The sequence below is a fragment of the Alligator mississippiensis genome, chromosome 3, assembly GCF_030867095.1.
Source record: "Alligator mississippiensis isolate rAllMis1 chromosome 3, rAllMis1, whole genome shotgun sequence".
Taxonomy (NCBI): domain Eukaryota; kingdom Metazoa; phylum Chordata; order Crocodylia; family Alligatoridae; genus Alligator; species Alligator mississippiensis.
In genome coordinates this window covers 118267650-118339738 of record NC_081826.1, presented here as the reverse complement: position 1 = coordinate 118339738, position 72089 = coordinate 118267650, and the positions used below count along the sequence as shown (strand labels likewise).

General features: G+C 44.9%; 1 long non-coding RNA gene across 1 annotated transcript; it reads right to left on the bottom strand.

Annotated features, from left to right (window-relative positions):
* Positions 1-30829: 30829 nt before the first annotated feature.
* On the bottom strand, positions 30830-44871 carry LOC109283820 (uncharacterized). The gene is made up of 2 exons (XR_009460827.1): positions 44561-44871; positions 30830-31024 (listed from the first exon to the last, which is right to left on the bottom strand). It is a non-coding gene; the product is annotated as an uncharacterized LOC109283820 (long non-coding RNA).
* Positions 44872-72089: the final 27218 nt, after the last annotated feature.

The following is a 72089-nucleotide window of genomic DNA, read 5'->3' as shown; positions in this document are numbered from 1 at the left end:
ACCATGGACTCCCTAAAGCAGGGGTGTCAAACTCACCTCCTAGAAGGCTGGATCCAGATCACAGGACTCCTTGTGGGCTGGGTCTGGACCACAGGGTGGCAAGCAGAGGCAGCTGGGTAAGATTTAATGCAGCTATCACTCACTCCCCACCAATGGCACACATCCCCAGTAGGGCTCCCTACCTGAGAATTTAGTGTTTAGCCCCACCCTTGCTCACCCCGCCCCTGAATTCAGCAGGGAGCCTTCCAGACCAGATGACAGCTCCACAGGCTAGGCCTGAGCTGTAAGTTTGATACCCCTGCCAAAAAAGGATGTTGTATACTTTATGCACTTAGATTTTACCTAAATTCACTTTTAGAAATGAAGACATTTTCTGTGGGTTGAGTAAAACCTTTTTGAAACTGATTGGCATAACAGTCACCCCTCATGCTGGATAAATATAAAAATCAATTATGCTCCTTTATGAAATACATTAGTGGAAACAATAGGAGCCACAACACAAGACTAAACCCTGTGCAATGCTGGTCAGGAGTCTGAACTACGTGGGTGGCAGGGTTTGACAGAAGGCTCAGTAACAATGTAAGGCACTGCTTGTCATTTGATGAAGCTGCATGTAAGTGAGAAAGCAACAGCAGCAGCAACAACATTCCAGAAGCAGAGAAGCCAGCAAGAAAGAATTAGAGATAGTCAGGGATGCATTTGTTAACATAATATTGAGGAAAAAAAAATCTCTGAGAAAGTGAACTTTTGATTAGCGTACTCCTGAGGTTTGGATCTGTGAGGAGAGAAACTGTCCTTTTGACTGATTCCTCCTGTGTTCAGGGAAACAGAACTTAGAAGACATTCTTTATAAGCAAACAGATTTGAATCAAAGAATGACTGTATCATTAATTTATCTTCCAAACAGAAACAATCTACAAGACTGACTATTGGCTAACACCTCAGGTCAAAAGGAGTAGCAACACACAAAAAAATAATAGAAACTTTTCTCCCTATAACTCATTTTTGTCTTTTCTTGCTTCCAGTAAGAAGGCTTAATCCCTGTTTGTGATATCACAATTATTATTGCCATAGTAACTGGTAAACACAGAAAAGGAGATGTGTAACTTTTCTCACAAACAGTCCAAATGTCTCACTAGCTAGTAATTTCGTGCCAGAGTTTAACAAACTGGTTTCAGAGTAAATGGATTTATCTTTAAACATAATGCTCTTTTCCATTTTAACTGAGCATAAAATTGTATCTTTAAAAGATCTGCAGGCAGGGAAGGCTTGATGCCTTTTGAGCAGGTCGGTGTGACATATGGTCCTTCCAAGCAACAGTTTTATCTACTGCATACAGTAGCTTCAAATCTGAGCTAACATTCCTGTAAAAACAAGTAGGGATTTATCCAAAATCTAAAGAAGAAAAAGAATACAGCTTTATTCTGCCTTATGCAGTATACTGATCACCGGGAATCCAGGTTTTCTGTTTCCCATGGAAAAATGGAAAAAACAATGAATTTTCCCTTTTGACCGAGAAAAATGTAGATGTTTCACATTAACAGAGAAACACACAGTTTTCCCCCTTTTGCAAAGAGGTCCCTGCAGGCTGGCAGAGTTCCAGCCTGCAAGGGCTGGGGGGAGCGGGAGAAGGGCAGTCAGGCCGGGGCGCCACGTGCATGTGTACGGTCACACATGCACATGGCCACCAGGCAGCCTGGAAAGCAGCTCCCTACAGCTCCCTGCAAGTAACCCCAGTGGCAGGGAGGGGAGATTGAGACCCACATAGGGAAGGAGTTGGGCAGGGCTGGGGCTGCTGCCCAGCTAGGCAGTGCCTGAGGTTTGAGGTCTGGGGCCTAAATGCATGGCCACAGGGCACTGGTGGGGAGTGGGACGGAGCTGCAGGTGGCTTGTCTGGGGGCTGAGGGGGGTCTGGCCCCCTGCCACTGCATACACTCTCAGGAGGGGCATGAGGGGCACATCCCCCCCAGATCTGTGCATGGGGTGGATGTGGGCTTCCCTCTATGGGCTCAGGCTCTCTGCCCTGCTGCCCCCCGCCCCATATAACCTCCACAGCCCTGCAGGTGGGAACCAGTGTGGCAGGGCTGGGTGGAGAAGCTGCTTGCTGCTGCAAGCCCTGCACTGCCCTACACTAGCAAGGCACCCCCTACCCACCCGGCAGCAGCAGGGGCAGCAGCATGGAATTGTGCCCCTGCTGCAGTCAGGCAGTCAGTGTGCACCTCACTAATGTGGGGCTCCTTGCAGCAAGAAGCTTCCCCACCCAGCCTCCTTCTGTCCTGCCACACTGGGTCCCACCCCCTGGGCTGTGGAGGCCCTGGGGGGAGGGCACCAGGGTGGGGAGCCTGAGCATACAGTGAGCAGCCCATACCTTCCCCTACATGGGCTCCACTCCAGCCATGCTGCCTGTAGGGGAGGGAAGCCAGGCTTCATGCTCCAGTCTGCTGCATCTGGGGCTCAGGTACTGCTGCAGAAGGCAGGAAGCTGAGGACCTGGGTCCTTGGTCCTGTAGCCTTGGCAGCTGAGGGCCCTCTCTAGGAGGCCTGTGGGGGTAGGGCTGTGGCTGGGGAGTGAGGGGCACCAGCAGGGCCAGAGGTCTTTGGGGAGGAGTGAGAGGCACCAGCAGGAGTGGGGGGACTGTGGCTTGGGAGTGAGGGGCCTGGACCTGAGTCCTGGTGAGCAAAGGGGGCAGGGGAGCTCTGATTTTCCATGATAAAAACTTAAAATCAAATACCAAAATGTATATTAATTTTATTATAGTGATTGAGGCACTGGTAGGCTTCTAAATTGCTTTAAAATTCTAAATATGTCAATAAAACATTGTGTTCAACTGATACCTTTATCTATTTTAATTGCAGATTTGTGGGGTTTTAAGAAGAGAATTTGACTCCAAGATGAACATGAGCCGGCAGTGTAACGAGGCCATCAACAAGGCCAATCGCACCTTGTCGTGCATTAGCAGGTGCATGACTAATAGAACAAAAGAGATGATTCTCCCCCTCTATGCAGCACTGATCAGGCCGCAGTTGGAGTACTGTGTCCAGTTTTGAGTGCCGCACTTCAAGAGGAATGCGGGGAATCTCGAGAGGGTCCAAAGGAGGGCCACTCGCATGATTAGTGGCCTTCCTGATAGACCCTATGGGGGGAGGTTAAGAGAGCTGAATCTCTTCAGCCTTCACAAGAAACAGCTGAGGGGAGATCTTGTGGCCACCTATAAATTTATTAAGGGAGGTCAACGGGGAATAGGGGAAGCACTGTTTACTAAGGCGCCCCAGGGAGTGACTAGGAATAATGGGTGTAAACTAGTTGAGAGTGGATTTAGGTTAGATGTTACGAAGAAATTTTTCACAGTAAGGGTGGCCAGGATCTGGAATGGGCTTCCAAGAGAGGTGGTACTATCGCCTTGGAGGTCCTCAAGAGGAGGCTAGATAGTCACCTGGCTGGGGTCATCTGACCTCGGGCCTCTTTCCTGCCAGGGGCAGGGGGTCGGACACGATGATCCATTGTGGTCCCTTCCAACTCTACAATCTATGAATCTATTAATTTGTGGTTTTTATTAGAAAATTTGTGATTTTTAAACAGAGAAAACCAGAACCCCTGGTGATCATTGCTATATACTGTACACATTTATATATGCACACACCAATATACTACTGGCAGGCCTTTCACATTGTGGGGTAGAAAAGGGCTTAATAAACCTACTTTTTTTCTAATGCAGGTGTTCTCATCCTTTTTAGATTCAAGATACCCTTTAATAAACTTAAAGAACTAGACTCGAGGAACCCATTGGAAAATGTCAGCTCTTCAAGTTTTTAATTGTATATTGACTACATATACAACTACATATACAATATCATACAGCAAGTCTTCTGTTGCAAAGAAGTCAGAAAGACCCCAACAAGTCAGAGTGCTTTTAACACTACAGAATCTTGTTTGAAATCTCTGTTTATCTTGTGAATCATCTTTACACACCTAACAATGCCAACATTGCATGGTACCTTGTGGCATGCCTGAAAGTATCTCCAGGCACCATAGGCGGCAGAAGGCTGGGCCTAACAAACATGGAGCAGTAGGTAGGGCCGCAAGGCAGCCCAGCTGCAGGCTTTGGGTGGATGCAGCAGGAGTGGGGAGGGGCATGCACACAGACAGGATTGCAGCCCAGTATGTGGATGACTGCCTGCCCAGCACAGCAGGTAAGTATCAGTCTGTCTATTCTGTGAAGGGAAAGGGGCTGGGTGGGGGGAGACAGATCAAGGCCCCTGCGGTGAGGGAGGGAGTGGGGCAAAGCCTGGGGTAGGAGTGAATGGTGCCCTGGCCGGGCTGGGTGGTAGAATGCTCGGAGCCCAGGTGGCTCATCCGTGGTGAAGGGGGAATCCCATCAGTGTATGCACCCCGGCAGAACCCAGGGGGGCACGTGCCCCCCTGATCCATGTACTGGGCGGATGTGACTGCTGCTGCCTCCTGGGCTTTGCATGCCACTACCATGGGAACAACATAATGCCATCAGCATCCTGCCAGCACTGGGCTGCTTTGTGCCCCCTGCCTGCCCCGCAGCCGGACGCGTATGGCATCATGCAGCTCTCAGGGCAGCTGCACCAGCAGCAGCATACAAAGTCCAGTGCATAGTGGCAGCTGCCTCTGCTCATACACAGATGGGGGGAGCCCCCCGCCCCATACCCTTGTCTGAGCTGACCGGGCTCCGATTATCCCACCACCCAACCCAGTCAGGGCCCCATTCAACCCTTCCCTGCCCCACTCCCTACCTCACCTCATGGGCCTCGATCTTCCCCTCTCCCCCATGGCCCTTCCCCCACAGACTTACCTGCTGGGTGGGGGGGGGGGAGGTATGTGCACACAGCTTCACCAAATAACTTTTTCTTTTCCACCAGGCACCCCAGGGTGCCCAAAACCCTGGTTAAGAATCACTGCTCCAGCACAAAGGTGCAGCTTCAAAGCAGAAGTAGCAGACTCTAGTCCATTAGGTGATGAGTGGGATGATAAAAAAGTGTGTTATTGCCTAAATGGGACATGGTCCCCAGCCTTGTAGGGGTGACCAGGACTTTGGGCCCAGTGCTCACATGATGTACACATAGTAAAAGTGTTGTTCTGAAGCTCTGTACAAGCAGGGTTTGCCTCAATCAAAGACATGTACTCTGTAGAACTGCACTTATTTTATTCCAAGACTGATGACATATTTGCCTGAAACTATTTTGAAGCTCCCAGCCACCTCAGTAGGGGAATGAAACCAGTTGCCTGGCACTAGAAATCATCTCTGCAAGTTTATTATTGTTAGCATTTGAATATGTGAATAAGGCAAAAAAAATTAGTTGCAGAAATTTCCAGTTCTATATTTTACCATAGTAGATACACACATAGCAGATAGCAACAAACATAGGCATACCTGTATTCAAGCATAAAAAACATTACATTGTAGATTGCAGAGTTTTCTGCATTGCTTTTTCTCTTTTCAAAAGCAGAAAAGGGCAGGAGTTGAATTGCAAGGGGAAAAAAAAGAATGAAAGAGAAAGAATCCATAGGTCAGATCTTAAGCTAGTACCAATGATCATAGCTCCTCTGAAAATATGTCTTAAAAGGACTTCAGAGCCTTCAGCAGAGCTGTGACAATTTATATAAACTATTTTACCCATAGCTGTGACACTCTGAAGATCTACCTGTGTTTTGTGTACCCCTGTGACTGGATTCCATAAGGCATCTATAGACAGAAGCTGAACTTCACTCTGTTTTAAGGATACGTTTGGCGCGTCCAGAACCGCCTGCACATGCCTCTTGCAGCATCTCAAACCCCTTTGAGATGCTGCAAGGGGCATGAGCAGGAACGAGAAATGTTCCCCACACTGCAAATTTGCAGTGCGGGGGCAAAATTAGACCCCTGGATATCCAGGGGGCCAAAAAATCCCACAGAGAAAAAAAGTGGGGCAGGCCATGGTCCCGAACTGTGCCCTGAGGCAACCAGAGGCTGGGTCCTCCATAGAGATGCTCTGGCTGCCACAGCATCTCTATGGTTAGCTCTCACCCTGGTGCTGAAGCACGCTGCATGCCCATGGCAGGTGCACAGCAGGTCACAACCAAGCAGCAGCCCCCACGGCCAGACTCCTGCAGAGGGTAGAGGGTGCAGGGAACTCTCAGGGCTGCTGCAGCAGTCCAGCTGGCACAAGGGGTAGTGTCCCCAGGTACCTATTGTCTGGGCCCCAGAAGCTCCTGAGAGCGAGTAGCTCTGAGCTACTTCCCAGAGCAGGTTTTTTGTACTGATGGGGCCAGGACATGGCAGCTTTTTGTACGGCTGGGGACAGCACAGGTGCTGGCCCTGGGCTCTAGCTCTCCCTGGCTGCAGATCCCGGAGGAGCCAGGAAGGGTTATTTTGCCTCAAGTGGCACTATTTGCTCCACAACAAAGTGCATATCCGAACATGTGTGCTGAGGCAAAAAGCCCCGGCTCTAATTTGCACCACTTCTATTTGAGCTGCTGCAAGCACATGGGCTTGCATGTGTAGACGTGCCCTTTATGGGTTAGTGCTGTCCCAAAACACACAAGTAAGTCTTGCCAACACCCTTCCCTCCACCCCCGTTAAGTCTAGATTTTTTCTAGGAAAGAGTTACTATCTGTGTATGGAGGTCCACCAGGATGTGCAGGCATATGGCTGAACATCCATAAAGAAGAGTAATCCAGTAAATGTAATAACACAAGCAAATTAGAAGAAACTTTCAGGGAAAATTTCACAATTGCCTGCAATATAACATGCATGTGCAACCCGAATATAACTTTCTGCAATGTCTCCTGCGGAATTCTGAATACCCACAATGGCCCATGACACTGTAAATGAGGGAAGTGTTGTGTTTTGGTTCGCCTAACTAAAAAAATCATTCAGTCAGCCATTCACAGCGCAACGTTTGAGTGACAGTAAACCTGGAATGTGTCAGCTATAACTTTTTATAGAGAAAGGGAAGGGAGTGTACAGAAATGTGAAAATTATATTTCCAGGTTAGGGCTACATTTTTTCCAGTTTAAGGCAAAGATTTCCAGTTTAAGGCAATGGCCCAGCCCTGAGTCTTCCTCCATTTAGCCTTTAGGTATAGAGGGGGAAAGCATGCACCCAGTATTTCACCTTCTGCACAGGTTGATAGAGTGGGTAGAGCCATACACTTCCTCCACAGCTGGGCATAGTGGGGCATTAGTAATCTGCTACTGGTCAGTGGAGGCAAGGGAAGGAATGATGCTTCCCAAAGGCAATGTTCCTTCTCTGGGCTTCACCTAGGGTAGTATAGTTAAGCATAAGCTCTTTCCGTCCACCAGCAGTAAAAGCACATCCTAGCTCTGCTAACACTACTGAAAACACTGTGATATACATACGGCATTTGAAAACCACAGCAACAGAGGAAAGAGAGCTTCATGATGACTCAGCAGAACCAGATAACAAATGCAACTTTAAAAATAGCTCCTTTCTGACAGACGGCAATTGGCTATTGTCCTCTCATTGGGTGAGATACAGCATAGACTTGATGAATTATGCAACACTGTATAACTTATGAGCAGGGATCCTGGTTTTCTCTTTTTAAAAAATCACTAATTCTCTGATAAATTGCAAATTCTCTGCTTAAGAACTTCAAAATTTGCGATTAAAATGAAACGCCATTCTATATATAGGTATCAGTTGACCACAATCTTTTATTAATATATTTACAATGTTAAAGCAATTTGGAAGCCTCCCACTGCCTCAATCACTATAATTAAATACATCCTAAGTACCTATACATTTTGGTATTTAATTTTGGGTTTTTTTATCATGGAAAATCAGAAGTCCCTATGCCCTCTTCACTCACTAGGTTGCAGGTCCAGGTCCCTCACTCCCAAGCCACAGCCCCTCAGCCTTGTCAGTGCCCCTTGCTCCCCAGCCACAGTCCCACTTCTCCCAGCCCTGCTGGAGGGAGCCCCCAGCTACAGCAGGAGGCACAACTCTGCACTGCCACACCTGCTGCTCCCAGGCAGCCAGGGGGTGCCTCACCAGGGTGGTGCAGGGCTAGCAGAGGCAAGGAGCTTCCACGCCAGATCCCACTGCATCTGCCCACAGCCTCCATCTGCCCCATGCACATATCTGGGGGGCAGCACCCCAGGAGTACATGCGGTGGCGGAGAGCCAGCCTCCCATGGCTCCATCCTGCTCCCCGCCAGAGCTCTGTGGCTGCATATTCCAGCCCCAGGTCCCAAGTCCCATGCACCACCATGTGGGGTAGCAGCCCCAGCCCTGTCCAACTACCTCCCTCTGTCCCTCCCTTCCTTCTTCCCTCCCTCCCTATGGGGGCCTCAATTTCCCCCTCCCCACCACCAGACTTACCTGTGGGGAGCTGCAGGGTCCTGCTCTCCAAGCTGCCTGGTGACTATGTGCATGTGTGAGTGTATACGTGCACATGGCACCCCCAGCCTGATCGCCCTTCACCTGCTCCCCCCAGCCCTTGCAGGCTGGAACTCTGCCAGCCTGAAGAATGCTCTTTGCAAAAGGGGAAAATCCACATTTCTCTGTTAAAATAAAAAATCTGTGTTTTTCTCAGTCAAAAGGGAAAAACACATTTTTTTTTCGTGGGAAAGGAAAACCCAGATCACTGCTTATAAGTAAGGACCAGAAAAAAAGGAATGATGAACACCAAGTGAGTTGGTGATAAAGTTGTAACTCTAGCATGCATGTTAAGGGAATGCTATTAACCCTGACAAAAGGTATTTATACCCGAAAGCTTGCTAAGAAGAATTTTTCCAACTATTTGAGTTGGTCTAATAAAAAATATCAGATTTACCCAAAGAACCTTGTCTGCCATTAAACTGACACATTTTAGCAAAAAGCAACTGTCTCACTCTCACATTCTGGCAATAAAAGCAATCAGACTATTAGGGTCCTAAATGTGGGATATACAGGAAGACCTCCAGCTTAGACTTTAGCATAATTCCTTCTGGTTTGATTAGAGAGGCCACATCTACACGAGACACTGCATAGTCATTTAGTACTGAGGAACTGCAGTCACATATTACTTGCATACCCAGTAACATCTCCGCACAACTTTGTAGTGACGCTGACTGCATAGTAGCTAATTGCTACTGCACTGTAGCTTGTTACTGCTGTGCACTAGTGTCTCGTCATGGTTTGTGCTCCACAATGCTACTGTGCGGTAGTAATGAGCTACTGTGCACTAGTAATAAGCTACTGCACAATAACTATCTCATGTAGACACAGTCAGGGAGTAGAATAATTTGTAGCAAACCATTTATTTAATGAATTTTGACTCTTTCTGATCACGAAGTGGCCCTTAGCTGACTGTGATTCTTCTTTATATATATTTGTTATCTTATGGTTTTAGCAAAATTAAATAATTCTTGGTCTATGTGACATTTGCAAGTAATTCACGGTGAGTAGTTCATACTCAAAATTGGAGCTGTTTTTTAATAGGCCCCATAATATGTTTTGGTTCTCTGATTAAATGAGCATAACTCTTAGGATGAAGTTTCAGGTGCAAGTGCTTGTACTTCAGAATGAAAATTTGCTTTCTGCAAATATTAATCAATAGTCATTGAAAAACACATCATTTCCTTGAACCTCCTAAATTCATTTGCTGGAAAATACAAGGAAAGCAGAGGCTAATAGGATATGAACCTAACTGAAGAAATTCATTTAAAAATATGAGCTAACATTTGCAGAAAAAATTAGAAATGTCAGTCTCAGTCAAACGTATAATAAAAAGGCATGGGCATGAGCTTATGCTGTGCAAGTCTTCTGAGTCAAATTTGCCAAACTGCTGTGCACCAGCTGTGAGAAGCTGGGTACACCACAGCTCTCATTGTTTCATTGCAGACCCAGCATCTGGCAGGATTAGATCATTGGTATAAACAGAAAATTAATGATGGCCTAGAGTCAAATTATCTGGCATGCTTCATGCAGTTCTAGTGACCCTATCTAGAGAGAAATGAATAGGCAACCTTTGAAACTCCAATAACAATTGGCTGTTTTGCACAACTGTTGTTTGTTTCCCCACCTTTTCTTCAAGGGAATGTCAGCTTGTTTGTGTTGAATAAAACAGAGAGAGGTAGAAACATCTTTTGTAGGTCCTTTAAATCTTATGATCTTCACAATAGCTGTCACTTTTGGTTTGTTCACAGATCATTCAGTTGAGGAAAAACAAGAAGATGAAGGGGCATTCGACTCTTGATGTTGTTAAGTAGGTTGTCAAACTTTGACAATTTGAATGAGAGATTTCAGAAAATTATGAGTGAGGTTGTAAATGTCCCATTGAAACACATGGCAAAATCCTTCATTGTCAAGCAAGTACTCACAACTCAGAGTTCTTGGAGGGAAGGCACAGCACTGGTTTGTAACTGCATTGGCCTATGAGACTTACCAGATTTCTAGAAACACCTAGTGCACAGAGAGCAGGCTCCGCAGTTGAAGCTGTATTAGCATAGTTGTTCACCTGGTAGCATTACACTGTCCTGGCTAATATGATCATGCTCACAGTGTGATACCTACCTTTACAGGGAATGGGAGATGATATAAAATGATTGCTCAAAAAAATGAGATTGCCTCCTTCACAAAACTTTGCCTGCGTTTACCTGCATCCCAGATTTCCTCGGATTGTCTTTGTGTTGCTTCTGAATGGCTTGCTTCCACTAGAAGTGGCATCAGAGAGCTGAGGTTGTCACATGATTTCCAGGTGACATCTTCATACCAAAAACATCTAGCCTGGATGTATTTCTTACCAAAAATCTTTTATTAAGGCCATATCTTAGCTTCATAAAAATACAGTTAATAGTTTGAATCCTAACCTGACTGGGTAGGCCCTATAGTGTCCATAGGAGTTCAGCAGAGGAGCCACTGGGCAGTTCAGCAAGCTGCAGAAACCCAAGCTGACATGTTCCCTGGCTGGTGTGGGAACTGCCTGATGAGGCCTCTCTATGCCACCCTAAGTCAGTGCTAGTGAGCACCACATGACCTCCCCAACTGAAAGTAATCAAGCCAGTTTAGTTCAGTGCTGGATGTGTGGCAATAAGCTCTGCCTCTCAGGAAAGCAGAATTGCATGCTCCTGGCACTTCACAATGCCAGCTATGCTACTTCTCATTGAGAGATAGGAGGGAGTGTGCAAGAGTACAGTTCACCCCAGCATGATAGTGAGCAATATAGAGGTGCCAAACTCAGATATCTCTCAGTCTCCTTAGATGAAGAACTTCTGCCCTTCTCCTGGGCTTCCTCTCCAGTCCACCCCAGCCCTCCCATTTAAGTGTGCCAGAATTCCTATGTAGGCTTCCCAAATTCTGCCTTCCTATGCATACCAAAAGGACACTAATTTTTCTCCACACATAGCTCTCCTGAGGAAAATGTAGGCAGTAGGCATTTTTCATTCATTAGATTATAAAATCCACCAAACAGAAAGTTATGACTTCCTATACCAGCGCTATCCAGCTGGCAGCTTGCAGACTGCATGTGGCCTGCAAGGATTTAGTCTGTAGCCCTCTGGGCTTCCCTTTTGGCTTCTGTTTCCTGAACCTGCCCCAGGGGGCAGCATAGCACTCAGGAGCCCACAGCTGGTGATTTGGAGAGCAAAAGTGGGGGGCTGCCTGCCCGCCCACCTGCCTGCCTGTGCATGTGGTTGGGAGATGCCTGCCCATGCACATAGTGAAGCAGCAGGGGTGACTTCCCAAACACATGGTAGAGTGGAGAAATGGCTGCCTGCACGTGCTGTGCATCAGGGGGTTGCTGTCTATGTGCACCATGTAGTGATGGAGTAGGCTGTCTGGGGTGGGAGAGGGGGGCATCCCTTGACTCATACAATTGCTGCCTACACAGGGTACAGCTCCCAGCCACTGAGAAGTTGGATATCCCTGTCCTACACTATGTGTTTGAGGTGCCATGAGGACCTATAGTAGCATACAAATATTACTAAAATCAACCAAGAATAGTTTTGCTTCAAATAGAGAAGGTAGATGTTTTTGGAACTATTGCCAAACCCTGGTGCAAGAATACAACATACAGGGCACATCTACACAAGACACTAAAGGCGCAGTAGACTAATTCTACTGAGCATTAGTGCAGCAGGCAAAACCTGTGCTAATGCACTAATGCACAGTAGAATTAGTCTACTGCTCATTAGCATCACAAAAAAGCATGTGCTGGCACTGTAATTACACGTACTAAATGTAATGCACCATAATTCCGGCACATTAATGAACATATAGACACTCCCACAATTAACCAAGTAATCAATCAACACATAGACTCCAATTCAGTAAAGCACTTAAGCATCTGCTTATATTTAAGCACATGTTTATGTATGTTTGAAATCACTGTGGCATATACATTCACTTACTCTGAAACGTGCTCAGGGCTAGGGACAGAAATTACACATAAACTGGAATAAGTGATCAAAAACCAGTTCAAATCTGTAACACAACAGAAGTTCAGTGCCTATAAACTGCTTTCAAAATGGCTGAAGCCAGTTTAAGATAAACCTGGATGGATGTAGTATCAGCCTTGACTGTTTTAGGTTAAAACAGTTTATTGAACTTCTGTCCCAGATCCCCTCCAGATTCAAGTTAACTCTCAGTCTCCCAGCATCCCAGGATGCTTTACACCTCCCCTGTAGCCCCCTCCCCACTCACGGGAGCCCTTCCCCCCTCAGCTTGACCCAAGCTGTATGCTCCAGCGGAGCAGGGAGGTGTGCTCTTGCGCCTCCCAGTTTCTGACCTGGGCCACTTCAGGCATGTGGCTATATTTCCAGAACCAAAAGTGAATGTCTGTTCACTTGCTTATTGGTTCAATCTATGCAGTTTAGACTAATCTATGAAGATTGAATTGATTCAGCCTTGGGCTTCTTGACTAACTGTACTTAGCCTAAGTGACTTACTGGACTGGTGCCACATAGAATGAAATAAATGTAACTATGTAAGCTCATGGTTAATCTAGTGTAGTGATGGCCTGCATTACAGCCCTTGAGATGAGTTGTGTAGGACCAGCCCAGGTAGGGGCCTATATGACTTGCAGGGCTGGCCCAACTGGCAACTGATCCAGTTTCCAGGGATAGTCCGGTGTGGGCACCAACTCTTGATCTAATACAATAGGTAAAAGTACAGTAATCTTATTTTTGTTGCTATAATACAGTGGAAGTATTATCATATGGCAGTTTGATATTGGTGTCATAGCTCAGTAGCATATACAATCCCATGCTGAATAATATAGACTATGACGTCAGGCTCCTTAGATGGTTATTTGAAGACTAATGGTTTTAAACTATGTTTTCCTAATTGTACACCTCAGAATCACCTAAAAACAAGCACACAGCTCCTCTTAGTTGTTTTAGACAAAGAAATGTGTGCGCTTTCCTAATCTCTGTTTCTGTCCTTCTCTGTTGTCCTTTATAGTTTGCATTCCTTTCTATCCTCAGGAGTGAGCCCAGTTTCTGCAAGAGTGTCAGAATTTTCTTCTGTCACACATGCTTCTACTTGAAGCTCCTTTGTTCTAATACTCTTGACATTTAAGCTCAGGCACTTTAAAGGTTCCTTCTCTTTACTTTATTCCACATTTTATTGATTACTTCTGTGTTTCCCTGAGTCTGTTTCCTTTCATGTTTTTTGTCCTTCTCCCACACTCTCCCCACCATGTCTCATTACATCTCTGTGTACAAATAATACACGATTCTCATTTTAAAGCAACAACCACACGATATTCTCCCACTGGACTGGAATAGTGGAATGTTTAAACATTGATGCCCAAAGGCATTGTAAATGATTACTAGGGATCATTGTAACCAATGCATAGGTCATGAGGCCAAATACTTAAAAAGGGCCTGATGAGCTGCATTGTACTGTGCAAATAGTCATATAGAAGTCATTGGATGTATTCCTGATGCAAGGTACTACACAGCATAGGTACGAATGGCAGAACAGAGTCCCTCACAAAGTGCCAAGCATCACACATCAAGACCCAAACTGTTGTAATATGAGCATTTATGCTCTACAAATTGCCAGCTCCCAAATCAGAAACAGGAAGCTTGGATCGTTATCTTGGAGTATTGATTTTCTAGGGTAAATAACCTGGTTATCTAAAAGTAAATAAATAATGGAGTGTGAGTAATGGTAGCCCCTTCTTTTAAGAATCTCTTCTTTAGTTTTAGTTAGGTGAGTCCATTTAAAACTTTTGAAACAAAAATGTATATACTTTTGTCAAATTAAAGAAAAGGAGAGAGATAAATAAAAACTAAAGGAAAGATCAAATGTTAGTCAGAAAGGTTTATGGTGATGAAGAGCTGGTCTTCTGCATGTCTTGTCCAGGAAAAGGACATTTCAATTTAAATGTGCTTATTTTGAATTAAGGAGAATGAACCTAGTTTGACTAATCAACATTTATGATATACATATCAGAAAGATGTTACTCTGATTCATTCTTGAGTGTTCAGAGCAAGGATGTCTGACATCATCGGATGTCAAAGATGTCTGATTTCCTGGAGGCTTTAAATGGGCTTTTCTTTTGATTAAAAAGCCAGCCAAAATGATTCACTCCAATTCATTGAACTGAGAGAATTTGGATAGTCATACCTTTTTTTCCTACTAAAGCCAGAGATTTGCAAAACATATTCATGGAAAAAAAAGTTTGTTTTCCTAAAGAAATGAATATTTTTTTTTAGAAAGGGCTCACTCAACTGCATATGTTCATGTGTGGGTATAACATATATGTGTCCTTACATACTTCTATGCAGAAGATAAATATATAACATGTAATTTTAATGGAGATGTTCATTATGGCCTGCCAAGGCTCCCTGAAAAGACCATTGAATTTTTCCCCATGACTTCAATAGGTACAGAATCAGGCCCATAGGTTCCTGAGCAATTTTTTGGAAGGAAACTTCTAACATGCCCCTCAGTTTCCTTCTCTGTTTTTATGCATTAAGAGCTCTATATTAGGGCAACAGACCTATTAAAAATTAAGACATTTCAAATTACCTACTGTTTTTTTTCTGATGAAGTATTTTATCCTATTTACAGAAGTTGACAGTTCACCTTTGAGGGAATAGGGGAGACCTGCTCAAGAGTTACTGAAAACACTTTTCCTTTCCCCCAGACTGAGCATAATAGCTCTGCAAAATCCACTGGGTTTCACTAGTCGTGGGCATGATGGATTTGAGCTTAGATCCCCTACATGGCATAATGATGCTCTTACATGAGTTTTAACTGTGCTATCCTCAGATGAATTCAAGTAGGGCAGGCCCTGGAAGTGACAAGCTCAAATAAATCTCATTGGGAATGACCTGGGTAGTGGGGGTGTGTGTGTGTGTGTGTGTGTGTGTGTGTGTTGTGTGTCCGTGTCCCTTCTTTCCTTTTTTAATTTTATTCCAGGAACAGGATAGCATCTTGTGCTGTTGTGGTTTTGTCTTCTAATCTTCTCACAGATGCTTGTCATTGTCAGGTGCTGGTTACTCAGAGGAAGAAGACAGTCACTTGAGCCCATTCCAGTGAGCTAGATCCCCAAGTAAGTTCTCACAGGCAAAAGAAATGCAGGACAACAAAAGGTATCAGTGAAAGGTTCTTTTAGACTAAAATTTGGTGGAGATTAAAAGAGGGCAAAAGTTCAAATGAGAGCGAACCACTGCCAAGCAAGCAGGAATCTTGGCAAAAGGGAAGGAAAAAGAAACATTGGTTTAAAAGGCGAGTAACCATGGCAAGCCAACAGCTCAATGCTAGAATCTGGTTAAGAAGTAATATCACACAGAGCTGTGATTGTTTATTCAAGACTAGCCCATGAGAGAACAGTTGTCTCCAATGAGTATTCTCACAGCTTGGATCCAAAATTATAAGTGCATTTTTTAAGCATCCAGTACTTCTTCACAACCCATTTGGTGTTAGACAAAAGAAAAAGAAAGTACAACATTTATTCTTAGCGTCCCTTGTGGGTTTAAGGCACAGCTTTACATATGGAAAGGCATTTTATGTCAGCTGTTGAACTGGTATCATGCTATTCTGCAGCAGTTGCCAATGGAAACTGTTGATGCACTAACTATACAGTACCTATAACCCTTTCTCAAGTTTCAGAAGCTGAAGCCAGGGTTGCTGATTTGGGGTTGTTTTATTTTTTGTTCTTGCATGTATACAAGTTATATTTCTGCAATGTCCTTTACAAAGACAGCAAGGGTCTGTATTAGGTAACAGCTGCAGAATTAAGATTAGTCACAAAATAAGAAATAATGGCAAATCTGATGCAAAATAAGAACTTACTAACAAAGTTCTGTGGCTATCAGCAAACTCCCCACTGACACGCACACATTCATACACCTGCAGCACTCTGCACCAAACGGTTGTCCTACATATAAATCAAAAGGAAGAATGGAAGCTCTCTATGCTTCTGTATGAACAAAAGATGCTTAATATCATTATAGTGATACCAACAAACAGGTATTGGCAGCACACAAAGAATGGAAGATTGTCATCTCATTTTTGCTTTGTTTTAAAATCTAGCTGGGCTTGGAATACATGTACAATGTTAAAAGGCACCACTGCAGCAGAAGAGAAGATCATGTGGGTCGAATTTATCTCTCATTTACACTGGTGTAAATCTGCAGTATCTCAACTAAATCTAATGGATTTGCATTACTGTAACTTGAGAAGTAAATTTGACCCAAATGTTACGAACTGGGTTCACCTCATAGCCTACAGGATCCACAACACATATGCACACATCTTGGGCTGGCAGCTAGCTCAGAACTAATACTGAATGGCTCTGATCCTTCAAAGATAGTCCTCTGGGTAGACCAATGCATTTTGATTTCAAAAGGACTCCTTAGAGACCCAGTGGTTTTCTACATGTGTATTCCTTTCTTTACAATCAATATCTAATGCCTATGACTTCAAAACCTTTCAGGGAATCCTAAGGATGTGTTAAAACAAAAAGCCTGATCCTCTATCATCATTCCCCTTGACTACTCATTTTTACACCTTTGCAGATGACACCTCTGAGAATTGTTTTAGTTTTGGTTCTAAAGTGAATAGTGCTCATCAATAATGTTGCCTGGATGGCTAAAAAGTTCTCTGTTTACTCACAGACCAATTAAAATATGGGCAATAAAAGATGTTTTTTCTCCTTGAAGGATAGGAGTTTAGAGATAGAAGTTGAAATACTGCCAGTTCAGTGAACAAATGGAAATGACTGGCACTCTACTGACGCAATTGGTTGCCTGGTGTATTGCTATTCAAGTATTCTGGGCATGGCAACAATAGGTTGAAGAAAAATGAGGTCAACTTTAGATAGGTACATTTTTGTTCTCTAGTGGACAAGTTTGCTACATACAGCATGTATTTTAAGGCCTTTTTTAAACCAAGAAATACAAAACGCAACAAAATATTTTGCTTGTTTCTCATTATAAGGTGTATGTAGGTTAGAGACACCTAGTTAGCTGTGTTAGTTTGAAGTCAAGTAGAAGGCACCTTATAGGCTAACCAAAGAAGATATATGTATCTATTAGCACACACATTCGTGAGCTGAAGCTTACCTCATCAGAGCTACGTTAGAGTGACTGTGCAATAAGCTGTGTGCTATGATTTCATGTTCTCTGTACTGTACCTTTAAATTTGTAAGAATTCTGTCTGTCCGCATCCATTGTGAAAGGCAGAATTGATGCAGCAGGCTACAAAGGAAGTCTACATGGAAAAGCAGTTCTTTTCTGTTTGTTTCTTTTATTTTTTTCTAAAATAAAATAACACAAAGAAAAAGTACCCAGTTATTGCATGTAGAGAAACAGAACTTGGACTTTTTTTGTAATTCTCCTCTCGTATACTCTCAGATGGTCTTTCAGATCAACTATATATCAACATAGAAGGTTACGGGGCACGAGCAAAACTTGGATCCCTGTTTCTCGTTGCCTACTGGTAAAGAAAACAAAAGTCTTTGTGTACTGGCCACAGATATTTTTAATGTATTTTATCATTATATCTATTTCCCTGGGTATACTGAATTTTATATCACCTATTTAGTGACATTCATCACCTTAGGGTAAAATTCTGCTCTTATAGTCTGTCTGTAAACCCCAGGTCCCTTGCATGGATCTCTACAATGTGATGTATTCTGCACGCACCTTATGAGCCAATGGGGATTAACTTTTACGGCTCTGCCCAGAAATTCCAGTGATATCAAGATGAGCTTTCAACAGGAATCAAGTATGGAGAAGGCATCCAACATGCATCAGGAGGCAGAATTTGGCACTCAGTCATTTGTTCATAACTGAAACCTGTTAACCAAGGGACTTTGTATATGTTAACCCCTCATTTTTTTTTATTTTTCTATGGATATCATTGGGGTATGAAATGCTGACCTGCTGTCACAGTTCCTGGAAAACTCTCCTTGTCTTTGTTGATTTCAAGAATTCATGATCTACATGACTCATGTAGTGTGAGCAAATATTGTTTTAGTGTGATTTAATTTTTTTTTTCAAGTGCCTTCAAATGTTGTTATAGTAATTTTTTTTTTCTTGTCAGGGATCTATGGTAGACAATTTCATGAATTGTCAGCATAGCTATGATATCAAGAGAATCATATTGCATTTAATTTACTCTTCAATCCTGGATTTTCCTATAAAAAAGGAGAATATTTTAAATGTCTAGTATACAATTATATTAAGGAATACACAGGTTAGGGTTGCAAAATTAACCACTTAAAAGAGAAGAAATGCCTGGATTAAGATTTGCATAACCACTGATCTACCTATTTCCTCATTCTCCTACAACTGGGTGCATCTACATGTGCAACTAATGTGTCTGAATTTTCTGTGCAATAAAGCATTCCCCACTACACATCTCCACATGTGCCCTCATCAGGAGCAAATTGAGACCAACAGGAGCATCTCAGTCCAGGGCTGCTCCCACTCTGCTCAACCCAATGGCAGCAGCCAGGGGAAGCTGCAGCCTTCCCCAGGTGCCAGCCTGGGGCTGGCAGGGGGCACAGGGGGCTTAGCCCCAAGCTCCAGAGGGCAGGGGGAACCTGTCCTGGCTTAGCAGGCAGCTCCACCCCAGCCAAGGGGAGATTGGGCTGGGCATGGGGGAAGGGAGGTGCACTCCCAGCCATGTGGAGATCAGGACCTATCCTGATCTCCACATGGCTGGGAGGCAGTGTCCCACCAAGTCAGGACAGCTCTCCCAGCATAGACAGCCACTAAAGCATCACTGTATCTACATGAGACACTAACTGCACAGTTATTACTATGCAGTTATTTAGTACTTGCATTACCAAGTACTAAATGACTGTGCAGTAACTGGTGTTACTGTGCAGTAGCATCCTAGCATGGTTGTCTAGTGAAGCTTACTGTGCAGTAGCTCCTTACTGCTGTGCAGTAGTGTTGTATCATGGTTTATGCACAGCAATACTACTGTGCAGCAGTAATGAGTTACTGCACAGTAAGTGTCTTGTGTAGACGTGGCCATTGCATATTAAATTAGAATAATGTGCAGTAAAGCATCTTGTGTAGACACACTCACCGACTGAAACAATGGGGAGAACAATTCAGGCTAAAAGAGACACAATGTCCCTGCTATCAGTTCCTGTGCTGGATGTCACAAGTTTCCTCAGCATTGAAAGAAGCAATTGCAGAGAAAGACTAATTCAGTCCCTACTGTCCTAAACCCAGTGGGACTGGCATGTGAACAGTCTGGCTGGAGCACTGGAGATATGAAAGGATGAGCCATGCTCAGTCCAGACAAGATCTTCAGAAAACTTAGCTACCAAACTCTAACTAATCTGTATTGAGTACATGTCAAAGAGTTGCAAAGAATATCTGGACCAGATTTAGGAAGATTTTTAGAGATGTCAGAAGGTACATCCTTGACCTCCAAGTGTCCCATCTTCCATTCAGATTTCAACTCCTTGTTCCAAAATATGGAATGTCTTTAAAAAACAGGTGTAAGAATTATTGTAACCTCAGCAAAACAAAGTATTTGTCCCTATACTATTTCAGAGTTTAGCTCAGAAATAAATAAACTGTTTTAGCTGAAAAGTCTCTATAAAAATTCAGCCTGAGGCAGACACAAGCATGGATAACTTCAGCCCAAATGATGAACATTTGGCAACGTTACGAACAACTTACTAAAGGGCCTTACAATGGAAGACTTCAAGTAGACTTAATGACAGGCATTGCTACTTGCCTGACCTATACCCATGTACTTCTCCCATGTAAGATCCCATCCTATATTAATGTGATTGACATTGACAATGACAAGCTGCCAGCAACTTGACATTTTCTTGACGCACACTGTTTGAGTTGTCCTCTCTTTATCTCGATGATCCTCCAAGCACGGTTGCTCATTGCAGTTTAATAATTCTCTCAGGGCAGGTCTACCTGAGCTTTTTACTGCAGAGTTGCCTAATTAGCTCTGCAATAAAGTCTCAGAGGGCATGTCTACACAAGACACTAAATGCACAGTAGACTAATTCTACTGCACACTAGTGTGGCAGGCAACGACCACACTAACGCACAGTAGAATGAGTCTACATCACAATAAAAGTATGTGCCAGTGCAATAGTGCCAATTATGATGCATTAAGTTAGTACCTTTTATTACAGGTACTAAACTTAATGCACCATAATTACGGCAAATTAATGAATGTGTAGACATACCCAGAATCTATACGTGTAGACTTTTAAGGCCACAGTAAACTAATAAATGCCACAATAGATTAGTACTTGTAAACACAAGTACAATCCTATGGTGGCATTATTTAATCCTCCACAACACACATGTAGACACTGACAGGTCTGGCTGGGACATGAGGGCGCTTCAGCATGAGGGCTGCCTGCCAGCTAACCCCAGCTCTTCCACAGCACATTGAGCCAAGTCAAAGTAGCCCCAGGCTGGCAGGATGACCACCCCCCAGGCCTCCTGCCATCCAGGGCTGCGCCAACCCATCTTAATGTGCTGTGGTCTCAGGAGCACATGCAAATGTGGTGCCCAGGAGCAACAAACTTCTGTGCAAACTGCCAGAGCTTATTGCTCCGTGTTAATAGCATGTGTAGATGCACCCTCAAAGAAAGTAAGTGAGACTTATAAGTCAGCAAGGGCTGACCCACCCTCCAGAAGTCAACAAATTAGTAGCAGTGCTATGAAGACTGGCCCTGCTTCCAGAGCAGACTAACTAATGGATAGAGAGCTAGCAGAAGTCCTCTTCCTTTCCTTCCTCCTCCATGTCTACTCCGTGTCCCCACATGCTTTCTACTGCCAGCAATCCTCTACCAGGAGAATGGGAGCACTGTTTGTGAAGGAACTGTATGGGCTTCAGGGAAAGGCATGTTAAAGGGACATGAGAAAGTGGTGTTGGAACCAGGGTGTAAAATGGAATTGTGTGATTCCCTATGAACTTGCCATGGATGTAAGAATCTTCCATTACCCAAACTGAAAAAAACAGAGTTGCTGCCAGGCGTCATGGGTTTATGTCCTGCCCCTCCCTCCATTGGCTGGCTATTCTTTGCAAGGGCACTAGAGTTCTGTACATGCTGGGTTTTGGGGGTTATTTGTGTTGCGCACACAAAACTTACGTGTGTTTTACTCTGTTGTTTTATGTGACATTTAAATCAGGACTTGGAAGGTGCATTGGGGAAGGGGAGGGAAATCTCCAGTGGGGGTGAGGCAGAGCAATGGGGGTAAGTGAGCCAGGAGTTCACAGGGTGGGAAAAGATTTCTTGTATCTAGATGTGAATGGCACTTGGAATTTGTGGGAGGATTTGTCTGTGTAAGGATTTTAGGCATGGTAGCAAGGTTTGAGAGGCAGGGGTTGGAGTTCTTGGGTTTTGGGGTGTCATCTGGGGAAACGTGTCTGTGGGTTGTTTGCTACTATCAGCCATTCTGAGCCTTTTGAATAGGGAAGGATATACATCTAAAATAAAAATAAGTACATAAATGCTAACAAAGGTATTAAGATTGATGTCTATGCTGAAGCAATTTCAGGATAAGGTCCTGCCTCCTTAAAGGCAGAAAGAGTTTGTAACAGCCTAGGGGATGAATCCCCATCACATTAGCCTCTAACACAACCCAGAGCAAGGAGTGATCGATGAATTGCACCAATCCAGAAGTAGTCCACCTGATTAACGATTCTGTCTGTGCCTTCTCCTTATTCCTTAAGATAGTAATTTACTGCTGCTATGACTTACTCAGGCCAGCAAGGCCAACTCCTGTTTTCCTAGCAACCTGATCCAAAAAGGGAGCAATTGGGTGAGCACAGCTTTTTTGTTTCTACATACCCAGAACCCAGGAAACACAAAGAGATAGGGTTGAATAACACCTGCACAGATTCATAGTTCAAGTCACAAGCAGGGGTTTGCAGCCTATGGCCCAACCACCACATTCAGCCAGCCAAGCAATTTCATCTTATTCCCAAAGCCTGGGTATTGTTGGCATTTTTGCAGTGTGGCAATTATGATGTCAGGAGAAATATATAGCATGTCACATGTGTGTCAGCAGCAAAAGAACAGTGGCAGGGGCTAGGTCAGAAACATCAGTCCTCCTTGGACCAAGATGTGTTATTTAGGCCCACCACTCTGAAAAGGTTGCCAACCCCTGGTTTAGAGCATAATTTTCTGTTTTAAATCCCATGTACATCTCCTCAAATCTAACGTTTTATCAGGCTCTGTAAGCTCCACTAGCCAGTTAGTTTGTCACTTTGCCTATGAAGAGTGAGCATCTTGGATGATTTAAATGGTTTCAGTGACTTAACATAGCTGTGGGATAATCTCTTTTTAAAAGAATGTACACACGCCGGTTGTGATCACAAAACAAATGCCCATAACTGGCTATGATTGAGGAATGAAGGAGGTGGTGAGGAGGAATCTGGTGCTGCAGGGAAACTAATGGGAGGGCCCAGGGCTTAAAAACACCAGTTAGACACTAGATCGAGTAGAGAAAAAATGTGTAAGTGATGAGTCTATGAAAGAACAGTCTAAGAAGAAATTGGTTGGTGGCTAGGAAAGAAAAAAAAAAATAGAAGAGAAAAAAGCATACCAAAGAGGACAGGAAAAGTTTTGAAAAAGGGCAGATACAAGGTGGTAGAGCCATAGGATATAAGATGCAGGGAAGGAGTTGGAAAAGAGGATTTTGCTCATACAGTAAGATTTTTTTAGATGCTTGGTCCAAATGAATTGCTCTAAATGTACTGAAAACAAACCCTACCCCAATTTCCAAGATACATAGGAGTACTTTCCTTTTACATACTAAAATGAAGAAAGTGATAGCATCACCTCTTATTTTAGCTCATTGAACTTACTATTTCAAATAAATATGTATTTCCTTGAATCATGAAAGCTACTTTGCAACAGGGCAAGTTTTTGGATATTCTGTGTTATATGCTATTTTGATGGGATCTGCAGATGGTCATCACTTTTAAAGCTGGGTCACTTATTCAGGCATCTGTATCTGGATTTAGGGGCATGACTTAGGAAATTTGCCCTTGGCTCTTTTTTTTTTTTTTTTTTTTTTTTTTGGAGGGGGGTGGGGGAGAGGGGGTATGCAGTACTTCTCTAAGCAAAATAAGAAAGTTTTCTGGATGCAACAAAATTGCATTGAGTTGTATTCACTAGTGAACAAGCCTTGATAGGCTTACAGTACAAAACAAGAGCTTATTATTTCCCATCTGTTATTTCATTTAGCTTTTGTCCATCTTGCATTACTGGGTTGTTGTGATTAGTTTGTGTGGCAGAGATACGGCTCACATCATCAGTCAGAGTTCAAGTTCAGAGTCCTGGGTAGAAGCACCAAATAATGATACTATTATAATTCTGATGGTGGGTGAACGGGAGATTTTTTTAAGGAACATCTTGGTGAATTAGGCCTGAAAACAAAAATGAGGTGTGGGGGTGGGGAAGCAGCTGCAGCTGGGGAGGGGCAGAAGGAGACGAGTTTTATTTTATACATATGTACTGTGTTAATAATCATGATTCATCAGGAGATGAGAATTTATAAGTGGGAATGAAAGAGCAAAGGGAAAAGAGGATTTTTTTCTCATTAGATTTGAACTGCTTATTTATTTCAAACACTTACTGAACCTGATTCCTTGAACCTGAGCAGTAATTGGATTGTTCAAGGCACTTTTGTATTTAGCAATGGTTGCAGATAAGATTTGTATGTAACAAGAGATTCTGATCAGCTCAGAGGAGCCATAATAGGTCATAGTTTATAAGTTTGAATCCAGACCAGATTAGTAAAGGCTGAGATTTGTTATTATCGGGGGGGGGGGGGGGGTTGTAGTAGTCTTTGTGACTTTGGAGGTCTTGGTCCCATTCCTCCTGGACAAGGATTCACATAAAAAATAACCCACACACTTTATACAGGACCTAAAATTAGAGCTGACACAGAGGCATTACAAAACAGCATCTTTGCACAACCACCTTAGACAAAGTAGCCTTAAATTCAGCAGAGACAACCACAGAAGGATCACTACTGTAGTGGGATCCTCTGATGGCATGTTGGGTTTTCTTTTTTTGCCACAAGCTACTGGTAAAGGAAAGGAAAATATCTGACATTCACACCCCACTGATCCCTGGCTGCTGTCTTAATTCCTTGGGACTGGTAGAAGCCAATGTAACATAAAGTAACCATCAGGCTGCTCTCATTTTATACACTGACCCAGTACAGGTTCACAAACATTTTCTTCTTATCCAGTGACACTCTGCAAATCACCTTGGCTATAACTGAGGATCAGGGTTGGAGTATGAAATATTTCACACCAATACAGGTGGCTGTTACAGGGCAAGGGAGGAAGGACTTTGACAGTGGAGTGTAGGGAAGCCTAAATGATCAGTGGCTTTGCTTTCCCTGTCCTATGGATAATATGAATATATTTCACCAACTTTCTTCAGTTCCACCACAGAATTTCAGTATATAATTGTAATAAAGTGCTAAGATGATTCAGGATGAACTTTGACTCAAGAGAAGAATGGATATCTGGGGAAAAACTGTACAAGACCACCAATTTTTCTCACTCTGAGAATTTGTCTTTAAGAATGGATATTTTTATATATGATGTAAGGGGAGGCATAAATACAGAACGTTGAGGTAAAGAAATGGAAAATTCTACCCCCTGGGTGAAATTGTTACTTTGCAGCTGAAAACAGGCTTACAGCTAAGTGACAGTTTACCACACTGCAATAAACCTCTAGTGGAAAAAGTTTTGGACTTTGGCAAACAACTTTTGGCTGGCAATAAGGATTTCTTCACACAGATCTCCTCTACAAGCCCTTTGCTTAGGACTTGATCCTGTACCCTTGAAGTGAATAGAACTATTGCTCCTAACTTTGGACAGGAACAGAATCAAACCCTAATGCTACTGAATCCAAATATTTTAATAAGGACTGCTTTTTAGGAATTTTACATCTAGCTTCTCTAGTAGTGAAGGCTGATGTGTTTATGCTGCAAATGCACCATTAAGAGCAAGCAAAGTTTTGCCACCACTGTTCCTGCTAGAAGGAAGTATGTGTTAGTGCGGCAAACTTGGTGGTTTCCTGAAAACATAGTCTTCTGAACAGCTCCTGTGTCTGTATAGACCTGGTAATATGTTCAAGAGCAGATCCACAGTCCTTTGAAATGATGGGTGCCATTAACACTTCAGGAAAAAAAATCTATTTTTGTCACATACGTAATCCAGAAAGCAAACCCCATGTGAATCCAGTGAAGTTTGAATTTGGATAGTGCTTTTTATGTGACAGCGTTTTAAGGACACAAATTTAAGTAAATCTATTTCCTCCATGCCACAGTTCTGTATGCTGGTGGTAGTATACCCATTTCCAAGCTGGGTAGTCTGTTGTGTGCAGCTATTTATGTAGAACGAAAGAGATAGTATTTCTGTATGTTCCAAGTGTGTGTTTAGCAATATCACTAAAATCTGTAACATGTTTGTTCATTCTCCCATCCCCTTTCCCCAGGGGATGAATTATGTTTGTAATTGAGTGGTTTGGTTTTGTTCCTGTGTGTTTTTGGTTTTTTAATGCATACACTTCAGTATTAGACACGAAAAGCTGAAAAAGTGTATCTTGTACTTGGAGGGGAAGATATTAAAGTTCATAAGGTTCCTTGTTCCTGTTGTGTGTTTTTCCATAGTCTTGGGCCAGCTCCTGTCTTACACAGATGAGATGAGTAAACTGGGGCACAAAGAGGTTCACTTAGCTATGTGATTGGAAAATAAGCTCAGTATTGCCAAGTTTTGAGTTTTACCCATTAAATACTTGCCACGTGGTTGAGTGCGTAAAGTAAAAGGAGAAAACCTGCCACTTCTGAAACAGAAGTCCTGCTTGTACATTCCTTCTGCAAGTCAAAAAGCATTTTACAGAAAATATAAAAATGTCTTTGAACGCTCCCCTGACATAATGCAGGTACAGATCATTTTATTGATTTCATTTCAGGTGGGAAAACTGAGGCAGAACAGTGCAAAGTACTGAGCTGCAAAGGCTACTTGTCCTTCACTACCCCTTGATCAGCTCTGACTGAATTTGGATTCTAGGTCTCTCTGCCATTTTAGTGATAGCAAAAATTAAAAGATTTTTTTTAAGTCACTGGTTGGTTTTGAGTGCTAACATGCCAGGAGCAACTGTACAGTGGCCTCATTTGTCTGTCAATAAAAATATATTTTAAAATTCTGTTCAAAAATATATTTTTTCAGATTGAGATTATTTGCTCCAGGAAGGCAGATGGATACATCAATTGCAAGCCAGAATCGGGTTTTAAAATTATTTGGCAGCTGTCATTATGATCTTCTTAATATTTTTTTTTTTTTTTTACTGTTAATTCATAATGTCTCTAATATTGATCCAGAAAGCAAAAGATCAGAAGTCACTTCAAGCTCCTGGTATTTTTTCCATACGCTAAGATCACCAGGGTGGGCACACCTGATTAGAACAGATATAACATGTATTGTACTGCCTCTCCAAACAGAAGATTCGGTGACAGAAATCCATGTTCTCCTACTGCACCAAAGCAGACTACAGGGAGCTCACAGAGCTCCCACCCATTTCCATGAGTACTCCCTGGATTATAGCAGAAAAGGTGCAGGGCATAGATCTAGAGATGTGTGAATTTGTCACTTCAGGGATTCTGGCAGTCCTGGGTAGCAGGCTAAGTAGGAAAAATATTACTATTCACTGGATACATCTACACGTGCACTTTGTTGCAAAGCTGACTAATTAGCTCTGTAGTAAAGTGTCACTATTTACACATGCACTGGTATTAGGGTGCAGTAAATTCATTAATTGTGGAGTAATTTACACTGCTGAAACACATATGTAAACAGTGACGGGATAGCTGAGGCATGAGGGTGCTAACATGCAGGGACTGTCTGTTGCCTACCACCGCACTTTAGCAGCCCTTCTGTTGCTGGACGCCACCCCCTGGAACCTGGGGCTGACTCCCCTGACTCTCTGCCAGCTTCTGCCAGCTCCGCTCTGGCTCAGACTGCTGCAGCATCTACACATGTGCCTGAGAAAGCAGCTGAATCCAGCACAAACTATGCCAGAGTTTATTGCGCCACATTAATAGTATGTGTACATGCACACACTGACTATGGAGATTGCTGCTCCTTTTAACAAAGTTCCTCCGGCAACTTATTTCATCATTAGTCATCTTTCTTCCAAATACTTGTTAGATGCCTCTTCTCTTAGTACCTTGGCACTACTAGCAAAACTAAAAATATATATTATCTCTAAAAATCCCTCCTTTAACTGCCAGTGAACTAAACCCTCTTACCTGTGGTGAGCCAAGATAAAGCTATATCTTGTGCCATCTCCTAAAAGAAGCCAGCACCAAGTTCTGATGGACTTGCTGAGCGAATGAGCTTCAGAGTGGAGGATCTTCTATTGGGAACACACCTCTCTGACTCTCTGACAGGGGCTCCCCTGCTGATTTTAAGTGCTGTGATGGGTCACAGAGTCAGTAGAAGTCTCAGAACGAGCATATCCTAAGACATTGAGATTTGACATTGCTCTCCTTCATACAGTGGTTAAATTAGCAGTTCAATTGCTTCAAGGCCATGCATTTCTGTCCCAGGCATTTGTTTTAGATGTTTACTTTGCTAAAAACAGCTACATGCAATCTGGGTAGCCCTCTGTTAACTGTGAAGAAAACATTCTCTAGTTTCTAATGGCGCCTGCCACTCAGGAAGCATAATAAATATCATAGCTCGATGGATAACTAGATGATTTCTAAAAACTAGGGATGCCTAGAGCTGTGTTGCAATACGTGAGCCCCAGGAAGACTTCTGACTCACTCACAAGGTGTCTCTCAACAGCATGCACTGAACCACCTTTGCAGTGATTCCAGCATATTCTTCTCTCTGGTCACCAATAGCCAGACTGGCTGGTGTGGAGTAAAGAAGAGACTGTGGGCCCCTACTACCTCTACCGTTATCCAGTCCTTGAAGACAGCTGTCATGTCTGGGGCTGGTAATGGTGCTCACCAACAAGTGATGATGCTGAATTAGTCTGTTAATAATTAATCCACTACTCAGGTTGAGGGATGGGCTACTCGTCATAAAGTCTCAGGGCAAGGCCCTGCTAGGGCCAGATCCTGGCTGTGCCCCTTGCTAGGGCTGGGGCTGGTGCCAGCCTGTGCAGCCCTCAGTACTTGGTGGGGATAGGTCCCAGGCTGAACCAATCGCAGTGCTTGCTGGAACCAGGTCCTGGGCTGCAGTGCACATGCTGTCTTCTGGGACTGGTCCCGGGCTGCAGCACTTCTGTGGCTTGCTTGTGCCAGTATCCCAAAGCAGTGGGTGCTGCATACCCTGAATCAGCCATGTAGGGCAGGGGACAGGGCCAGATGAGTTGGATGCTTTAAGGGCATGGTTTTACCAGTCTTGCTGTCAGTTTATGTAGTCCAGGGGTGGGCAATTATATCTGCTTGAGGGCCACTTAATGAGTTTTAGTGAGCTGTTGAGGGCAGCAAGGGTAGCCCCTCACATTGACAGGTGCCCTGGCCCCTGGTTGCCATCTTGAGATCGGAAGTGCTGACCTTTGCCACCAGAAGTCCCTCCCTTTGTCCCCAAAAGTACTCCTTTTGGGAAGGGGGTTTGCCATCTTGGAACCAGAAAAAAATATATACTAAAATTTAAACACCCACAATAACATATTTTAATTTTATTTCAAAAAATATTGTTGTCCTGCTTTGTGTGTGTTTGCATTGAGTATATAGAGGTGATTGCATAATAGCTCAAATGAAATCTTACTCTTGCATATTGTGGGAGGTGGGGAGGATGTGGGTGGGTGCGTATGGGGTTTGTGGGAGCTGTGGTTGTATGTGTGTAGGTGTGTATGTATATGGGGTGTGAGCAAGGGTGTGAGTGAATGTGTGTCAGGGGGTTGTGGAGGGGTGTGTGGGTGGGTGGATATGGGGTTTGTGGGGGGCTATGGGTGTATTTGTGTGGGTGTGTGTGTGTATGTGGGGTATGGGGGAGGGTGTGGGGGAGTGTGCATGCAAGGTGTGGGGAAGGGTCTGGGAGTGTGTATGTGGGGTGTGGGGGAGGATGTGGGGGTGTATGTGGGGTGGTGGGTGGGTGAGTGGGTATGGTGCGTTTGTGGAAGGTCAAGGTGTGGGGATATGTTGGTTGGTATGGGGTTTCTAGGTGGCTGTGGATGTGTGGGAGGGCCATGGGGGGGTGTATCTGGTGGGGTGTGTGTGGGGCCCCCCTACAAACATGACCCCCATTGCTCTCAGTCCCTGCTGCCAGTGGCAGCCACAAGCAGCTGGGGGTGTGGAGGGAGAGAGTAGCTGGGTGTGTGTGGGGGTGTGAGATGTGCATGAGGGGGTGTGGGCACATGTGTATGGTGGGGTGAGTGTGCGGGCCACCTTACAAATAAACCCCCCGTTGCGCACAGTCCTTGCTGCCAGTGGCAGCAACAGGCGGAGCACCCTAGTGGTCCATGGTCTCAGCAAGTCCCAGAACTTTACGTGGCCAGGCCTCTAGCTCCATTGTGCAGGGCTCACATGCCCAAACCCCACATCACTTGGGGGTGGCAGGAAGAGGAGCAGAGCCAGTCTGGCTCCATAGTGCAGAGCTCCCCACTGTTCTCCATCACCTGCACATAGCAGTGTATAGGGCTGGGCCACCAGCTTCCTCTTGCAGGGCTCCCCCCAGAGGCGCATGGCTCAGGCAGAGAACCTGGAATCTGCATGCAAACCCTGCACGATGAAACCAGGTGGACCCCACACCTCTGCAAGCCCAGGCTTTGTCCGCGTTCTGCCCCCGCCCTGGGTCCCCACTGGCCCTGGTCTCAGGGCACTGGTGCTGTCCCTGTGTTCCTGCCTGCTGCTGCCACCACTGCTGCCATCACTACCACTTCCACCCCCTGCCACCACCGCTATCCCCACTTCTTCACCCCATATGCTGCCACTGCTGCCTTTCTTCCTCCACTTCCCTACCTTCCTGCCCACCTGCTGCCCTCCCTCTACCCTCCTGCCAGCCTGTCACCAGCACTTCCCTGCCACCTGCCATCACCACTGCCACCACTTCCTCTGCCTGCCACTGCTGCCCTTCCCCTGCCTGCCACCGCATCCCTACCTGTGGGGCCAGGGTCAGGGCCATCCCACGGGCAAGGTTGGGAGCATAGCATATACTGCCCCTGCAGGAGTGAGCAGGGCTTAGCCCCATGTGAGTGCAGCAGGGGCAGCCCTGAGCCAGGCTGGATATTTTGAATCGGTAGTCACCCACTCATGGGCCAGATGAAATTGCTTGGTGGGCCGAATTCGGCCCGTGAGCCATATTTTGCCCACTCCTGATTTAGTCCAACTGAGTTTAGCATTCAGCAGGCTTCTGTCATGAGTAAGACTGAGAGAAGCAAGGGTTTTTTTTTTTAAATATCTTTTATTGGACTAAGTACATTGTTGGTTACTGTATAGTTTGGCTTCTTTTTTCTTCATGGTGTAGGTTTTCCATTCTAAAATGGTGAATTTTGATATCTTCCTTGTTGTAACAGGGTCATAGTGTTGTTATAGCTGTTATGCACCATGGAATGTGGTTTGTTTGGTAATAACTTTTACTGGAAAAGAGAAAGGTAAAATACAAGATATTAACAAACAAATCAGTATTTGTTTTGCATATTTCCTGGACCACCACAGTTACAACAACTATACAATGAGTAAGACTGGGACAACAGAGCCCAACCACACTAAAAAATACTTGGCTGCTGAGAAAATACACGCAAATGGGCCTGTTTGGTGGCAGATAATCTGAGCATTACCAGCACTGTCTATAAAGAGCTGCAACAGTGCTGTTTCCTTCTGGTTTGTTTGCAGCCACTTAATTATTACATAAGAATTGTCCTCCCTTCACTTCATGCACGCACAAACATGTTGTTAAATCTATTGTTGTGCTTTGTTAGGCATTGGTGATTTGCAGCAAAATGATACATTCACAAAGCAAAGCTACTTTATTGTCAATTTTGAAAGGCACTCCTGTCTGTCATTATCAAATATCCTAAGTACCCGTGTTCTGTAACATTCTATTGCTACTTAGATTACGAGTCACTGGGTAATTTAGCCCTGCAAGGGATATTGTAGGCTTTCTCCCCCTGTCTTTCCCAGAGTAAGGATGCCAGTGGGAGACCTTCATTAATATTCACTATAAAGCATATTTGTTTGCCCCCTTGGCCACTACATGAAACACACACAGATAGGGGGAAGGGCACAAGGGAGCTTCGGAACTGGTGTTTCTAAGACTCCTAGGGAAGAACCCCAAGCTGTTTCTGTCGGTCTAACAGGAATAGCAAACATTTACCCTTTCTAGATCCCCTTCTTTTTAGCTTTATAATCAGTTACCCATTTAAAAGAAGAAAGGACTCATTTTCACTGAGGAATAGGTACCAAAACAGCTCAGGGTGATAATGCTCTTCAGTAGACCAGTGTTAGAACTGGATCTGTGGGTATGTTAGACTGACCCACTTAGGGCTTTTTTCATTCAAAAACCTCACATTCTATCTTCTGTCCCATTGAGACTCTGCTACAACAGAGTCATACTTCATATTCATCTATAGGAACATCTGGCCCATGTCTAACATTTAATTTCCACACCATTAGAGTCAAACAATACGTGTACATCAGTAGATAATGTAATGCATTATCACGCAAGGCAGAGAGCAGCAATTTATTAGCCTAATTTAAAATAGCCTTCAGCAAAAAAGACTGCATCTTAATTCAAGGATCTGAAAGAAATGGCACATTTTTCTGTAAAATGCAAAGGTATAGACTGTGACATGCTTTTCTACTTTGCCGCATATATTACTTTTTCATCCCTTTCAAGATGAAATATCAGTCCTCTGTACAAAAAAAATAAGTTCAAAACCAAGGTACATCCATAATAATACAAAAGAAGAGATCACACTAAAGGAAGGAAAGAGAAAAGACTGACATGGAACACAAGCCAGAGTGACCTTTCCTTCACAGAGAAGTTGTGATTTGAATTTGAAGATTGTTCAAAAATTCCTTGCCTGCACTAGAACAAATCCATGCTTTTTAAGTGTATGTTGAGTATTTCCTTTTTCTTTATTCCAATTTAGGAGGTTTTCTATGAAGAAACAAAGTTATCAAAACAAATAAAGAATATCTGTCAGTCCACAAGCCATTTATGCACATTCCCCAAATGAAAGGCCTGCCTTTAGTTAGACAGACAAGTTTGCCCTATTTGTCTTAGAGGGATTTTTGCTTCCTGTGCTAAGGTTGAGTGCAGGTCTTCTGCTTCACCTAAATGCCACTGAAGCACTCTGAAGAAGAGTGAATCTTAAATTCTACTGGTTGAGAATTCATTGTGGACACCACTGGCCACAAAATTCAGATCTTGATTGCGCTTCCCCACTGTTCAGAGATGTCTGAATCTAAGGCCTTTATTCAGGCCCATCTCTCCCTAAAGTAATCAATATCCTTCCTGCCCAAAGCTACAGCCCCCGCCCCACTTTTACTTTATATTAGACATTGGACAAAAAACACAACACTTTTGGAGCAAAGACCAGAGCACAGGACTTTACCATCCCAGATGAGCTTAACGACTAACCTGCAAGAATTATACTTTGTTCTGTCTTTCAGGTCTAATACATCTTGAATTATTTACTGTATGATGGCAATGTTTCTAAAGGAGGGATGGAGTGTATTTTTTCCTCCCACCAAACCAATATGGTTAACAGCCTGATTTTAAGAACACTCTCCTTGTAGGCAGAAGAAACTGGTTTGAATCCTTTTATGCAATCATGAGAACTCAGCTTAGTCATCCACAACTTGGGTAAATATTCAGTCTGGCAAACTACTGTTTTAGAAGGATAAAGACACTATCACCATCTTTTCTGACTCTGCTTCCAAATGGACCACTGAGTTTGGAAGGGACCTTCATCAAGTTAATATATTAGACCTTCTCTGAGAACTTCTTACTGGATCAAAAACTCTTAAGGAGGCTTACAAAGAGGAATAGTTCCCAAAGTTGTTAGCTATGAGCTAGGTGCTGAGCTGAGGCATTTCTGTGCATGTCCAAAGTAGAACCTGTAGGCACCTAAGGAACTTCTAAGGTAAAAAAATACAACACTATTGGAGTTTGGGTATATCAAAATTTGGGTGAGAGCTGAAAATGCGATGCTGGAATAAATTCCAACAAAGTCCTTTTTTGTGGATCTGTGCCCACGTCTCTCAATGCAAAGAAGGCGCATCTACAAGTGTACATTTATTTTGCAGTAACCAAAATTACTGTGTAATATGGCACACATCTACACGTGCATGCCCATACTGCACGGTAAATATAGCGACTTATGCTGACTTGAGCATAAATTTGATATTATACAGGTATCAAATTTATACCTGCTTAGTTACTGCACAGTAACACATGTGTAGATGCCTTACTGTGCAGTAACGCCGTGTGTGTGGGCTGACTTGGGACTAACTTTAGTCCCAAGTCAGTCCACACACAGCTTTAATACACTTTAATGCCTGCACGTGTAGACGCCGGCCTATTCCTGCTTATTGTGCAGTACCTTACTGCACAGTAAATTTAAGCCTCCGTAAACGCACATGTAGGCATGCCCAGAGAGTAGCAAAGTTAGAAATTATTATTCCTTGTCTGACCATGCTCCAGCAATTATACAAAGGAAACGATAAACCAACGGGTCTTACAGGGATTGACATTTTTTAGCATGTAAGGCAAGGCAGCTCTAATTTATCACAAATAATTGTTCAATGGGGTGTGCAAAGTGGGCCCTAATTGATTCAGATTCAGATCCGACCCAAATCAGAGACAACGATTCGATTAGTTGATTCAGATCACTGTCCCTGATTTGATTCGGCCAAATCTGAATCTGAAGATTCAATGCTGATTCAGAGAATCAGTGATTCAGACATAGACACAGCTTTAAAAGTTTTTCTATATACCTTGAGGTAGCAGGCGCAGCTCGTGATTGCTGCGATGTTGGGGTGCATGGAGCATCCCACAGGAGTGCGGTGGGGGGGGCCCTCCATGTGCTCAGCAGTGAACCTGGAAGTGGACCAGAAATACTTCCGGTCCACTTCCGGGTCTGCTGGGGAGCGCACTGGACCCCTTCCCCCCTCCCTCCAATGCCTCCCCAGCTCAGCAATTGGCTGCAGGGGGACCTTGGGTGTCCCCCCCAGACCCAGGAGGCACCAGTTACTGAGCCGGGGGAGTGCAGGGGGGCTCCCTGCATGCTCCCCAGTGGACCCAGAAATGCTGCGGGTCCACTTCCGGGTCTGCTGCTGAGCACACTGGGGAGCCCCCCATGCTTCTGTGGGACACTCCACGTGCCCCAGCATCTTAGCATTCACAAGTTGCCTGCTACCTAGAGGTATGTAGACAAAACATTAAAGCTGTCTCTATGTCTGAATCTCCCCGAATAAGATTTGGAGGGTTCCGATTCGATTCAGAGAGATTAAAGGTTCCTCTGATTCAATTCGGATTTGGAGATTTGGCCACCAAATCAGAATCTGGCCGAATCTCCACCAAATCGAATCAGGGACCAAAGCTTCGCACAACCCTATTGTTCAACTCAGAATGCTGTCTCATAATAATGTGCAATGGCGCCAGGATGACTAGCTTTGGAGAATTATAAATGGGGGGAAAAAGAGTGAATATTAGTGATCATAAAGGGGATGGAGATGAACCATTTTCTGTGGCTGTATGGGACAGGACTCAGAGGAATAGCCTCAAATTTTAACAGAGAAAAGTTAGCTTGGAGATTAGAAAGAAATTCCTCACTGTGAGGGTGTTTTAAGCATTGGAACAGGCTCCCTAAAGAGGTGGCAGAATCTTCATCACTGAAAATGTTAAGAGCAGATTAGATAGACACTTGGCTAGTATGGTTTAGTCAGGGATGATCGTACCATAAGCAGGAGCCTGGACTAGATGACCCCTTGAGGTCTCTTCCAGCCCTACTTTCCTATGATCCTAGATACCCCCTACTGAAATATACTGAGATAAACAAATGGCCAAAGCAATCAGTTGATGCAAATCCATATGGGTTAGGGGCATGTCCTGCTCTTGGATGATCACACAACAGCAGAAATTTCTAAAGCACCAACTAAAATATACCAGAGATAAGGTTATATAGAGAAAAATGATACACCACCAATTATCTGGTAGTGAGTTGTTTCCTGGATATGTTTATGAGCAGAAATCAGTCAAGATACAAACTTTTGAAGTCAGATTACAGGAAACGTACAAAACCTTGTCATGTCTTCAAGAAGATGATCATGCGATTGCAAAAGGAACTCATTAAATGTGAGATACAGATCCAGTGGAGGGCTTTTTCTAGCAACAGTGTTATCAAGTGTATCTATAAATAGTGAAAGGCGTTGTGGAGAAAAGAATTTGAAATAAATATAACTCAAGTACTCTCCAAATCTGAAATAAAATGTGACAAACACAAACAAACAACAGTGATCCAATGTTGCAAGGGGCCCTGTCTCTCTCTTTTTTGAGGGCACCCAGAATCCAGTTGACAATTCCCTTCTGCTGACAAAAACAATGCTGGCCCACCTACTCATTAACCATAGAGGGCACAAAGAGAAGCAAACACAAGCAGGATCCATATGGTGGATTCACCATAGCAGCAAAACAGGCTACTGCTGGTCTGAAAAAAAGGAGAGCCGATGTGTTCAGAAAGACTTTGAGGTTCAGAGAGAATAGTTATTGACATGTGCCCAGTAAGAAACAGAATACTCTACTCAGCAGTTAAAAGTCATCCAGCCTGACCTTCATACTAGGTGTATGATTTATTTATTGGCTACTGTGGTTTGTGGTTGCTTTTTTATTGGTTTTATGTTTTATTTGCATTTTCACATACAAGGAAAGGAAGGAGTGAAGATGGAGCAGTAGCCATTCAAGTCATTAACTATAGATCCCTGCCGCAGGGGATGGGGAGATTTTTGTAAACTATGTCATCTAACTGTGGCCAGGAAAGAAAGACCACAACTCTTACCTGACCTTCTGTGTATCCTACCTTTATTACAGGGGGTAGAGAGATTTTCATGGCGGTCATTATCCTTGGCAGCAGGTAGCTTATACTTAGATACCTGCATCTCTCTAGGAATAAAGAAGACAAAGAAAAGGTGCTTGCATTAATGCTGCCTCAGGGCACCAGCAAGTTACGGGTTGGTGGGTTTTACAAGACTACTTACTATGCTATTCAATTAAAAAAAAAAAGAGCAGTTACCATAGCAACGCCCACATCTAATGGCTCTTATGCTACCTCTGAGATACAAAGCACCTTCTTACAGAGATACATTGACCAATACAGCATGTCGTGGGAAGTTTTATGCTTCTAGCAATGGTTTAAGGGGGAGAAATGTGTATTCCAATAACCAGACATATTTATTTCCCAGGGTTATAATATTAATTTATAACATTATTTTGGGTCTTTGATATCTAATTTCTTCTTTTTCTTTTTAGTAGCTTGCTTCCTTCTTTTAAAAAAATGGATGGATAATATGTTAATAAAGGAGGTTTACATTTGGGACCTATGTATAGGTACAGCTGATAGGTGCCCAGTATCTTGCTGTCTATCTGATATCTAGGAAATGCCACCATTTTATCACAGCTGAGCAGTCACAGCAGAGGGGAAGCCAGAGGCTAGCAGTAGTCTATGGAATACGTTCTGAATCTGGCAGCAAAAGATATTGCTTTTATTTCCTGAAAAGGAACTGATGGCAAAATTCTGATTTGTCTTGCAGCGGGTGAGGAAGGGAGGGTTAAGAGGGTGTTTGCTAAGAGCAAAAGAAGGTCAGGAAGTCTTTTTTCCCTCCTAGCTGATTAGTGTTACACCAGTACAGTAGATAGACAACACAAACCCTTCAAATAACGGTCAAACTTATGTGCCTGAAGGAAGTCCATTATCCTAAGGGGGTGATGGAGGGTTCCCCACACCTATGCCCCATCAACAGGCATGTTCAGTTGCTAGTGACAAGTGCCAAAAGGGCAAAACATTGTTCCTAGAGGTGCATTAAAAGGTGCTGCACTCCTACACAGGATCAAATTTTTTCCTTCCCTGTTGTATGTTCCTGAACCATTTGCCTCTGATCAGATAAGATTGTACCCTTTCCTATGCAGACCTCTGGGGGTTCTGACGGAGTTGTGCCTTGCAGAGCTTGTTATTTCTCACTGGGCAAACAGATTAGCTCAGGGACCCTCTGCTCAATTGCTCCTTCCCCCAATGCATGTGTATTTGTGTGTGTGTATACACACACACACACACACCCCCTTCTAGCCTGTCCTACACAAGTACAACTAAACTTGGCCATTAGCTTTCAGAAATGAAATGTATCCTTAATAACTTATGTTAGCTGGCAGAGGAGAAAATATGTTTGTCCTTCATCAATTGGAAATATTTTTAAAATGGTCAAGAAAAGTCTGCTAATTAAAAGACAGATGTATATTATAGATCCATCATAATCCATCATCATGATTATTGTTTAGATACGGACTATCTACATTTACATATTATATTACTGTATTGGAGTATTAGTAACACTACCCCATATCTCCACTGTTGGAAATACATAGCTGACTGTCGGTTTCATGTTATTTTTTCCATACAGATCATGCTCCTAATTTTTAATTACCCCAGAATTAAGACAATTGGGATAATATATAGTGAGGGAAATCAAGCATATGTTAAAAACATCTAAACAGTTTTACCTGGGAAAATGAACAGAAACATAAATTGCTTGTATTGCATATTTAACAATTCAACAAGCTAAATTTATCATTTGCATTAATGTATTCAAAAATATGAATTATTAAGTGATTCACACTGATGCAACAAAAGCCAGTTTGGAGAACCTGGTTTAGCCTGAAGTATTCTGCATCCTTATCTTCCCAGTCTATTCCAAACACTGCTAAGTATATAAAGGGGATTTTTTCTAATTGGAAAAATGTGTACAAAATACCTGCATGGAAGCACACATTTTCATGCTGCCTTTTTAGAAACTCTCAAAGAAAAGAAATTCAAATATTTGCTGCTAGTCAAGTCTTCCCTGTCTTTCCCCTTTTCTTTTCTATACCTTTTTGTACTCTGCACCCTTTTAATTTTTTTCCTTGCCTTTATTTCCCACCAATCGCTTTTTTATCACACAGTTCTTTAAATACAGTTTCATTGTTTAGAGGTCAAGGAAATGACCCACTACTATAAAGAATATAGCGCACATGCAGTGCTGTAAGATCAGTCGGTGGAGCAGAGAAGGCCGTATGTAGCTAGCCCAGTAGCACAACAGCCCTGGAATACAGAATTGCTGGACAGTTGGTCTAAGAAGACCCTTACTGAACAGGGCAGTAGATCTATGCGTATGGTTTTTTTCACTTGTATTGCGTTATGGTGTCAGGGGGGAAGGCTAGAGAGCACACAGAACAGACGTGTTATAAAATAAGGGCCTGATCCAGCAAAACCCTGTTGGCAGGCATACTACTTAGTCCCCTTGACTTGCATATGTAAAGATTTCTCATAAAGGATTAAATAATTTGGGCCTGAGTTTACATCACTTAGAATACTGTCGGGGTGGTGAGAAGAGAATACTGAGTGCTGAGATCTGAATCCAGCTCAGGTAGCTGGCTTTACACCAGCTGCCTGCAAAAAGAGCCAGCATTGCCCTCTGTAGGGAAGGCAGGGAGATGATCAGGTTTGGGGTGAGGGGAATACAGGCTGATATTGGGGGCTGAGACCTGGGAAGCCATATATTCCTCTCCTGCTGAGGGAAGAATGCCCTCCCCACTGCTCCATGCTCCCATTGTGTTAACCCCCTCCCAGCAGCCAAGTCTCCTTGCACCTCAGGTTACCAGAGCATGATGCTGCTGGGAGAGGGGAAAGCATGTTCCTGCTGCGTTAACCCCTTCCCAGCAGCCAAAGCTCCACATTCCTGCAGCACAGCATCCAGGAGGAAGTTAGCATGGCAGGAGCATGATTTCCCCCCTTTCCTGCAGCACTACAGTCCTGACCATGCTACTGGTGGGAGGGCTGCCACCCAACCAGACCCTGCTCCCACTATATGGTAACTCCCAGCTGGTAGTATTCCTGCTTCTTCTCCCCAAGACAGGAACTCAGGGGCCTAGGGAAGGGAAGCCATATCCCCCATGCCTCCATGTTTCCACAACCCCCTCCTTGCATCAGGGGGGGCCTGCCTTCCCCCTGGCACTACCTGCCACCCCTGGGGAGTGACAGTGGCTAAAAGCAGTGCATCCTAGGATGCTGGATGACTGCAAACTGATCACTTTATGTCTGTGGAGCAGACTAATAATCACCCAGGTTGAGGTCTATAGAACAGCTAAAAGATCATGCTCACCTGAAGTGGTGCAACTTTAAGACACTGTGGGAGCACTCAAATGAGCATGCATGTGCATTTCCCCATGGACAAATAGCAGCAGCTCATAGTTGTGCTGCTGCTACTTGTCCCTGGGGAACGCCTGTGCACATGCACTCTGGTACGTGGCAAGTTACCCCAAGCACAAATGATCCCAGCAGGATGCAGGGCCTGTGTGGGCCCCCCCCTCCCCGTCCAAGGCACACTTATGCTGGGAATTGAAAGTCCCAGCACACCGGACGCAGCAGGAGGGGTGGCAGCCAGAACTTCAGGCCGGAACAAGCAAAGAGACGTCCAACCAGGATGGTAGGCTAAACTTCAAACGTGGCAGCCATGGCCTCTCTGCCTGGCTTTGCAGGGTCCTCCAAAGCACGGGGCCCAGGGTGGTTGCCCTGATTCACCCACCCTAGGCAGGGCCCTGACCCCAGGTGGGGTAGGGGAGGCTGGGGCCAGCACCTGGGCTGGCCTCAGCAGCCTTACCTAGGGTCCTGGGGGCCTCCTGGAGCTCCCATGGGTGTGATCCAGCAGCGGGAGCCTGGCCAGCAGCCAGAGCATGGCTTCAATTGGCCAGGCTCCAGTTTCAAGTGGCACACGCTGCTGCCATGTGTGCTGCCCCTCTTTTTTCAAGCGTGGGTTTTTCTGACACCGGATCTCCCATTGTCAACACCCCCCTCCACTCCTCACACTGCAAATTAGCAGGACAGGGAACATCTGCACATGCAGTGTGTGGTGTGCAGCGCCACAGACAGGTCTGCAGTGCCACGTACTGCACATGCATGCTCATCTTAGAGGATACTTAGCCCAGTTTAACACCCTTTAATGCATGGGCACTCCCATTTTAAGGGCCTTTAGAATGGTTTAAAGGTAACGTGTAACAGTATCCCGAGTCAGGGCACAAGTTGACCTGTTTCTACTTCTAATTCACCTATGAGCAGAAATGGGATATTTAGTACAGCAGGTGTTTCCACAATACCAATCTCACATCACTGAAAACACGTGAGGCAGCACCCCTTGGGCAAACAGGCCAATGCTGCTGTCAGAGCATTGTCTGTGAGGGGTCAGCAGCTTTACAACACACTCCCACTCAGCTTGGCCAAATTTCACATTTGCTTTTGCGTAACCAGTAATCCCTGGGTGAAGGATAAAGGTCTCTCAAGGATTACAAATGTCTCAGAGAGAGAAAGCAAAGTGCAGGAAGTAAAGGTCAGTTTTCAACATGGACGAATGGCAACAGTGGGAAGCTCAATGGTGAGCACTGCAGAAGGCAGTCTGGGTGTGATTTAGCAACTGGGCAGTCAGTTGGCGTTTTTGAAAGCATTGAGTGACCCCTGTGTGCTCAGCTGGCTGCAAAACTAAACCAAGAGGCACAAGTGAAAGTCATAGAGATGCCAGCCACTGCTTGCTAATACTGAGCACAGCACATATCTAGGAGCATCACTCCAAACTGATTAAAAAAAGGCTTCCAAATACATAGACTTGTATGTGTGTGGGAGAGGGATAAAGAGATGTAAAGACTCCAACCAGCTTGCAGTGAAAGAGAATATGTGGTAATTAAAGTTAGGGCTCCAATAGAAAGGCAGAACAAATTACTCTTTGAATGCTCCCTTTCATGTGACCTGCCCAAGGTCAAACAAGTCAGTGGCAGAGCTAGGATTGCCATTCAGCATCCCTAATACCATGCTTTAACCACTAAGATCCCAACTTTCAAAAGGCAGCTTCAGCTGACTTCAGTGAGAGGGATGGGTACTCAGCAGCACCTTTAGAAAACCAAGTCTTAGATGAAGCTTTATCTCATTTATAAAGGCCAGCGTTACGGTGTATGTTGTTACAACACCCTTGGCCATAAAAGAGTTCTGAGACTTACTTCTGGATTCACATGCAAATCTCTGCTTTCTTACACTGAATGTGTATTTGCTCCATATGATTTTAGATTTATTCTGATTCACTCTTTGTGTTTCTCTTTTGCATTTGCAACAGAAAGAGTACCCAGAAAAATCTCTCTCGTATTATTTCTGCAAAAATTAATTTAAAAGACAAGACATTTTACTGCTCTGGGAAAAGTGACACCGAAGGACTTATGTGTAATTATGGCTATGTGTTATGCACTCTTTTTCTCTTCCCCTCCACCTCCCTCCCCCTCTCCCTCACTACTGAGCTGTGGTAATGAAGACACAAAAGGGCACATGGCATTTATCCAGCATAAGAAACAAAGGTCAGCATATAAATTGGCAATGAATCAATAGGAGCACACAGGAGCACAGCAACACAGGAACTGCTTTGCTTGCTAAGACCAGTGTCCAATATCCTGCCACCCACAGTGGCCAATACCAAATGCTTCAGATTAGGATCAAGAAACCCTGCGGTGAACAGGACTTCCTTTCTAACTTCTGATGGTTAGAAGTTGTCTTAATCCCTAAAGTAAAAATATTTATATCTTTTTCAAAATTCTTCTAGGTTTCTTTTTCATTTACTATTATTGCAGGATATTCTTGCCATCCATGCAAAAGTTTGATCCTTGTCCTGAATCTTGTTACGCTTTTTGGCCTCAAAAATCCTGTAGCAATGAGTTCCACAGGCTAATTGTGTGGTATGAAAAAGTCTTGTTTTTCAAAATGTCCCTTTTCCATTATATTTAATAGGCCACTCTGTCCTATTATTATGATGAGAACAGAAGTCCCCAATCTAGATACCATTAGTTTTTTTGCCTCTTGTTATTATGTCCCCTTTATTCATCTCTCCTGCCCGGCAGACAATTCCAGTCTCTTCAGCCTCTCTGAGGGTCCTTCCATTGAATTCTGACCTCACTTCTTGATTCTGCTCTCTCCTTTTTTGAGATGAGGTTATCAGAAATCAATGTAGTATAGACTACGTGCTACAGACGACAAAAAATGATGTAGAGCAGCAGCACTCAAACTGGCCCATGGTGCCATGTTACCTGGCCTGTGGGGCTCCCCACAGCTCCAGAAATTTGTCAGTAGAGCAACAGTGGTAATGCTCCCCTGCTGGCAAATGTCCAGACACATGGGGAGCCATGGGCTCTTCATGTTGAATCGGATACCTGACCTCAGCATGCAGGGCCAGTGGGGCAGGAAGGAAGATATTCTGGGTTTTGGTCCTTGCTCTGTCCTCTAATAGTACATCTGTGTTTCACATCTAAAGGGAAATGGATCTACAAGAACAGGCTACCTTTTGCCCCTTTGGGAGCGGAGGCTAGAATCCAGGCTCCCCCTTTTTCAGAGTAGTGTTCACCTCCCTGAGCCATACTCCATTTAGCTTTCTCTTTTTCGGATCCCACATATCTTCTCCTCGAGGCTGCCCGGTGAACCAGCTTCAACGGAAGTGGAGAGTACCTTGGCTATGCCTTGGCCATGGCCGAGTAAGTAGGCCACTGTGGTTAGAGGTTGTCACCAGAGTATGGGATTTCCCACTCCCTGAGCACTTTCCCTAACCATAAGGCTAAAGGGTGTCACAACCCAAAGTTGTGGTTTTTTGTTTGTGTGTGCTTCGGCACTGCTAAATTATTTTCCCGCCGACTGTAGCTTTCTTTTCATGATAGAGTTCTCTGCTGCGAGAGAGAACTCTGGTGCAACGGGGGATTTCCCGCCAAATTACAGCTTCTTTGCAGGGTGCATTTCTTTGCATACTAGTGATGCACGTTGCAAAGGAGTTCCCGCCATTTGTATTTGGATTCGCGCCACATTATTGGCCAGTTCCAAATGTAGGCACACGTGGCGGCTAGCTATTGGCTTGCTAGCCATATAAAAGGCTTGGGTAGTTTCCGCCCAAGTCGGAGAGAGAGAGGAAGAGAGAGAGAGAGAAAACTGGAAAGAGAGATAGAACTCGCCAGGAGGAGGAGACTTCATACTGTGTGAAGATCTCCAAACGCTGCGGACCCTTGCGGACCCAACGCGCCTCTCTCAAGCTTAATAACCGAACCCGTGGAGCTTTCGCTTCTACCCTCTCCCCATCGCCGATCGCAATCCAAGACATATCCCTTTCCTGTAAACCCAATTTTTGAACCCACGGAGCCTAAACAACTCCGTGGGAGCAACCGAACTTGTCGTAGTCCTCTAGCAAGGATTTAAGCGGGAGCTGCGCCTGGAAACCTGTCCAGCCTACACCACTACCATCTTTGGGTGTAAGTAAACAATTTTTTCAATCAACCACTATGCGTTTGTGACTAATTCTAGCTCGCCACCCATTTTCTCCGACCCCGCGTGCCCGGGCTGCTGGCCACAGCCCGCGTGCGCAAAAGACGGGCCACGGATCGCCCCCTCCGACTCGCACTTGGCGGCAGGATCGGGGCCCAGCCCGCACAAAGGGATGGGGGGAGATTTCATTCCTGTCCATATGTTACAGCTTACACAGAATTGCATACCTTCCCAGGTGGAGTAGGCTTTAAAATGCCCATAAGTGGCCTGTAAGAGCACTGATACAACCCAAGTTAGCTGCAGAAATGGGTCTTAGCTACATAAGGCAGAGTTGGATTTGGACCAGTAGAGTCCACAAGACCATCCAGTTCAGCCTCTCCCACAGACCACTGCTAAGATGCTCCCCCTGGCACATCGGAACAAGTTTAGGATTGTAAGTATAAAAAACAAAACAAAACAAAACACAGAGCCTGAAAAAAAAGACACACCAGTTTCTTGGCCAACAGCATGCAAGAGAGTGATGTGAGCACCTCTAGCTCCACAGTGTGAATGACTGCATACTCAGTTACAACAGGGAGGATTAGGACCAACCTTTTGTAGAAGCTTAGAGCAATGCTTTGACTCATTTCCCTGGAATAGTATTGACACACTATGACGATTCTTCCACCAAAGCCTGCCCTCAGGGCCAGGGAAGTCAAGAAGCCCTATATTCCCAGATATTCCCTCACATGCTGGCAACCAGATACCCCACAGCTCTGCTGGATGCAGCCTAACTGGCTCCAGGATCTCTCTCTTTGCATATATCTGAGGAGAATAGCTGCAAGTAAAGCTGCAGCAGGAGCAGTGGCCTCCGACTTCTTAGAGATGACTTGCTCCTTCCGACTGAAATCAGTTCTCCAGTGGTGAGTCAAGGGGGTGTGCTTGCCCATTTTTTCCATGTTGTTTCAAATTAAATTAAAAACAAAGCTGTCAATAATTAACAAAGCATGAGATATTTGCAAAGCCAGATTTGCCTAGCTGCTGCTTTTGCAAATCACAATGGAGTCTCTGCCAAAATTAGTATTCCCCCTCTCAGTGGTGCCCTGTAAAATTAAAAATAATACTTGTATGCAGGAAAAGAAAGGTTCACAGAGGGCTGCAAGTTTCAGCTGTTCTGCCCATGTAAAATGTGGCATCAGCAAATTAAGATTAGAGTTCTACAGACTACTATTTCTTTAAATTTCCCTTTTGCACCAAATGGCAATAGTGCAAGTTCTTTTACAGCACTTTTTATCAGTGCATACAAAAGGATTTTACACAAGGTGTATTGGTTATCCCTATTTATGTATGGGGAAAATGAGGCAGAGATGAAGATGAAGAGGTATCCTATTTCAACCAATAGTTGATGAATATATAGCTCCTGACAAGATGCTAATGTAGATTAACAGAATCAGGGAGGCAAGCTGCTTTGCCTGTGTAGACACATAATTTGCTTATATTCCAGTGTGAAGCTAGCATGTCCCAAGAAGTGTATTCTGCCTTGCCTTCCAAGAGCACACAGCTCTCTCATTCATTAATCCCCTCCAGGTACACAGGAGGGTGTGTGCCTCTTTACCCACTCCATTGGGAATTTTAAATTGTGCTAAAATGGGCCTGTTTGCTGGGAAAGGGGTTAGCAACCTACAGCCCATGGGCTGGATACAGCCTGCAGAGCCATTTGATCCAGCCTGCATACTTCTTACCGAGACTTCAATAGCATTTGACAGCAGGGAGCTTTGGCAGCAGTGGGACAGAAACACCTGGGGTGAAGTACCAGCTGTGGGTGCTCACCCTGTGCCACTGCAGGGGAAAAACAGCGGGAGTGACAGGTGCTTTTCCTGTGCTGCTGTGGGAAAAAAAGCAGCAGTGAAAGCTGTACCCTAGTGCCAGCCGACTCCCACCTCTTTCCTGGACTCAATGCAACCCACAGCCTTAAAAGGCTGCTGATCAGTCTTTTAGGAGGCTATATCCCCTTGACCACATATGATATCTGCATCTTAGCAGGGCTTCTTTTGACATCACAGTTAGACATAAGAACCAACTTCCTTCACTAGTTTCAGTGATTAAAGTACTTCTCTAGGATGTGAACTGGCTGGGCTTTAGGCCCCCACCCTGTTTCAGGCTGAAGGACCTTTAACCCATGCTTCCTATGTGCCAGCAAACGACACTAACTACTAAGCTATGGGATAAACATGGCTGCAAGAACATTCCTCCTATTGAAGCTAGTCCACTGGGCAACCAAGAGGAAAGAGGAGTAGAGAGAAGCAAGAGCCATGAGAGGAGAACCCTGCCCTGAAAGGGAGGGAAGTCTGGTACTGGCCCCAGCTCCCAAGGCTGTTCATGCATTTTTGCCCAATGACTTTCTAATGCTAAATATCAAGGATCAAGGACGTGTTGAGCACCTTTGCTCTAGGGGTAGAGTCAAAGTCCGGAGGCCTGCTCTTTTCTCCCAGTGCTGTGCATCCAGATTTCCCCATAACTCTGTAATACAAAAGGCAAAAACATCAGTGGCTCATTTCCCATAGCTAGGGCAGCATATACCTCCCTGAGCCACAGAGTCAAGCTCCCTCTTGCTTGTTCTCTTTCTGTCTGTAGGGTGCTTGCCATATTGGTTGCACAGTGGCCAACCTCCCTAGGAAGGAATCCCACCCTGCTTGCAGTGTGGCAGGAAGGAGTGAGTCTTAGATTGGCACCCTCCAAGGTCCCCCATGTCCTGGAATGGTGTTCTCACCACTAGACTGCTGGGCATAAGTCAAAATCTCACACACACACTCATTTTAGTCACCTATAATTTGGGGGAGTTACACAGCAATTTTATGCACCCATGGGAGAGCTGAATAAGCATGAATAGACTTAGATGCCTTCTGGGCAGCACTGAATCATTTCTGAGCATGTGCAGTAGAATGAAACTGTAGCAGCACAAAGCATTTAACCATGTAGGTGTGATTCACACTGTTACACAAAATGAAATACCATGTTCTGGGGTGACTTAGAGACCTAAAATCTACTTAAATGACAATTCTTTATCAGAACAATGAAGCAGAGTTCCACCCAATGTGACAGCCTGACGTAGCAGACCAGTAACAAAGTAAAATTCACATCTCCTATGACTGTGGTCAATGTGCTAACCAGCAGACCATACAGCTATTGTCTCCAATGGGACTACTCATGTGAGGGTTGTCCTAAGATGTGTTGAGTACTTTTGCTCTTATTGGCTTTAATCAAGAAGATGAGGGGAGGGGACTCAACACTTCTCATGAGGCTTTCAGTGCTTTCTAGTCATTAAAACCTTAGGCCCAAATCCAACTTCATCTGTCAATGAGTGAGTGGCACATATGCAGCTAATTTTGCTTCATAAGTGCTATTATTTTTGGCCAATTGTGCAGATTTAGATCTTGCTTCTCCTGAGATGGCAAGTAACTATTTGTAAATCACAACATTGATAGAGATAGCATCTCCTGCCTTTTAGCCCAATAACCTAGCACTTACAGCACTCACCCAAAGGGCCTTGTTACATGTTAATTTTAGGTGGACCCTGGAACCCTTAAGTCAGGGGTGGGCAATTGTTTCAGCTGGAGGGCCACTTAATGAGTTTTGGGGAACCTGCCAAGGGCCGCATCCACCTCTGTCTCTCTGTCTCTTGCTCACTTCTCTCCTCTTCTCTTCACTTCTCTTTGCCTCTCTCCCCTTCCCTCCAGAAGTGGGCCAAAGCTGTAGTTCACCAAGAGTCCCAACACTCAGCTGTGGACCCAGGCAGGAGCTGCTGCTGTGCCAGGTAATTGGCAATGTCAGCTTTGGCTGGGTTCTGGAGGCAGGGGGAGAGATGGGGGTAGGGAAGGGAAGAAAGACACAAAGAAGAGAAGAAGAAACAAGATTACAAGAAACAATGGCCATTACAAGAAACAATGGCCACAAGCTAGCAGAGAGCAGATTTAGACTGGACATTAGGAAGAACTTCTTCACAGTTCGAGTGGCCAGGGTCTGGAACGGGCTCCCAAGGGAGGTGGTGCTCTCTCCTACCCTGGGGGTCTTCAAGAGGAGGTTAGACGAGTATCTAGCTGGGGTCATCTAGACCCAGCACTCTTTCCTGCTTATGCAGGGGGTCGGACTCGATGATCTATTGAGGTCCCTTCCGACCCTAACATCTATGAATCTATGAATCTATGAATCTAAGAGACTGAGAGAGACGCTGCCACCCACCTGGCGTGACAGGAGCTTCTGCCCAAGTCCATGGCAGATGCCAGTGGCAGGTTCCAGGTTGGACCTCCAGGCAGAAGCTTCCACCACACTGGGAGGGCAGTGGGTTAGCTGTGGAGGCTGCTGGTGCATTCTGTGTCTGGGCCACTGAACCTGTCTGCAGCATCCACAGCTGATGCCATTGCCCGCCCACTGCAGGGGAAGCCCCATCCAAGTCCAAAACCGATGCCTGATGCTGCTGGGCCAAAACAGTCCCTGCCGCCTGCCCAGCATCAAATGGCAGCTGGAGCTGCTGGGCCCCTGTGGGCTGGATCCAGTGAGTTGGCATCTGTCTACCTGCATGCTGGATCAAATCAGTTGATGGCCCAGATCCAACCCACAGGCCGTATTTTGCCCACCCCTGCCTTAATCCATGGACTGTTCCCACATTAACACATGCAACTAGTTTTAAGCATCTTTTAGTTGGCTTAAAGTTTTGCTACTCCAGGGCAGGTTTTCTCGGATCCATGTTACCCAGCTAATGTTACACTAATGTGTAGCCACTCTAAGCTACACATTAGTGTAAACACACCACCCAACCCCATTCTTGTGCTAGCCCAGATTGGGCCTACTGCCCCATATTGGGCCACCATCCTCTGCCACCCCATCTCCCCTGATGGCCCAAATTGAGCCTGCCCCCACTCCCCACCAGCCTGTAATGGCTTGTTGCGCCTCTGCCCCTCCAAACCCCAAATCAGGTGGGCTGTCACCTGCCCCCCCCCCAGCACCCCAGATCTCCACTCACCCCCCCCCCAATTTACTTTTGCCTGCTGGGCTGTCTCAGGGGAGCAGGCAGGGAAGGTGAACCCACCTTCCCAGCCCCAAACACTGCCATTGCCACCACTTCTGCTCCCTTGCCTGGGCTGGGCCCAGGGAACCTGACATCAGCAGCACCACCAGCAGTGGCTGGGAAAGTGGCTTTCACTTCCCTATTTGCTCCTCCAGGACAGTCCAGCAGCCAAACGTAAGCCAGGGCACAGATCAGGAGCCCTGGGAGTGGAGGGATAGAGGGAAGCAGGGGGGGAAACCTGAAGAACAGAGGTGGCGGGGAGCCAACAGAGGGGCAGTGGACAAAACGAAGCCTGGCAAGAGGTATGGAGGGAGCCACCAGCCCAGATTGGCCTGCTGCACCCTGCCCCCCTCCGCCTGATTGGGCCCACCATCCCTATTCTGTTAGCAGTCCAGATAGTCACTAGTTCTCCCCTGCCCTCCTCCCCACCCCCCCCAGCTTACTTTTGGCTGCCAGCACTGTCCGAGGGAAGCAGGCAGGGAAGAGAAACCTGCCTGCCCAGCCGCCGCTGCCTCTCTCTGGGCTGGGTGAGCAGCCACAAGTAATATTGGGACATGGACGGCCTGAATGAGCCATGAGAACTGGAAAGAAGCTCCAGGGGTGGGAGGTCAGAGGATAACCCCAAAGGTATGGGGGAGAGCCCCAGGGACAGGGGAAACGGGGGGAGTGACAGGAAGCTGGGAGCAGGGAAAAAGCCTGAAGTTGGAGAAGAGAGAACAGGAGAGGAGAGGGGATTCTCACCTTTCAGGCCTCAAGGCTGGCCTGAAGTGTGGCTCTCCAAACTCGAGCTAGCACTAAAACCCATCAACATTTGAGCAGCTTAAAGTGCAGCATATAACAAAGCCCAAAGAGTTGGTGGGCTCAGGTTCTACACCCCTGTCACCCAGAGGAAGTTTGAAACTGCATCACTAAAAATGCTCTAACCAATAGGCCATGCCACAGGACCCTTCATACCTCCTGCTAAAGCTAGCTCACTAGGCAAGCAAGGGAGAAAGATGTGTGGGGCTGAGAGGGGTGCTAAGTGTGGGGCTGAGAGGGGTGCTAGCTCCAAATCTTTCTTACTACCAAAAGGGGACTGGTTTGGTTTCTAGCCATGTGCATGTATTTACATTACATTTACATACCCAGGCATCCTCAAATGAAATGGATATTGAAGTACTCCATGTCCTTCCTGACTATCAAGCCCAAGATTTGTTCTGTAGCTCATTTGTAACAGTGAATGAACTTGTTATTACTACTAAAAAAGTAGGACTGCAAGCAGGACTCTAGTATTTGCTAAAATATAAGACTTCGCCCACTAAAACCATAACAAATTTTGCCACAGTCAAAGGTTTGTGTGTATTTATGTATTAAATGGAAGGGGCAAAAGGAAAAATACATTAAGGATCTGACCCAAAACCCACATAAGTCAGTCGGAAGTTTCCTATTGATTTCAATGGGCATTGGATCAGGATGCAGGAGAGCATTATGGTTGCATAATTAAGCATTCAAAATTCAGGGGAAGTAAAAATAAAGACTAAATGTACAGACTTTGCTCTATCCCCTTTTGGTGTATGCATTCTGGTAGTCTTTGTTACTGTTTCTTATATACTGCAATGTAACATCATGCAATTTCCTTAAAAAATCATATATATCTGTGTAACATCCTGTGATTTTTTTCACACTAATATTATTGGCATAATGGCCTAGTATATCTTTATTGATGTAGGGTAGGATTTTCTCTAGTGCCTAAACCCTTTAGGAAAATAAAGCTCATTGAAATCACTTAGGTCCTTTTAAAAATCTTGCCTTTGCACTACTCCCAGCCATTTGACATCTGTGTATCTCCTGACCACCTGGCCCACACTGCAATGATGCTAAGCCCCCCTTGCTGCTGACATATCACTGAAACCCCCTGGCTGACAGGCTGGAGTCAGTAGCTCCACAGGTCGTATATTGCCAAGCCCTGATTGGGAGGTTGCACTATCCAATTCCTTTTAGAAATGAAGGAATTGAGAGAAAGGGAATGGAGAATGGGGTATCAACAATGCTTAAGCAGCTTTAGAAATCTCACCTTAAAGTTTCCTTGAATTATGTTTTTCAAATCTTTTAGAGATACACAATCGTTCCCTGTTATTGGTCCCAAACTGCTGCTTTTGCCAATAACAAGAGTAGTCATACCTGGGATATCACCATCCCACCCTCGGTAATATACCTGTTGGAGCATTCAAATTTCTCAGCATTTCAGCTACCATGTATCCAAGGTATTAGACAGAATTAACTGGAACAGCATTTTGAGGAATTTCTTGTCTGACTAACCAAGAAAATTGCTACAGACAAAATCATTTCAATCTGTTGTTTGTTCTTCATCCTCTGTCCAGCATGTGGAATTTCTCGCTGCTCTCCTGCTGGCCGTGTGCACCAAAGGCAGGCCTGTGAAAACAAAAAACCTGTGCAGTAGACTGTATAGCACAGTACTGTTCTATTATCCCTAACGATGAAAATGTTAGGGGCTGTCTAGGTAGGCTGAGAACCTCACTAAAGAGAAGTAAATCTTTAACTCGGCAGCCATTCCTGGTGTACCTTCACATGAATTATAGATATATAAAGTGCATTATTAGTATTGGCATTTGTTTTCATTACTAATGTAATCTTATGCTAAGAAGACTTTTTTCTGGTACTCTCAAGTAGAAAACAGCCATCACAGTGCTGCATGTATACCTCTAGAGTCTACACTTCCTGGAGGGGATGGTTCCAACATACTGTAAATTCAAGACCAATGCCACTCAACACATTTGTTTATTCCATTAGTCAAGCTTCCCTTAATGTTTCCCTTGTTGTCTTGTATTCCTTACTATTTGTACTAAAGGAACTGAACCAGGTTTTTAACTCTGAAAAATCAGTTGACACCTTTAGCATGGTTGACAAAAAGCATTACAATGTGGTAGTCTCTTTCTATGGAGATCAGGAAAAATATGTATGAATTTTTAACATTTCTTTAATGGAATTAGTGCACTGTGTTATCACAAGAGCCATTACAGAATCATTTCCCTGGTCTGTGAGCTCTATTTTGCATCTGTAACCATACAATTTTTCCCCTAATCTACATTCAGAAACAACAGCTTCTCTCACAGAAAGAGTGAAAGGGATTGTTTTCTTTCTGGCCATTAGAATGATAGAAAATTGGGGTTAGAATTGGAGTTCATCTAGTCCAACCCTCTGCTCAAAGCTGAACCATCCCCAGCTAGATCACCCCAGCCAGGGATTTGTCAAGCCAGGCCTTAAAAACCTCCAAAGATGGAGATTCCACCACCTCTCTAGGTAACCTGCTCCAGTGCTTCACCACTCCCCTAGTGAGAAAGTTTTTCCTCATATCCAACCTAAACCTCCCTTGCTGCAACTTGAGAACATTGGCTCCTTGTTCTGTCATCTTTCACAACTGAGAACAGTCTAGCTCCATTCTCTTTGTAAGCACGCTTCAGGTAGTTGAATTAATGATGAGCAGTCATAGATTTCCCCTTCATCTCTCTATACTTGATACCTAGGTGCTTCCCATAATGGGAATAACTGAGCACTTCAAAATATATTTATCCTGGTAATATCTCCATGGGGCAGATGTTATCCCCATTTTACAAATGAGAGACAAAGGTCCAGATATTTCAAGTAGTTTAGTCATCACTCTTCAGGATTGCAAGGCCTTAGTGACTTAAACTGCAAAGTCATTATTGAAAAGGGAGCCTAAGCTCATCAGTTACATTTAGACTAGCTACCATGGTAAAGCTAGCAGCATATCCAGTGCATCTGGAAGTTCAAAGCAAGCAATGAAAGCTGTCTAAGATGCTAAGTAGATGTTAAGAATCATGAACCAAAAAGATGACAGAGCCATAAGGGAAATACAGAGTGACCAAGCAAGGGATAGGGGTGAGAAGGGGAATGCAACTAGGTTACAGAAAATACAATGTTAGCCAACTAAGCCGGGGGGTGGGGGGAGGAAATGCTAAGTGAGTAATCTTTACCAAGCTCCTTTTGACTGTGGCTATCCAGATTGAAGTGCACAGGCTAGTCTAAAGCTTCATAGATTTCATAGACATTAGGGCTGGAAGGGACCTTGGAAGATCACTGAGTTCAGCCCCCTGCCCCAGAGGCAGGAAGTCAGCTAAGGTCAAAGGATCTCAGCAAGATAAACATCCAATTGACTCTTAAAAGAATCCAGAGTAGGTGCTTGCACCACCTCTGGTGGTAGTCTGTTCCAGATCTTGGGGGCTTGGAGTGTAAAGTTCTTCCTTATGTCCAGCCTGAAATGGTCCTGGAGAAGTTTGTGACCGTTTGACCTTGTTATCCTGTACCGTGCTCTGATGAACAGGTGTTCCCCCAGATCCTCATGTACACCCCTTATATACTTATAGGCAGCCACCAGGTCACCCCTGAGCCTGCACTTTTCCAGGCTGCAGAGTCCCATAGCTCTCAGCCTCTCATCATAAGACCTTTTTTCCTGCCTTCTGATCATGCGTGTGGCTCTCCTCTGGACTCTCTCAAGCTTCTCCACATCCTTTTTAAATTGTAGAGGCCAGAATTGGATACAGTACTCCAGCTCTGGCCTCACCAAGGCCAAGTACAGAGGGAGGATGACATCCTGGGATTTGCTAGAGAAGCATCTATGGATGCAAGCCAGAGTTTTGCTCGCTTTGCCGGCTGCAACATCACATTGGTGACTCATATTCATCTTGTGGTCAGTCATGACCCCCAGTCCCTTCCAGCTGTGGTGCTACCAAGCATAGCACTGCCAAGCCTATAAGCATGCTGTGGGTTTTTCTTCCCAAGGTGGAGTACCTTGCATTTTTTGGAGTTGAAGGCCATCAGGTTTTCATCTGCCCATTTTCTGAGCCTGTCAAGGTCAGCCTGGATCACTATCCTGTCCTCAGGTGTGGATGCTTTACCCCAAAGTTTGGTGTCATCAGCAAACTTGGCCAGTCCGCTTCTGACACCAATGTCCACATTATTAATGAAGATGTTGAAAAGAATAGGCCCAAAGACAGAGCCTTGGGGGACCCCACTGGTCACGGCGCACCACAATGATTGACTGTCATCAGCTACCACTCTCTGGGTCCAACCTCAAAGTCAATTCCCCAGCCAGAGGACTGTGACTGTAGCCAAGGCTGCAGTTGGCCAGTTTTTCTATAAGGTGATCGTGGGATACCAGATCGAAAGCTTTTGTAAAGTCGAGATATATGATGTCAATCTCTTCTCCCTTGTCCAGGTGATAGGTCACCTGGTCTTAGAAGGAGATGAGATTGGTCAGGCAAGACCTACCCACAACAAACCCGTGCTGGCTATCCCTCAAGAAGTTGCCTTCAGCCAGTTTGTCAAGAATGGTCTCTTTGATGATTTTCTCCAAGATCTTTCCAGGGATGGAGGTCAGGCTGATAGGCCTGTAGTTCCACAGATCTACTTTCCTCCCTTTCTTAAAGATAAGCACCACATTGGCCTTCTTCCAATCTTTGGGCAGTTCAACAGAGCGCCACAAGTTCTCGAAGATCCTTGCCAGTGGCCGAGCTATGATGCTTGCCAGCTCCTTAAGTACCCTGGGGTGTAAGCTGTCTGGGCCAGCTGACTTGAAGGTGTCCAGCCTCCCAAGGTGTTCCTTCACATGGTCAACATTGATGAAGGGTAACAGTTCTCCCTGGCCATCCCATACCATATTGAGCAGGGCTGGTGAAAAAATTGGCGCAAAATACCCGTTGAGCAGGTTGGCTTTTTCCTGGGTGTCATTTGACCCATATGGTTTAGCAGGGGTCCAATGTTACCCTTGCTTTTCCTCCGGCTCCCCACATATCTAAAAAAGGACTTTTTATTGTCCTTGATACATGTAGCGAGTTGGAGTTCAGTCGCAGCCAAGCTAGCTTAGATGTATCTATATGAGATGCAATGACAGCAGCACAGACATACTATTCACTTAGGAACCTAAATCTCATAGGAGTATAAATTTCAGTGAAAGTCTAAGAGTCTAAGGTACTTTTAAAAATGTGACTTAGCCCTGTAAGTCTGTTAGGCATTACCCTGCTGAATGAAGCCAGGCCTAAGAGAACCCACTAAGTCTGTGGTGGAGCAAGGAATCAAATTCAAGTCTCTGACTAGCTCCTAACTATCAGAACATCCCTTTTCTTCCTTCTCTTTTAGAAAAAAAAGTGAGATTTCCTCTTAAATATAACTAAGTGGGCTTGGCATGCTGGGCCGTGTGTAGATGAAATGAGGGGCATGAATGCACGACATTTTAAAGTGGGTTAAATGCTTTTGCACTGCTTTAATGGTGTTGGTGTTCACATGCATTGGCAGCATATTGCACAGTAATTCCAGCCACTGTAGCAAATTTGGCAGCATAATGTGCCTTAATTGACTTGGGGCGCAGCAAACTAAAACTCCAAGGAGGAATTTTAGTTTGCTGCCCTACCACTGTGGAGCAAAGCACTGGACTCCGTGCAGCTCAGGGTCTCTGTAGGAAGCCTGGCAGCAGCAAAGGATGGCAGGCTCTGCCCAAGAAAAGCAGTGAGCCTGTTCTTTTTTTCCCCCCCATGGAGCCTGCTTGCCTGCCTGAGCTGCACAGGGGCCTGGTGCTTCTCTCTGCGACTGTGGTGCCCCCCAGGACTGCCTGAGCCAGGTGCTCGTGGGCAGGTGCCACCTGGGGGAAGGGCCACTGCTGGCACAGGGGGCCACTCAGGGCCACACAGCCCCCCAGTCCAGGAACCACTCCACCCGCTGGCAGCTCGCCCTCCCCTCCCCACCACTGGAGAGGCAGGTAAGTTTGGGTGTGTGCACGACACAGGGATTTAAAGGACCCTAAATTGAAGAGGTGTTTGTAAAAACCCACTGCTTCCATTTAGGGCCCCCATTTTGTCTACACACACCCCTGGACACATCAGGTATACTCATTTCTCTGGCTTCTTCTTGCTCTTTATTCCTTTTCAAGTAGCTTTTTACTGTTAATTGTCTGATGGGTTTATAGATTGGTAGATAAACCTCCCACTTCTAACCCTGAGTGGTTTGTCTTTACCTCATATCCACACACTTTGCACACACCCCCCCCCCCCAAAGTTACTGACCTTCTTTCACTTAAGGGAAACAGGAAAGCACAGCCAGCCTTGCTGGAAAACATATGACATATTACACTCTGTCCCACTACTTGTGATAGGGAGCAGCCAGAACAGCTGTTGCAGTTATAAACTCTGCCAAAATCTAGCCCTCTCTGTTTGCACAAGTGAGAGGATGGGAAGAGGCCTCTCCCAGACAAAGTGGTAAGGAACTGGGTTTTTCTTGAGAAATCCACAATCAAGGAATAGAGAACCAGAAGGTAGATCCACAAAGAGATGTAGGTATTGCAATATCTAAACCAGGGGTGCTCAACCCCCAGCCTGTGTGCCCAATCCCAACATGCAGGGCCAAGGAGGGGCAGCACAGGGCCCGTGGAGACCAACCCCAGCAGACACTGGTGGCACAGATCCCTGGAGCCCAATCCTGGTCAGGTAGAGGTAGCACAGGGCCCTGGAGACCAAGCCCAGCCAGGTGAGGGTGGCACTGGTCCCTTGGGGCCAATCCTAGCATGCAGGGGCCAGGTGGAGGCAATTCAGCGCCCTGGGGGCTGATCCTGCTAAGCAGGGGCAGTGCAGTGCCCAATCCAGTCCAGGAACTGATCTTCGCCTTTTGTCTGGTCCACAGGGACAAAACTATGAGTACCACTGACCTAAATCTTAGGTGTCCTGACCGTGACATTCACAGCCTTTCAGCTAGAGCCCACTGTGGCTAGGAACAGACATTGCATTTGTCCCCAGACAAGGTGTGGCTTTGTTCCAGAACAAAAATATCCCAGGATTGGCATGTGCACACATCACCCTTCTAATCAAGGTTTAGTGAACTTCTGAATGAACTGCCACTTTTCTGCCATCAACTCAATGAAGCAATCCTGGGATAACTATACAGAAATACTTTCCAATATCTTGGGATAAACTGTTATCACCTCTTATCCAGGAAACATTTTTAGGAGTTATCCTGGGGCAGCAGACTTGGACATCTATACAACTGCACTTTTGTCATGGAATAAAATTATTTATCCCAGGATAAATATGATATCTGTTTGCAGTGTAAGAGATTTAGACATGGAGATGCTGAGCATAGCCACGCTTGGCTTTTAGGTGGCAAGAATTGTATTCACAAACCCAGGTGTCTAAATTCAGGTCAGGAGAGTTCAGGTCAATTCATCCCACTGTAGCAGCCAGTCCCTATGAGGATGGAGAGGAGCACAGCCTGTCCATACCTTGCATGCTCCAGGTTCACAGGCATGCTCCAACCCCAGAACTTTGCCAGCAAAGCTACTCTGGTCTCATTCACAGTGGCTCTCAGGCCCATAAGAAACTGTGGATGTAAAATTGGTCACTGGGGACTAAGCCAAAGCAGCTTCACTGGAAAACTTGTCAGTCTGGGGCATGTCTGAAGACTTGGATATGTGGCGTATGTTTGGTTCCATTCTCACTTGGAGACACTGCAACCACAGTATATACAAATGCTTACAGGCCAGGGGTCAGATCCAGATCAATCTTTTTAAATACCTAAGTTAAAACACTAGGTTAGACCAAGTAACAAAGAGCAATTCAAATTGACTCTGCCCATTGGCTGCGAAGCTGCATGGGCAATTCGGCCAGAAATATCATTAGGCACCTCCAATTTGGTCAAAAATACTTCAATCCAAATTGGTACTGGGAAGCACTGAACTCTGCCATAATTCCTCACACTTCAAATGAGGTCAGATTATGTATAATGATTGCTTGATGCTAAGACTATTCACGCAGCTCAGTATAAGAACAGACACCATTGGAAGTGGTACGCCCTTTTGTTTAACAGTTTAGTAATAAAACAAATTAGTCCACAAAATGGGAGACCTAGGTTCCAGGCCTCTTTCAGCTTGAGGGGATTCAGATCTATTTTTCCAGCTTCCCAAAAGTGCTTGAACCATTAGGCTATATCTAGTCAGATAGGCCCACCTCTTTCTTGTTGAAGTTGGGTCACTCACTGGTCAGTCAAGAGACCAAGGTTCACTGGACCAGAAGAAGAGCAAACAAGAAAGTGTGTGACTCCATGCTCCAGTGAAAATGGCACTCCCATAAGAGGGAGGAGTCTTGGTCCCTGGCGTATGGACTTAGCCTAATATACTTGAAAAAAAACATCTACTTTCTGTGTGCGCTCCACAAAGAGGTATACAACTAAGGAATTCCTCACCACTCCCAACCCGTGCAGGTTCTCTGGAGAAGTGACATGGATGATTCCAATCTGAACACGTTCCACTCTAATTACCCACTACTTCTTTGCAACTTTTTTATTTAAACAAATCCAAAGGCTTCATTTGTTGTATTTGTCTTGGCAAAACGCTGTACAAATGTAGAAATCCTTTATATGGGTTTTCTTGTAGCAGTTAGCAGAAGAACCCATCAAAGTCATCCCTGATGTAACTCCACCAACTCCAGTGGAGTTTAACCAGAGAAATATGTGCTTTATTGAATTTGTCCCATGCTCATCATTCTCATTCTCAAAGACTAAACCAGTGAAATGCATGTTTGTATTCAGTTAATTTAATCAATTCCCTGTATGGTACATATTTAATCTGCTATGATTTCCTTTATTGGTTGCCAAATCACTGGCTGGTTAATAATAATTATCTTCAAATTTATATATCTGTATAGTTATAGATTGTTATTAGAATGATATTAAAATTACAAAGAGAAGTGCTTAGAAATTAAGAGATGTCAAAATGAAGATTGCCCTTTGCTCCATTGTGAATATGCAGATTACATGGATCTACTGACACCAGTAAAATAAAAGACAAGCTGGTAGGGCCTATGGCTGCAATTCCAACCTTCAGCTAAACTAAAAACAGCGTAGAAAGTAGAGGGCCAGAAGGCCTGTGCAACAAAGTTGTACTCTGGCCCTGGGATAGGGAATGGTAAGCAGGGTTCTTAAAGAGCCCATCCATCTGTCCACCCTTAAATATATCACACTGCATGGATCATCCCATCAGTTCACCATAAGGATGCCTCACTGTAGTGCTAGTTATTAAGAGATGTGCAATCTTAAACAGGTAAAAATAATTAAATGGCTGATATAGGACTAAATTAAAAAAAGAATTAAAGGATAGGAATATAATTAGTGACACACAACTCAAGTTTCTGGATGAAAAACCTTGTCAAACTACCTGAAATCTTGTTATGAGATTCTTGGCCCTAAACTACTTGATATTTTTATGAATGACCCAAAAGGAAATGTAAAATTATTACATATAAAAGTTTGCTGGTGACAGAAACATGTAGGGAGTAGAAGATAAATCAAGGGTGCAGGTGAATGACACAGAGCAACCTCATCACTTGGTAAGGTGCATGCAGGCAAAAAATAAGTGTTTCAATATGGCCAATTAAGAAGTCATTAATCTTGCAACAAAGAATGTAGGCTTTCCTTACATGACAGAGGACTCAGCTCTGAGAAGCAATGGCTCCAAAAGTGTTGGGAACTATACCAGAAAATCAACCAAACATGAACTCCTAGTGTGATGCTAGAGCCAAGGAAGTTAATGTAATCTGTAGAAGTAGACAGGGTATCCATGACATTTATATGACATTTATTTGGCAATCACTTCTGGAGAACTTTGTCTGGTTCTTTAGAGAAGGATATTAAAAACACTGGGGGCTGTTCACAGAAGAGCCACAAGAGTGATTAGAGGATTGTTAATTATGCTATAGAACTGGAGTGGGCAAAGTATGGCCTGTGAGCAACATCCAGTCCACAGAAGAACTTTTTCCAGCCCACAGCGGGTCCCCTCTGTCCTGTCTGGCCCAAGTGCCGTTCAGCCCATGGTACATCCCATCACCCCCAGGTGCACAGCGGGGCTGGGGCAGGCAGTTTTGCAGCCAGACCCCGTTTCCTGGCAGCACCAGTGGTTGGTGGCTCTTTCTGGCTGCCTTTGCTGCCAGCCCCATAGAGACCAACTGGGACTCACACCTGCAGGGCCAGACCCCAAATCAAGCACACAGCCCCAGCCCTGCCCCTGGCCCCAGCCTGTGAATGGTGTTGGGGTCCCTGCAGCACCTGCTTGAGACATGTCCACCCCAGCCGCAATGAGCGGTAGCAGCAGAAGTGGCAGGTGAGCAGAAGTTGCTGCTGGGGGCAGGGAAAGAGTAAGACCTGGCCACCTCTCCCTCCCTACTGCCAGGCCCTTCTCACTGCAGGCACCTGGAGCCTGTGCCTCCTCCCCGCCACCACCCTCAACACCACCTCTGGGCCATCCCAGGTCCTAGCCATCCAGTGAGGTAGCAGCAGCAGGAAGGAGCTGCAGGGCAGCCCTGGCACGGGCTCTGGGTGGCTTCAGTGAGAAGAACCCAGCAGCAGTGAGGGAGAGGCAGCCAGGTCCTGCTTTTTCCCTGCCCCCAGCAGCAGCTTCTGCCCAGCGGCTGCCACCACAGCTCATTGTAGCCAGGCTGGGCAGGTTCAGAGCAGACATTGCAGGGACTGCAACCACCTACACGGGGCGGTCTGTGCACTCAGTCCAGGGTCAGGCAGAAGCTGCTGGGAAAAAGCAGTGGCTCTCTGCCAAGCATGGGGACCTAGGGTAGCCTGGAGGCAGTGCTGGTGGCAGCAGGGACCCTAGCTGAGCTGTCCCAGCTAAAGCCACTGCCCACCCATCCACGCCTAATCTAGCTCCTCCTACCCATGCTGAGGCCTGCGGCCCCATCCCATATAGCGAGGTTTGGTGAACGGTTGCACAGGACAATGGGGGGGGCGGGAGGGCGGTGCTGAGAATCACTCCAAGGGGTTGCTTTTCCCTATGAGAAGGTGAAGGTGTGGCAGGACCACAACCTCAAAGTACCCACAGGCAAAACTGGAATTTGATAATAGGGGACACTTCAGTCTAATAAATGACGGTATAATGGCTGGAAGGTGGAACTAGACAAGTTCAAACAGGAATTGGAACACAACCATATAACCATTCTAAATTACCATTGAAACACCTTCCCCAGGGCTACAGTGGATTTGTCATCATGGGAAATCTTTTAAATTAACCCTGGATGTTTTTTAAACAGATATGCTAGGCAGGAGATCACCAGGGTCCCTGCTGTTGTTATAATCTCTGATGAACAGTATCTCTAAAATGGACCTTATCTAAGTCCATATGAACCCTCACTGTTCATATTCCATGTTCATCTACATATTAATGATAAAATGCCACTCAAATTGCTGAGATTCAGGGCCATTAACTTATTGGAAGAAGCTGTATGAAATGAAAATTCCAATTAATCTTACATACATGTGTATGTTGCAGTGACAGTGCCAATAAGATGTGTGAAAAACTATTAATGTATAAAAATATTAGGGCGGAACACTATTTTGTTTAGTAGATAATCAAAGTGCAGATTGAAACTAACTGAGTTGACTGAAGTCACTTGCCACCTAAAAGCCAAGCAAGAATCAGAGGTATAGTGAACTCTTTCAACACCCCAGGGCAGAGAGGGCGGGGTGAGATTATACTGACCCCTGGAGAGCAGCAGGAGGGGTGCAGCAGAGCATAGGGGAAGCAGTCTTACCTGTTGGGGTTCTTGTCATTCAGGCAGCAGCCAGCAGTCATGAGGACTTGACAGGGGCCACTCCTGCTGTCCTGATCACTCACCACCCAAGGTACAGGGCTGTGCCTCCCATGGCAAAGCCTCTGGAGGTATGCCATTCCACCCCTCACCCCTCCTCTCAAATAATCTCCTGGGCATAGACAACTCAGGCCTACATTAGGCCTGTGCAAAGCGGCTAGTATTTGCTTTGGATTCAGATTCAGCTGATTTGAGGGAGAGTGATTCGATTTGGCGATTCATATCACTGTCCCGAATCAATTCAGCTGAGTCGATTTGGAGATTTGGTTGTTGCTGAGTCAGCCAAATCTCCGAATGACACAGGCCCCATCCCCTGCCCACTCACGGCTTTTTGAAAAAAAAAGCTCCCACTCACTGGTTCCTGCCCAGCAGGGGGCGATCCCCACTGCCCCCCACTGCCGTATGCTGCGTGGGGGGGCTCTGCACAAGCCCTCAAAAGCCATGAGGATGCTGTAGCAGCTGGTGAGTATGGGGGGGGGGGGGAGTTGGGGTTTTTTTTGTTAAAAGGCCGGGAGCTGGGGCACGTAGGGCAGCCATGGGAGGGGGGGAGGCAGCAAGACCGGGCGGGGGTCAGGGGGCTCATGGCAGAGCCCCCCACACAGTGTGAGGCAGTGTGGGGCAGCAGGGATTGCCCCCCCTGCCTGACAACACCCTGTGAGAAGGGGCTTTTTTTTAAAGGGCCGGGAGCTGGGATGGGTGGGACAGCCATGGGGGGAGGGCTGGGACAGCAGGCGGGGGTTGGGGGGCACTCAGGAGGGCTGGGGGAGCAGGAAGAGGATGAGGCCTGACAGGGGTCCCTTCCCCCACCCCACTTACTAGCATGCAGTCCAGGTCCAGGTCCCTGCTGCAGTGAGCAGGGACTGCCTGAATCACCGAAGCTCTCCAAATCTTTTCTGAATCAATTCAGAAAGCTTCAAATTGATTCAGACCTTTTAATTGGTCCCCTGATTTGATTCGGATCCGGAGATTCAGCCACCAAATCGGGCCGAATCTCCTCCAAATCGAATCAGCACCAGAAGCTTCACGCAGCCCTAGCCTACATCTGCCATGAAAAGACTCCTGGCAGGAAGGAGATATACTAGCACCCCCTGTACACAGGGATGAAGCCCTGTTCCCCTCTCCTCTCCCCTCTTACACTACTGGTAAGAATGATTCTATTACCCACTCTGGTACCCTATTACAGGAACAGGGAGATGCCTGTACATCTCTGGATAATGACTATATTACTATAATAGAGGCTTTTATGTTCCCAGAGGGGGAAATAGAATTGTTCCTACACACTAGTCAAGTAACTCAAAGTTAATCTCAGGTTGCACTCAGTCATCCTCTAGCTGAAACAGAATTCTGCCCATAGGCCAGATTCTATTCCTCCTATTCGGTGTCTAAGTAGACTTAGGAGCTAAGGGCAATTCTACTCCATCCTGTTCAAGTGCTGAAAATCCATTAATGTGTCTACTTTTGCAACACAACTGTGAATCTGTGAATCTGTCCTTTAAGACTGAGTCACAAAAAGAGAACTGAGGAGGAGGATGCATCCACCTTTTCCATTAACAGTTTTTCAGGGACATGACTAGGGTGGAATAGAACTGAACTTACACACCTAAGTTCACTTAATGCACCTGGTAGATGGACTAGAAACTAACCCTAAGTGTATATGTATGAAACACGTTTGAAATCCTTATCATTCAGGCAAATGAAGAGTGTTGGCTAGAGAAACAGTACTGGGCACAACAGTGCTCTCATATTCATTTGTTGTCTTTGCAAATAACAGTAAATACTAATACATCCAAAAGAAGGGCATCTGTGCCCAAAAGCTTGCAAAGAACAATTTTTCCAACTACTCAGTTGGTATAATAAAAGATACCATAATTACCCAAATAACCTTATCTGCCTGCAACCAACACCCCCAAATACATCCAAAAGACACATCTGTGACTGGGGACTGTGAATGTACCAAAGTTCAAAGGTCTATACCAAACCTCCAAAATACTAGAGCTGCTTACAATATTATAATAGCAAATGTGCATGTTTTACTTTTTGAAGCTGAAATCTTAAAAATAAAAATCATTCTTGGACTGAGAAGGAACATACATAATTTCAAGCCAAAAGTCTGATTGAGTTATAAATATCCTAAAAGGGCCCTTTACACTGGAAAGAATGAGACAATTTTAATTGTGGGAGTCACTCAGCATATTTACATGTGCTATTAATTTGACTGAATAAACTCAGCACAGTAAACGCTGGAGTTTATTGCTCCTAGGTGCCACTTCAACCTGCCAGCGTGGGGCTACTCCAACCCAGCTCGTTCTACAAGGGGCTGGCCAGGGCACGAGGGTGCTTCAGTGAAGGGCTACCTGGCAGGCAGCCCCAACACTGAAGCACCTTCATGCCCCAGCCAGCCCTATTGGCATTTACATATGCGTTGCAGTGGAGTAAATAACACTGCTGCAAGATAGTACTTGTGTTGACAAGTTCTATCCTATGGCAACATTTATTAGTTTACTGTGGCCTAATAGGGCTGCATGTGTAGACACTGAGACTTCACTGTGGAGCTAATTAGGCAACTGCAGTAAATGTCTCGTGTAGATATGTCCACTGTGTACTATCTCTGGAATATAAACTGACATTTTTCTTGTAACAGTGATAGAGCAATTAGCAGGGCATGCACTTTAGCATGAATACCCTCTTTTACTGATCTGATTTTACTAGGATCTGTAGCTGTAGCTTTCTTCTGCTATCCTGCTAGCTGTCCTTTCTATACACTCAGAAAGGGCCTGATCCAAAACACATAAAAGTCAATGGGGAAAAAAAATCTTATTTTGACATTAATGGACTTTAGATCAGTCCAACCACTTCTGGTGGCTAGACAAATAATGTTTGTTCTGGCTGTAATATTTCTTTTAAATGCTGTGCATTACAGAGCCTAGATAGTACACTAATGGCTGTGTAAGAAATTGTGACAGATGGATTACAGAGATAGATAATACTGGACATTTTTATGTTCTTGTAACCTGACCAAAAGTATTTCATTTTTATGTCTGTGAATAACTTTAAATACCAAAACAACAGACAAGAGGAAGAGATGCCTTAGCAGAAAGGCAAAGGAACTCTTGCAACATCTAAGAGGACAATCAAGTCTAGTAGAGATCCACCTACACCCATTTTTTTTAAAAAAGAGTTGATTTAAATTGAAGTGAGGGACACACTTGAACTTTAGTGCCTACCACATCACATAAGAGTGCAGCTCTTACAAATGTATGTTGTATTTTTTTTCTATGTGAAGCTCAAGAGAGTTGAGAGGCAGCAAATCCATGCCTTTCACATTTCTGAGAGTTGGATCCTACTGGAACCCATGGAACATATCAGCCCATTAGACTACACCCTGCAGTCCTGACTCCTTATTAAAAACAGGTTGTGCACCTTTCTTCAGGACTGGTTGTACTTTGCAGCCAGGAGGTTTAATTCTGGCCATTCCAATTCATGGTTCTCCAGCGTCATAAGATTCCCTGTGGGATCCTACTCTGGAGGATTACCGCTCTTTCCAAACTGGATTCCCAAGGGAGTCAAATAACTCTTTTCTAAGACTGAACCCTATAAGAGCTGACTTTTTCTCTTCCTGGTCCAGATCCTTAACTGATATGAGTGAGGGTGGTAGCTACACTAATTCAAATGGCACTTCAACTGTTCAGGCCAGATGAGCAACAGCTCATCACCTTTCAGCTTTGGTAGTGCTGACCTGAACACAGAAATTCACCTCTATCTCGTTACTCCCCTACCCCTTTTCAAACAGCAACCAGCACCAGGATGAGATCCATTTTTGTTAAGATTTTTTGGGGGGCAGGGTTGTGGTATCATAAGAGCAGAAAGACCAAAAGGCTGGTTTTCTCAGGGCATTCATTTCTGATTGAAATCTAAGTGGGCAGTCACCACAAAATGTTATTACAAATTATATGGCTTGTATTCTCAAAGAGATCCTGGTTCAGACTGGGTATTGAGAGAGATTTGGGGTGGGTTCTTACTGAGATGGGTTCACCCATCCTGAGTCACCATATCAATTCTGAGTACAGTGTCAATTGCATATGTGAGAGTCCTATTTTTGAGTTATTTTAACCTACTCTTCATATTCCAGTGCTTTCTGATAAGTAGAGCTTATGTCAGAATGATTGGCCTCAGGTTTTTTTTTTTTTTCCAGTCCACTACATTTCTGAGGTGCAGCTACATGGGAGATAATGGAAATGCCTCCAGAGTCTCTGTCTGACAAGGCAAATAGCAAGAGTAAGGAGGGAACACAGAACAGGGACCTTGTCAAGGAGTGCAAAAGTGAATCAGTCTAATCAGTCACTGTGGGTGCTGCATCTGAACAAATTGAAGCTGACACAATGGTCAATTTGACTGGGGAAAGTATAATTTTGGATTAAGGGTGAGCACCTTTAATCTGTCAATTGTGGCAGTCTTAAACCTGTAATTGAAAGAGCACAGCACTGGTTTTGCTGCAGATGTCAATCTGACGCATTCACCCTTCTTGATCACCGCTCGATTCACAATCTACTCTGCATTTTTTAATCACACTCCATTTTTTTTACCTTGAGACAAAATTTGCCATTTCACCTTAGGAAAATATCTGCTTGATGAGAACAGTCCTTCAGAATAACATTGGAAGGACTGTTCAAGAATGATTTTGAAACATGCTTTTTAGAGTTTGAGGAGTGAAATAAAAAGGCCTAGAATATTAACATTAGGTTATTTTTAGATTTATCTCCTTGAATTCTTTTGGAAATGACCAAAACTTATTTCATTTGTTGTTTGTGCGCCTAAGGGTGACACTATGGGACCAAAGTTTTGTATTTATCTCTAAATCAGGTGTAGGGACAAGCCACCATCACCAACAAGCCTGACCTGGGCACATCACTCTTAGAGATGAGAAGATGATTCAGTTTCTACTCCGGCCTTGAACCCCATGGTAGTATTGCCTAAAATGTCTCAAGCAATTAGGCCAGTGGATTTTTTTTATATAGAAACCTGTCCATGAGAACCTATACTGAGACCAGTGACTAATGTTGTAAATGGATCACTGAACAATGTCCAGGGAAGAGTCACTTTCAAATCCTGCTCAGCTGAGCTCTAGATAATGCACTGACCTACCAAGTGAAGTGGCCCATACTACATGCATGATCTCCTGAGGTTCTATTCCTTCGTTTTCTCTTTCACCATTTGTATTAAAATAGTGTGAAACGTAAAATACAAGGGCAGCTCAGTTGCCAGCAATCAGACTGACCTTGCAAAAAAGTAAGTAAAAAATCTTTATAACAAAATGACTTTTTTTTATCACAAACTACTTGAATTTTTACTCACTGTCCAGGTCAAATACAAGAAGTTTGTTCACTTATCTTTGTTCATCCTGACGGTGATATGTAATGCATCTGCCATGTTAAAATTCTTATCTGAATGCTAAATCTGCTTTCCTTTGTTGTGCTTTGAATCCTATCCTCATTAACCCTTTGGATGTTGCAGATACAATGTTTAAATGTTTACTCAGTAAAGTGTCTCAAGACACTGGCTATGGCGAGACACTGGTGAGACACTCAGTGTTGCAGCACCCATTGGGGGAGAAAAAGGAGGGCAAGACAGTTTTTTTCACTCTTAACAATAATGGCTTGTGTCTGGGATGCTATCCATTAAAATACTTCAAAGAGGAAAGTAGATTCCGGCTCTTTGATAGGAGAAAAGGCACCAAAAGGGTTAAATGCACTAATCAAACACATCCCCTTGAAAGTCGTGGTTGAAATAAACAGGCATGTAACCATCCCACCATCCAAAGCTTCTCAAGTGTAAATCATCCAAACTGTTAGTTATCTGTCCTCTCCTCTGTCATTATTCTGTGCTTGTCAACCTCTAATAGGAGCTGTCTGTTCCATCCTTCTCGTGTTATTATGGTTGCCATGCCCTCCTCTCAGCAGCTTCTATCAGTTATAGCTAACTAGCGGGGAAGAAAAATCAGGTTCCCAAATTACCAAGAGTCAAAAGGAACAACAACAATTTTAAAAAGAGAATTTTGCAATCTGTAGATGATTTCTGCTTCTGGGATCACATTTATCATTAAGATTTATAGGTCAGTCCAAGGCTTAAATAACAGATGTTTTCTCATTATTTATCTTCCTGGCTAAAGCACAAGATTCCTATTTAAGGTGATACGTATAACACATGCAGTGAAAATAGACTGGATCTGAGGATCAGCCCTTCCACCCGGCTCATATAGAATGAACTTAAACACCAGTCAAAGAAAAAAAGTTTCATTTTAAAGTGCCAAGTGAGAGAAATGTGCTTATCAAGAGGAAGATCATGTAGTCCTGAGAAATTCACAGAGTTGGGTTTTACATTTTGCCCAGCTATTCAGCCTGTGTGTAATTATGAATATTTGAGCAGCTTGTTATATGAAACACTAATGGCTGACAGGCTCCAAAGTATAGTTGTCTTTTATTTATTTTTTCTTTCTAGGAGAGCTAGGCTACACTTTTGAGCTTTAATTAAAAGTAAGCTTGGCAGATAGTATTCTGAAAAATTCAATTTCTGCACAGATTCCTCATAGTGCACAGCCTGTCAGTACCTATCTGTGTGCATTGATATTTGATATTTTCATGTATGACAAGCAACAGACATACATTTACATAAATTAAAGAGCAACATCTTAAATAGCAGAAGAAAAATAGTGGAAGAAAAGGGTAATAAGCCAACCTACAGGAAAACAAGTACACATGACAGTATTTCCCTGAACTGGTTCCACTTTGAGAGTCTGATTCTATAGACCTTACATGAGTTGACTTCAATATTGAATTAAGGGCTACAAGTTTGGACCCCTTCATCCTACACTCAACACAGCCTGTAACCACCACTATCCTTATGGCTTGAACTGCAAAACAAGCCCATGCTCCATTAATCTCTGGCTCCCCTGCTACCACTCCAGTACTACTATTATTTCATTACTTGAGTATAGGAAGTTATTGGTAGTGTAGGATTTTGTAGGACTATTCACCTACTATATCGTTTTGTTTCTTACACAATTACATAAACTGATCAACATAGCACTGTTTCTTTGTATAGTAATCCCTCTGGACTTCTATTATTTCCTGGGGTTTATAAAACCATGAAATTGTAATGCCTTCTTTTCTGTGTATCTAAACGTGGTCTCAGTGGCCACATCTACACATGACACCGGCTGCACAGTAGCTTATGACTACTGTGGCAGAAAGCATGATGTGACACTGATCAAACTGATTGACCTGTAGTTTCCCAGGTCTTCTTTCCTCCCTTTCTTGAAGATAGGCACCACATTGGCCCTCTGCCAATCTTCATGTACTTCACCTGAGCGCCACAAGTTCTCGAATATCCTTGCCAGTGGCTGCACTATGATGTCTGCCAGTTCCTTTAGCACTCCTGGGTGCAGTCTATCCAGACCAGCTAATTTGTGGGGGGTCCAGCCTCTCAAGATGCTCCCTCACAAGGTGCAAACCAATGGTGGACATATATTCATCCTCACCCTGGTCATCTCTCATCATGTTAGACAGGGTGGTCCCTTTGGGCTGGTGAAAAACCAATGCAAAGTAATCATTAAGCAGATTGGCTTTTTCCTGGGTGTTGGTAGTCAACTGCCCCAACTGGTTTAGCAGGGGTCCAACGTTGCCCTTGTTTTTCTTTCAACTCCCCACATATCTGAAGAAGGACTTTTCATAGATTCATAGATTCAAGGGTCAGAAGGGACCTCAATAAATCATCGAGTCTGACCCCCTGCATAGGCAGGAAAGAGTGCTGGGTTCAGATGACCCCAGCTAGATGCCTATCTAACCTCCTCTTGAAGACCCCCAGGGTAGGGGAGAGCACCACCTCCCTTGGGAGCCCGTTCCAGACCTTGGCCACTCGAACTGTGAAGAAGTTCTTCCTAATGTCCAGTCTAAATCTGCTCTCTGCTAGCTTGTGGCCATTATTTCTTGTAACCCCCGGGGGCGCCTTGGTGAATAAATACTCACTAATTCCCTTCTGTGCCCCCGTGATGAACTTATAGGCAGCCACAAAGTCGCCTCTCAACCTTCTCTTGCGGAGGCTGAAGAGGTCTAGGTGCCCCAGTCTCTCCTCATAGGGCTTGGCCTGCAAGCCCTTAACCATACGAGTGGCCCTTCTCTGGACCCTCTCCAGGTTATCCACATCCCTCTTGAAGTATGGTTCCCAAAACTGCACGCAGTATTCCAACTGCGGTCTGACCAGTGCCCGATAGAGGGGAAGTATCACCTCCTTGGATCTGTTCGTCATGCATCTGCTGATGCATGATAAAGTACCATTAGCTTTTCTGATGGCTTCGTCACACTGCCGACTCATGTTCATCTTGGAGACCACTAGGACTCCAAGATCCCTTTCCGCTTCCGTGCCACCCAGCAGGTCATTTCCTAGGCAGTAGGTGTGCTGGACATTTTTCCTCCCTAGGTGCAGCACTTTGCATTTCCCCTTGTTGAACTGCATTCTGTTGTTTTCTGCCCATTTGTCCAACCTGTCCAGGTCTGCTTGTATCTGTTCCCTGCCCTCCGGCGTGTCCACTTCTCCCCACAGTTTTGTGTCATCCGCAAACTTGGACAGAGTACACTTCACTCCCTCATCCAAGTCGCTGATGAAGATATTGAAGAGTGTTGGTCCAAGGACCGAGCCCTGCAGGTCCAAGGACCGAGCCCTTCCAGGTCAAGACCGACCCATCCACTATGACTCTCTGGGTACGACCCTCTAGCCAATTTGCCCACCGAACTGTGTAGTCATCCAAGTCACAGCCTCTTAACTTGTTTACCAGTATGGTGTGGGATACCATATCCAAGGCCTTCCTGAAGTATAAGTATACGACATCAACCCCTACTCCTGCATCCAGGCGTTTTGTAACCTGGTCATAAAAAGAGACTAGATTAGTCAGGCATAATCTACCTGCTACGAACCCATGCTGGTTTCCCCTCAGCATAATTTGTCCTGCCGGGCTCTCGCAAATGTGAGCCTTGATAATTTTTTCGAAGACTTTGCCTAGGATGGAGGTGGGACTGACTGGCCTATAGTTGCCCGGGTCCTCCTTCCTCCCCTTCTTGAAAATGGGGACCACATTGGCCCTTTTCCAGTCCTCCGGGACCTGGCCCATGCGCCACGAATGTTCAAATATTACCACCAGTGGCTGTGCAATGACGTCAGCCAGTGCCTTCAGTACCCTCGGATGGAGCTCATCCGGGCCTGCCGACTTAAAAGCATCCAGTTCCTCCAAGTGACTCTGCACCATCTCAGGGTCTACGCATGGCAGTCTGGTGCCTTGCTGCTGCCTCTCTACAATCCCAGGGAGAGCCTTGTCCTGCCCCTCGCTTAGGAACACTGAGGCAAAGAACTCGTTGAGGAGTTCAGCCTTGTCCCCCCTGTCCGTCACCAATTGCTTCTGCCCATTTAGTAGGGGTCCTATTCTACCCTGGGCCTTCCTTTTACTCCCTATATATCTAAAAAACAATTTCTTGTTATCCTTTACTTGGGATGCCATCCTCAGCTCCATGGTAGCTTTGGCCCGTCTAACTGCTTCCCTACAAGCGCGAGCAGAGGAGGTATACTCCTCTTTGGTAATCTCTCCCCGTTCCCACTTTTTATATGCTCTCCTTTTAGTCCGCAGTCTGCCCTGGATTTCTCTGGTCAGCCAAGGAAGCCTCCTGGCCCCTTTCCCTCTTTTTCCTTGCATCGGGATCGTCTCCCTCTGTGCCCAAAGGATCATTTCCTTAAGGCACAGCCACCCTTCTTGGGCTCCCATCACTTCAAAACTCCTACTCTGCAGTGCGCCCTTGACTAATCGCCTGAGTTCATTGAAATCAGCTTTCCTAAAGTTTAGCACTTTTACCCTGCTAGTTACCTTACCCACTCGACGTCTTATGGTGAATTCTATTATTTGGTGATCACTGTCCCCCAGGTGGCTACCAATCTGTAGGTCCCCTACCATATCATCCCCCGTTGCCAATACCAGGTCCAGTAAGGCATTCCTCCTAGTGGGACCATGTACCTCCTGTGTCAGGTGGAGGTCCTGTACGCAGGATAGGAACATGTGTGAACAGTGGGACTTTGCTGTCTGCGTCTCCCAGCAGATGTCTGGGTAGTTTAGGTCCCCCAAGACTACCGCCTCCTTAGTTTTTATGGTCTCTGAGAGCTGCCTCAGGAGCCCCGAATCTAGTTCTTCCCCTTGGTGTGGGGGTCTGTAGCAGACCCCTACCACCAAATCCCTTTCTCCTTTCCCCCCATGTAACTTCACCCACAATCCTTCTACTTTCTCCTCCTTCGATTCCGTCTTGATGAGGGTCGAAGTATATTGCTCATTGACATAGAGCACAACCCCTCCCCCTTTCTTCCCCACCCTGTCCTTTCTGTACAGCCTATAACC